Consider the following 72,089-nt stretch of genomic DNA (forward strand, 5'->3'; position numbering starts at 1 on the left):
GCCAGTAGTGAATCCATACTCCGCCAGAGTAGGGAGTTGCTGATTTTCTTAGACCCTGTTAACTCCCCTTCCATATGGCCTGTATCTTTCATCCCTCTTACTAGTAGATTGCTTTCTTGTTGATTTTTCTACGGCTGAGGTGTTGGATACGCTTGGTGTATTAGGCAGGCTGGCTCTGGCTAGGATGTCTTCCTCCAATCTGATTGCAGCAGCTGCCTTTTCTTGTACTGCTTTGAAGCTATGACAAGGGTACATAGTTAGCTGCTTGTACAGGTCGGAGTCATGGTGAAGGTGATACGGTCGTTGTGTACCAAAAATAAATACCTAAATATAACTAACAGAAGCTAGCGATAAGTAGGGTCGATCTCCACAGGGAGGCGGTCACTATTCACTTGTCTATTCGGTCTGTCTAAGTCACAAGTTGGGGGTTTTGATTGTGTTGACTAAACTAAAGAGACTAAGGCAAGAGAGATAAAAACAGGAGAAATTAACGATAAGAGAAGGGAACTAGGATTTCGGGTCATCAATGAACGCCAGTCAATTGCAACTAAGGTCACAGATTAGTCGATGTGTCGGTCTAAGGGGCAACGAATATCTCCTTTCGGTCTCAATTCGCCCTAAAATGCTATTAGCTTAACTTTCGCCCTCACTAAAGCATCCTATTGTTCACTGCAGGTCTCACCCCTTCCAACCTTTCGGTCCAGGTCAAGGCTTTCCAAAATTAAAAGGCTAATTGCTTCGAATCAACTAGCAGGATACAGTTATAGCAGCGATTAACAACAATGGCATAACTACAATGACGAATCTATAAACCTAATTAGCAATTAACATCTATTCATTGAATCACCTAATCCTAGCAGGGAATTTAGCTAGACATAATGATAAAGGAAATAACAAGGGAAGAGAGAATAATAAACATAAATAAATTAAAGAGGAAAGGGAAAGAAAGAATTACGGTATATCCGGAAAGAGAAAGGAATAGAGAACAGTAGAAAACAGAAGAAAAGTAGTGTATATGGTATGGTAGGTGAGAGAGAGATTACAAATGACGTCCTACCTTCCTATTTATAAGAAAATAGGATTTATTTGACCTAATGACGGAAATAAACTAAAAAGCCCAAGCCCGATAACGATTCCACTCGATCGAGTGGTTTAGAACTACTCGATCGAGCAAAATAAGACTCAAACCATTCGATCGACTACTCGATCGAGTAAACCTAAATATGCAACTGTTCGATCGACTAAGGAAAGTGCTCGATCGACTTATTAATTGACCTAAATCCACTCGATCGACCAGTAAAGTACTCGATCGAGTGCTTCTTGACTTCACCAGCTCATTAATCCGTTAGTTTAGCTTTGACTTGTCCTTTTTAGCTCCCGAAACAGCTTCACGCATCCCAAGACAGCTATATTTCCGCTCCGAATTCACTCTTCCTCCAAATGCATGCAAAACGGACGATAAACGGCCTGATTTCACTACTTTCTGGTCCATTCCTGCAAATAGAGCAAAACACACCAAAGTAGCATATTCGGGGCATTTCGTAGCATAAACTACGATAATAGCATAGAAATACGTGCATAAAAAGGCCTAAAAAGACTATATAAAATGCACGTATCAAATCTCCCCAAACCAAACCTTTACTCGTCCTCGAGTAAACTAAATGCAAACTAATGGAACGGAAAAGATAACTCAGAGCTAACTACAAATGCCCGCTTAAACCAATTTAATGCAAGCAAACTAACACTTATAGCAAACAGTCAAATGCAAACGAGTTATAGGATGTTTATAATAAAGCTGAATCGTCGACCTTGCAAGACCTTTAATAATGGACTCTCACGGGTCACTCTTCTCTTATGAATCAAAGGGTGAACATATATATGTAAGAGAGAAAGAAAGATAGTCGCTCACCTAGACTACGACCCACATAAACATGCATGCAACTAATATGATAGACGATTCTAGCTACCGTACACACATTCCAACCAAACAAGGTCCTGTCACAGCCGAGGGCTTACAAAAATATGGTAAAGTTAGGCAATGGGTAAGAAAAGGCAAAACATTTATGGGAATGTGGAGGTATAGGTGATCAAGCTAGTACCTAAACAAAACCATATGACAACATCCATTTCCAACTCAATTATGAATTAAGCACATATGCCCTTCATTTGGCACAAAACTCACCAAACCGAACTGAAAATACTCCTCAATAAATGTAAATAAAGCATAGGAGCAGAAACCGTCTCATCAAACAACATCTTTTTTCTTCTTTTTCTTTCTATTTTTTTCGGTTTCTTCTTTTCTTTTCTTCGCGTTTTTTCTGTCTTTTTCATTTTTCATTTCTTTTTTTTTTCTTTTTCACGTCTTTTTTCATCAACCTTTTCCTCAATTCATCCTCTTTTTTTTCTTTTCTACCAACTCCAAATCATGCAATATAAACCAAACTTGGCACAATAAATTATATACCGCAAAAGCATACATTATACTAGCTTGACAAGGCAGGCTAAATTTGGATGTAGCTAAGGGTCAACAGGCAAATTTGGCTAATGTGGAGTTAAATGGGTAAAAATGAAAGAAAGGGAAATTGTAAGCACCTCCCTGCATGTGACACCAACCACTAACCCGAATGTATGACGGCAAAAAGCAATTGAATTTCATATATGTGCAAATTGATGAACATATTATTCAAGGAGTAACTACTCACAATCCTACATGAAACCGGTCACAAATGACACCAGTTTATAAGGCTCTAATCCTTAGAAATTATAAGTAGCTTGCCAAAATTTTCAGGTCAAGTCTATTCGTCCAGCTAAATTTTAACATTAACTCGTAGATATGCAAAAAACAAAGCTAAAAAGATAACAGTTTAATGCAAGGCTTAAGCAAAAAGACAATTTATAGTGCAATTTCATCATTGAAATCAACCGTTCCGACTCAACCTATATGCTAAAATAAACGTGAAATTTTTTTTATCAATTTTTCAATTTTTATGAGATTTTTGAATTATATAAAAATAACAGACAATGCATACAGAAATTAAACGTGATAACAGAAATGCAATAAAAAACACTATGCAGACACAGATATGGATGCATAACCTCCCCAAACCAAACCGTACAATGCCCCCATTGTACCAAAACATGGAAAGGAAATGCAAACTAAAAGAGAAAGAGAGTAAATACGGAAAGCTTACAAGATTGCGCGAAGAAGGGACCTCCCCAAACCAGCCGGCAACATGGGAGGTTGCTAAATAGCCCAAATATCGTCGCAAGAAGCTAATCCAAGTCGTAGGGCATCCAAAACAGCTTGATCGAGAAGAGTAGTGGTCGATCGAGCAGTTTTCTCTCCTTTCAGGTTCTCGATCGAGTAAAATAATCACTCGATCGAATGATTTCAGCGGCAAAAGCTCTCGATCGAGTACAAAAAGTACTCGATCGAGTGAACCTCAGTATGTTCCTGCAAAGATGCAATGAAAACAGCCCGCAGACTAACAAAACAAGCTTAACTGAAATAGTCTATGGTACGAAGACCATTTATTACAACTAAAAGGAAATAAAATGCAAAATAATTAAAAATAAATCTCCGGATTGCCTTCCGGGTAGCCCTAGCTTCAGTCAGGTCCCAGCTCGATCTTCTTTTCTTCGAGGCTCTCTAATTAGTTATAATCAAAACAGCTCAAAGCGCGCAGCATAAGATCGTACATCTGCGCATGTGCTACACAAAAATGTAAGTAGCACCAAAGTATAGAAATAAAATAGGAAATTGAAATAATTAATCGTTTAAGCCTGACAAATTTCCTATGAGAGCTCCTACATTTACCCACAAAATAGAGGAGCCCAGGAGCAATTGACAATAAAGTGGGGTACTGTTGGGCCCTAAATTATCCTGCCTGACCTGATATAAGCCAGGCAACTGCCAAAGACAACTTCCAGGCTCTAGAGACCCAAAACCAGGCATTACTCCAAGATTGACAGGCACTAAGCAGGAGTTGATTGAAGACAGGCGAATAATAACCAGCAGCCTGAAAAGATAAAGCACCAGGCCATTGCAGGCAACAAACAAGCAGTCTCATATGTTCCCTACAAAAAAGGAAGACCAATTCCAGAAGGCAAAGATATAGGGAGCAGTCAAAGCAACGGCTAAGAAAGAAGCAACCATCTCCGGGTAAATAGGGCACATTCCCTATTTACCAAAAAAACCTAAACGGCACAAAGGGATTGAAAGCAACCACCTATAAATAGAAAGAAAGGGAAGACAAGAAGGAGGATCTGAGATATCATCACTTTTACTCATACACTTTGTATTCTTAAGCAATATATTCGCCTGTCACGCCTGATATAACAATACTACGTCAGTCATTCCAAAATCATAGTAACAATCACTCCTGGCTTGGTGCCCGTGGTTTTTTCCCTTATTCCCAGGGTTTTTCCACGTATAAAATCCTTGTGTCATTATCTGTTAGTTTGCTTTACATTTAATTATTCCAATCGTGGCAAGTTATTCGAGTTAGATCACCCTACATATAAATTCCTGGCAGGACGCTCTAGATCACTGAAAATCCTGCTAAAACAATTGGCGCCCACCGTGGGGCATCTAACTCAAAAATAATCAAAAGCCCACCATCAAAATATCACAAAAAACTAAGAAAAAATGGCAGGAGATAGCATTGAGCAACAATTAGTCTTTGCCAAACAACAGTTGTTGGAGATGGAACAATCTGAAACAAAAAATGATCCAGTCAAGTCAAGTGGCAAAATTGAAAGAATCGAATCCGGCCTAAAGATACGGTTGGGAGAAAAAGCTTCAGGATCAAAATTGAAAGTCCAACCTGGCACACCATTCTCCTCCATCATAAGGAACATTGACTTCTCCAATATTGGTACTCCAACTCCATCCAAAGCAGGAGAAGAAACGGACTCGGAGAACTCCAAAATCAAGAACTCCAAGATCGGACTAACACAAACATTATGATGGCTATGCTCCAGGAAATCCAAAAACTTCATGAGAGATTTGAAAAGATCCTAGGAGTTCCTACCCCAATTGAAGAAGCAAATCCAGAAAGCTATGCTGATTCTCCCTTCGTGGATGAAATAGCAAAAACAGGACACGCTTAAAGAAGTTTGTGATTCCCTCAATGAGAATCTATGATGGAACCACTGATCCACAAAACCATGTTGCCTATTACAAGCAAAGAATGCTTTGGCAAAGATCAATTCCCGATGAACTACGTCAAGTCTGCATGTGTAAAGGATTTGGAACAACTCTGAATGGACCTGCCTTGCAATGGTACATAAACCTGCCAAATGGAAGCATCAAGTCCTTTGCTTTGACCGGGTCAATTCTTTCAATCATCAATTTGCCAAAGCAGGAACTAGAGAAGAGATCCAGTGACCTGTACAGGGTTAAACAGAAGCCTGGAGAATCAATCAGATCATACATGACAAGATTCAACAAAGAAAAGGTGTCAATCCCCGATGTGATGTTGGAACACCATTGAAGCTTTCGAGCAAGGGCTACCCCTGGACAGTGACTTCTATGATGAAATGACCATGAAGCCCTGTCATAACTTTGAAGATGTCCAAGCATTAGCCATAGGCTATATCAGTGGAAGAAGACAACGGCTACAAGGCGGATAATGCCGACAACAACTCGGGATATGACAAAACCAACAGGAAAAGCTTTAACAACAAAGGAAGCAGTTCCAGGCCATCTCCCTACGCAAGACCTGACAGATCAGAAGTCAACTATACACATGAACAACGAGGTAACTCCTATACTTATCCTCCTGTCCAGGAATATAACTTCTCTGTTGACATTGCAGGATTAATCAAGAGGCTTGACCACATGGGAGACATTGTCAAGTGGCCAAAGAAGTCAGACAACCCCAACTCAAGAAAGGACACCACCAGGTGGTGTGAATTTCACATGGACATAGGTCACACAACAGAAGAATGCCTGGGATTACGGAGACAAGTGGCTTACCTGCTAAAGAAAGGATACCTGAAAGACTTGATGCAAACAAAGAACAAGGAAGATGACGGAACAAGAAGAAACACGTAAAGGCGAAGAACGTGACCTACCCCCTGCACCACCCATTTATGAAGTCAAATTCATCAATGGAGGATCAGAAATTTGTGGCCTGACCAGTTCACCTGCTAAGAAAATTGCCAGGGAGTCAAAAATGAAATCTCCTTTTAAATCTAGCAATTTACCTCAAATTACTTTTGACGACACTGATATGCAGGGCATTCCAGACCTCCACCATGACACTTTGGTAATCACCATGCAAATAGGGACCGCACGTGTCATGAGAATCCTGGTAGATGGAGGCGATTCAAAAACCTGATCATGCTCGATGTCCTTAAAGCAATGAAGATTGATGAGAACCAAATCATAAAGAAATCTAATGTCCTAGTAGGATTCAGTGGAGAAACAAGAAACACACTAGGAGAAATACACCTACACACATATGTGGAAGGAGTATCTTCATATGAAATATTTGGAGTCCTGGATCGCTGTCATCCTATAATGCTATATTGGGAAGGCCATGGATCCACAACATAAGAGCCATACCCTCTACCTATCACCAATGCATCAAAATACCAACAGAATGGGGAGTAGCAACCATTAAAGGTGAACAAAAATCTGCCCAGAATGTTATACGAGGCATTGAAGCCTTCCAAGACAGGTAAGTCCCTCGCCTAGCAATTACGATTACCTGTCAGACAACTCATGTGGCAGAAACCAAAATGGAAACTGATCAAGTAATTTTAGACCCCGAGTACCCTGACAGGCATGTACTAGTAGGATCGATGTCCCCGACAATATCGAGGCCAGAATTAGTAAGTTTTCTTAAAAGTAAATCTTCATGTTTTGCCTGGTCACATTTTGATATGACCGGAATAGATGCCAATATTATTACACATAAACTAAATGTTGATGAGTCTTATAAGCCTGTCCAGCAGAAAAGAAGAAAATTTGCCGCTGAAAGACATGCCATCATCAATGAAGAAGTAGACAAACTACTGGACATGGGGATGATAAGAGAAGTCATGTACCCCAGCTGGCTAGCCAACGTAGTGGTGGTTCAAAAGAAGAATGGCAAGTGGAGAGTCTGTGTAGATTACACAGACCTCAATAAAGCCTGTCCAAAAGACCCATTTCCACTCCCACACATAGATGCAATGGTGGATGCCACAACAGCAGACATGAACTCGACATTCATGGATGCCTCAAGTGGATTCAACCAAATCAAGATGCACCCATCTGATCAGAACATACTTGCATTTATCACGAAAGAGGCATATCTTGCTACACAAAGAATGCCTTTTGGCCTGAAAAATGCAGGAGCAACATACCAACGCCTGGTCAACACAATGTTCAAAGATCAAATAGGGGACACCATGGAAGTCTATATTGATGACATGGTAGTTAAATCAAAGAAAGCTGAAGATCATGTCAGGGACTTGGAAACAGCCTTTAAAATCCTGGAAGATTTCAATATGAAACTCAATCCATCCAAATGCCATTTCGGGGTATCCTCAGGAAAATTCTTGGGGTACATGGTGACCAAAAGAGGAATAGAAGCTAGCCCAGAACAAATAAGAGCCATACTAGAACGGAATCCCCCAAGTCAGTCAAAGATATTCAAAAACCGACAGACGAGTTGCACCCTGAATAGATTCATTTCCGGATCATCGCAAGATGCAAGGCATTCTATGACCTACTCAGGAAGAACAAAGCATTCAAATGGTTGCCTGAACATGAGTCACCTTCCAGAACTCAAAACATACCTGACTACACCTCCGTTACTTGCCAAACCAGACAAAGGAGAACCCCGACGGTCTACCTATCATCACAAAAACAAAGAATAAGTGGAGTCCTGACCAAAGAAATTGATGGCCAACAACATCCAGTCTACTATGTAAGCAAAAGTCTCCTAGATGCAGAAACCAGGTATGGCCTACTTGAAAAATATGTACTTGCTTTAGTAATGTCTTGTACTAAACTTCGACCTTATTTTGAAAGTCACCCAATCATTGTAAGAACCAACTTGCCTATCAAATCTGTCCGAGAAGGCCCGAGTTGTCGGGCGAGAATGGCAAAATGGTCAGTACAAATCAGCACCTATGATATAACCTTTGAACCCAGGACGGCAATTAAGTCTCGGGCACTAGCAGACTTCGTGGGTGAATTCACCCTACCCTAGAACCAGACCTCATAAAAGAGGTCAACCTTCTTGACACACAAAAAATGCAGACCAGAATGGATTCTCCATGTAGATGGGGCAACAAAATATGAAAGGCACTGGCCTAGGATTAGTCCTAAAATCACCACGGGGAGACCGATTGCACAGTGTTAGTTGTGAGTTCAAAGCCACGAATAATGAGGCTGAATATGAAGCCCTGATTGCTGGATTAAAGGTATGTATAGAACTCGGTGTAGCAAACCTCAAGGTAAAAACTCGACTCTCTTAATTTCCAATCAAGTTAAAGGAGTATATCTTTGCAAAAGATTCAAAAATGATACTCTATTTGGAATATGTCAAAAACCTTTGCAAAAAATTCCAAACCTTTGACATTGACCAAATACCAAGGAACTTAAATTCCCAAAGCGGATGCCCTAGCCACTGGGATCAAATTTCACCTGCTGTGTTTGACAAAATACCCATCGTCCACTGCTTTGGAACCAACCATAGAAAAGCCTGAACAAATTTGTCCTATTCAGAAGATACAAATTCTGGACTAAACCTTACTATGATTGGTTCCTACGGGGATACTCCCCGCAAATAAAAACGAAGCAAGGGCCCTGAAAATCAAAGCATCCACTTATACCATTATAAATAACATCTTGTTTAAAAAGTCTCAGTCTGGACCCTACTTACGTTGCCTAGAACCAAATGAAGCCAACCAGGTTATAGAAGACATACATAATGGCTACTGCGGAAATCATAAAGGTGGAAGAAGCCTCGCAAGAAACAAAATTCTCGGAGACAGCTACTTCGGCCAACCCCGAGAGCCGATCGCATAGCATACAAATCGAAATGTGAAGCCTGTCAAATCCATTCCCCCTATATCCATCAACCATCAGAACTACTACATTCCATCTCGGCCCCCTGGCCATTCATGAAATGGGGCATGGACATAGTAGGAAAGCTACCTCGGGCGCCCGGACAAAAAGTCTTTATGCTAGCAATGACTGACTACTTTTCCAAATGGATAGAGGCAGACTCTTACAGGCAAGTCAAAGAAAAAGATGTCATATCATTCATCAAAAAAATATCATATGTAGATATGGAATACCTTCGAAATAGTCTCGTGATAATGGGACACAATTTGTGGGAAAAAGAACAGCTAATTTCTGTGCACAATGGAATATCAATTTAGTCACATCTACACCAGGCTACCCTAAAGCCAACGGCCAAGCAGAATCAAGCAACAAAGTAGTAATCAGTTGCCTGAAGAAAAAGCTGAAAAGAAGAAAAGGAAGATGGGCGTAAGAGCTCCCCTAGTTCTATGGGTGACAGACCACACCCAAAACAATGACAAAGCCAAACACCATATTCCCTGGTCTATGGCTGTGAAGCAGAATACAGCTGAAATTCATGTGCCAACTACCGAAGCGCTGAACACAATAGAAGAAAACAGACCCCTATTACAAGATAACCTACTCTTAACGAGGAACCGAGAGATGCACCAAAGTCGGGATAGCCGCCTACCAAATGACAAAGAGCCGGAGTTACAACAAAAATGTCAATATCAGAGTATTCAAAGAAGGAGACCTGGTATTAAGGAAAGTTTTCCCAACACCAGAAAAAGAATGCAGCAAACTAGCCCCTACATGGGAAGGCCCGTACTTAATTGATTCAATAGTGGGACAAGGAGCCTACATGCTACAAACTTTGGAAGGAGAAATGATCCCCAGATCTTGGAACATTCTCCACTTAAAACTATTTCATATCTGAGAAGCAGGTAAAACTACTCACCCTATATACATGTGCTAAGTTTCATACCTGCTATGTGCTAAATTACTTGCCTATCATTCTTAATTTCACCTAAAACTTTATTTCAAATCCTGAAAACTTGTTTTACGCCTTCTTTTCACTTATTATATGTTATACTTTAGGCTTAAACAAATGTTCGGGATTGAGGGCCACTCCACCCAACCCGAACAAAGATTTCTAAAAATGCTCTAATTTGGCACCCGCCGCCTCGACCCGAAAAATAAACCGAGCTCGAGATATAAAAAGACAAGTACAAAGGTGGAATAGACCATAGTACTTGTCAAAAAGCCCTCCCGACAGTCGAGGGCCATAAGCCCTCCCGACCGCAACCACCCTCATTCTTAAAAGCCCTCCCGACGACGTAAAAAGCCACCATTCCCCATAAACACGGAATGAGGGCCATAAGCCCTCCTGACATGCATTATTCTAACAAAAATATCACATGAATATACAGTACAAATTCCAGTCAAAAAAACAAAAAAGAAAATCAAGAAGGGAAAGGACATATATATTCAAACCGACCCAGAATACATCCTTCCTGTGCAAAAAGAACACACCGTTCATTCAGGCAAAGCCAACAAAAACCAAAACAAATCCTAAATCATTTGTTCAGGGAACATCCCCCCCTGAATAGGCCAAAACAACACAAACAAAAAACAAAAAATATTTCAAACTAAGCCACCTTGGACACGAGCGAGCCAATCCCCTCATCGCACCTCTTCTTCTTCATCTCCATCCCCTTCAACATCACTATTTTTCCCTTTAGATGGAGGAGAGTCCACCTCCTCATCAAAGATGCAACTTACAAAGCTCGGGATACGTGGTATTGAGATCGGCCAATTCGATCGGGATTCCAAAAGGCCTCGACTTCAACAGCTCTCTTTCATAGCATCCACACGACCCTTGCCAAATAAATACAGGGCGATCTTTATACCTGGCCGAACCTCGTCCCTCTCCACGACCAATTCTTCATTTACCTTTAATCGCTCTGCATAGCCTTTTTTTTGACCTTCAATTCTTCCCCGGGCAATATCAAACTTGGCCTCAAGAGCTTTCAAAGCATCCCGAGCGATTTCACTTAGCAGACTCCACCAAGAATCGAGCCTTCCCCGCCTCATTATCCTCCTTCAACGAATGATTCTCACCTTGGACACCTCCAAATCGCCTTTAAACTTGTCAAGATCCTTTTTCAAGATTTGTACCTCCCAATCCAAGGCATTTTTAGACCATGAACGATTCCGGTTGACAGCACTCCTCAAAGACATCATTAACATTCTAAAAACAAAAGAAAATGCCCATCTAAGCCACCAAAAAAGAAAACACACACAAAAACCCACAACAAACAAAGACAAAAAAATATATACCTCCTGAAGCATGGTAACCAGGTTGGCAAAGATAATCCCCGGAACGATACATAGCGGCCAAAAAGCACGAGCGAAGCCTCCTCTCGCCGATACTTGAAATAAGGATCATCAACCACAAAAGCCCGAGCCCGAATTTGATCCTTAGCAAACTGGACCTCATCCATACGAGCCCTGACTCCCCTGACCTCATGAACTCCTCCCAAAGACTCATCCACTCTCTTCCTCTTCTCGGGACGATCACTTTCATCCACAACCTTTTCAAAGCGATACCAACCGAGCCCCCGCACGCATTCCCGAATTTGAACAAAGACTATCACTCCCCGTTGCCTCACCGCTCTTTGACTTCTCCCCGTAACTCCCGAGAAACCCCCGCCTTCACCAAAGACAGACCAAAACTAGCAATCCCGGCGAAGCCCCGGTAGCCGCACGACGAGTTTCTAAAATCAAAGAATAAAAGCATGGATCCAATACAGGAAAACAGAATGACAAAACAAGCAAAAGAACTTACTCCCTGATGAAGATGCCCCTGGAACCTTAGTGCTCTTCACAGGCTTATAAGTGCTCAACTTAGCCTTCTTAAAACGAGGCATAGCGGCTTGCCCCCAGGCAGGCGGGCCAAGTCCTCTCCTCTTCAGTAACGCCATAAACGCCGCTATCCGGTCGCCACCGACCCTCAAAGATCGGGATCATTCACCCAATCATTTACTAAAAGAAAACACGGGCAAAGTAAGTAAACTCTCCAAAAATACTATTACCAAACCAAAAATTATGCAGAAAGAAAGATTACCTCCTTCAACAATTTGGATAATTGAGATAGTCCAGTCGGGGGCAATTGAATCACCTTGATAAACATATAAGTCTGAGCCCACCTTTATCATCCCCCCGAATCAAAATTGGTGATCGGGTGAGCCATCTTTGACCCGACTCGAAAATTGAACCTCCCAAAGAGAATGACTCTTCAGATGATAAACATTCTTAAAATCATCCAGAGTAATAACCAACTTATGCTTAGAACATAAATGCTCAATAGAATGGACAATCTTCCAAACCATTGGCATGAGTTGAAACGGAGGAACCCTAATAGCCCTAACCACCTCGGCCATAAAAGGAGAAAGGGGAAGTTGACCACCACCCCGAAAGCCCACTCAAAAATACAAAACAACCCGGCTACTCCAATTAGCCCCGATGGGACCATTCTCGAATCCAAACCTCACCCCATGAGGAATGAGACCCCCGCCCTTTATATAATGCTCAAAAGCGGTTTCGGTTGATTAGCCTCATGGAAAGAGACTGCTAAAGCCTTATTAGGAGAATACTCAACCCCCTTATAAGACATGGACAGAACCTCTGGAGGAGGAACAACCTCCACCACGTCATCCTCGGGAATGACTTCGGGGACCCCCTCAACCTCGGCAGGCCATTTCAACTTCAACAGAACTTTTTCAACCTCGGCGGAGCTTTTGAAGTCAGCTTGTCCTTCTCCCCGCCACCACCATATATTATTTTTTCTAAAAGATGAATTTTTGCAAAGGAAGAATTTTTTAGAAAGAGAAAGAAGAAAGTTAGAGATTGGAATGTGAAGACATACACGGAACAAACAAGATATTTATAGCCGCAAAACCATAACGGCTAGGAAAGCAAGTGGTTAAGATCAATCATGACTCTCCTAGGGTTTTGTGAACCTACCCTATTTATGGCAAGTAACCGTTACAAGAAGTTGAAGCAAACTCAAATTCTGAATCCGATAGAAAGTCCCCGCACAAATCATTTGCCTGCCCAAATTTTTATCTCCTCATTCCCCGGCCGGACCCAATAAAGGAATAAGAAGATAAGGGGCAATTGTTGGGCCCTAAATTATCCTGCGACTGATATAAGCCAGGCAACTGCCAAAGACAACTTCCAGGCTCTAGAGACCCAAAACCAGGCATTACTCCAAGATTGACAGCACTAAGCGGAGTTGATTGAAGACAAAGCGAATAATAACCAAGAAACAAAAAGATAAAGCACCAGGCCATTGTAGGCAACAAACAAGCAGTCTCATATGTTCCCTACAAAAAAGGAAGACCAATTCCAGAAGGCAAAGATATAGGGAGCAGTCAAAGCAACGGCTAAGAAAGAAGCAACCATCTCCGGGTAAATAGGGCACATTCCCTATTTACCAAAAAAACCTAAACGGCACAAAGGGATTGAAAGCAACCACCTATAAATAGAAAGAAAGGGAAGACAAGAAGGAGGATCTGAGATATCATCACTTTTACTCATACACTTTGTATTCTTAAGCAATATATTCGCCTGTCACGCCTGATATAACAATACTCTGTCAGGCTGTCCAAAATCATAGTAACAATCACTCCTGGCTTGGTGCCTGTGGTTTTTTCCCTTATTCCCAGGGTTTTTCCACGTATAAAATCCTTTTGTCATTATCTGTTAGTTTGCTTTACATTTAATTATTCCAATCAGGCAAGTTATTCGAGTTAGATCACCCTACATATAAATTCCTGGCAGGACGCTCTAGATCACTGAAAATCCTGCTAAAACAGGTACCGTTTTAGATTAACAATTTCAAGATGACAAGTACGGTGAAAGACAGTTAAATTAATTAACCATCTGGGAGAGGGTATATTATTGGAATACGAAGCATGAGTAAAATGAGGCATTGTACTGTTCAAACAAACAATAATAGAATTATCATTTACTACCTCGGGTTGGTTGCTCTCAACGATGGAATCATAGATAAAGAAATTTATTACCTCTTCCGTGCTAGGAGCAATTACCGACTCAGCTGCTTCCTCATCACCCTCCTCAGTGGTTTTCAACCCGTAAATCGCAACCTCAAGTGCATCCAACTCGGCTTTGAATAGGGGAGATTCACCGTAACCGTTATCATCATCAAACTCGTAATCCAAAACAAACCCGCATGACGAATCAATGCTCTCGCTGGCCATACTACTCGATCGAGTAGAATTATCACTCGATCGAGAACTTTCTTCCTGATTTTCACTCGATCGAGTGCTTTGAACTGCTCGATCGAACGATTTTTCTGGAAATTCACTCGATCGACTAATATAAGTCACTCGATCGAGTGATTCTTCCTGTACAGTGCTGAAATCCTCTCATGTAAAGCATTGAAATATGATAGAAATTCGTAATCCGAGTCATAAAAGTCATCCTCAGCATTGGGCAACACGGTTTCTTCATGGGAAAAACCTCTCTCGTTAAAGTACACCTCTTCTGGTTTCCTACTATCCGACTCAGCAGCTAGCTGAGCTATTTGAGACTCCAGCTCAATGAATTGAGCTTCCATACGTCTATCACTCTCTTGCCTTTTGGATGCAAGTGTTTCCAACAAAGATTTCACTCCCGCATCTCTTCTTTCGTATATCGGGAGGATCTTGTTGCGGTGGCCATTGATAGGGTGGATGTGGCGGCACAACTACAGGGGAATGGCTAACACGTCCCCAAAGCTTGAACTCATAGACCGCGTCATTTTCGCGCCATACAAAAAACGCATTGTGCTCAAGACACCACATCTCCCGCAGAAAAATCACCCGCTTGTGCCATATAATGGGACATAGGTGATGGGTCAAAGGTACTCAAGCCTTCCCTTTGACAATATTTCACCTAGAACTGTCTAGGTAGAACCTGTAAGGCCTATCAAAACAGCACTAAAGAAAAGATTAGAACGGCCTCAAGGGAAAAATCCCTTGAGGCTAAAAAAAAAAAAAAAAAATGCAAATTAAACAAATAAATAAATAGTTGCCTCCCCGGCAACGGCGCCAAAATTTGATACGGTCGTTATGTACCAAAAATAAATACCTAAATATAACTAACAGAAGTTAGCGATAAGTAGGGTCGATCTCCACAGGGAGGCGGTCACTATTCACTTATCTATTCGGTCTGTCTAAGTCACAAGTTGGGGGTTTTGATTGTGTTGACTAAACTAAAGAGACTAAGGCAAGAGAGATAAAAACAGGAGAAATTAACGATAAGAGAAGGGAACTAGGATTTCGGGTCATCAATGAACGTCAGTCAATTGCAACTAAGGTCATATATTAGTCGATGTGTCGGTCTAAGGGGCAACGAATATCTCCTTTCGGTCTCAATTCGCCCTAAAATGCTATTAGCTTAACTTTTGCCCTCACTAAAGCATCCTATTGTTCACTGCAGGTCTCACCCCTTCCAACCTTTCGGTCCAGGTCAAGGCTTACCAAAATTAAAAGGTTAATTGCTTCGAATCAACTAGCAGGATACAGTTATAGCAGCGATTAACAACAAAGGCATAACTACAATGACGAATCTATAAACCTAATTAGCAATTAACATCTATTCATTGAATCACCTAATCCTAGCAGGGAATTTAGCTAGACATAATGATAAAGGAAATAACAAGGGAAGAGAGAATAATAAACATTAAATAAATTAAAGAGGAAAGGGAAAGAAGGAATTACAGTAGATCCGGAAAGAGAAAGGAATAGAGAACAGTAGAAAACATAAGAAAAGTAGTGTATATGGTATGGTAGGTGAGAGAGAGATTACAAATGACGTCCTACCTTCCTATTTATAAGAAAATAGGATTTATTTGACCTAATGACGGAAATAAACTAAAAAGCCCAAGCCCGATAACGATTCCACTCGATCGAGTGGTTTAGAACTACTCGATCGAGCAAAATAAGACTCAAACCATTCGATCGACTACTCGATCGAGTAAACCTAAATATGCAACTGTTCGATCGACTAAGGAAAGTGCTCGATCGACTTATTAATTGACCTAAATCCACTCGATCGACCAGTAAAGTACTCGATCGAGTGCTTCTTGACTTCAGCAGCTCATTAATCCGTTAGTTTAGCTTTGACTTATCCTTTTTAGCTCCTGAAACAGCTTTACGCATCCCAAGACAGCTATATTTTCGCTCCGAATTCACTCTTCCTCCAAATGCATGCAAAACGGGCTGATTCACTACTTTCTGGTCCATTCCTGCAAATAGAGCAAAACACACCAAAGTAGCATATTCGGGGCATTTCGTAGCATAAACTACGATAATAGCATAGAAATACGTGCATAAAAAGGCCTAAAAAGACTATATAAAATGCACGTATCAGAAGGCCCCTCCTGAAAGCTTCTACTGCTGTTGAAACATCACATTCCCGTACCGCCACCTTCTCATTGTTGAATCTGGTGTTGTATTCCCCAATGGTTTCTCCTGCTCCCTGGACTATTCGGTACAAGTCTCCTGTATGCTTTTGTGGCTTCCGGCTGCTTGCAAGCTGCTGGGTGAATGCATTTACCAATTCAGCAAATGTGGAGATCGACCTATTAGGCAGGCTTATAAACCATCGAAGTGCTGGCCCCGCCAATGTGGATCCAAATCCCTTGCACATGCAAGCCTCCTTTACTTGCCCTACAGATGTCACTGTCATCATCTTCTGCTTGTACTGGCTCATATGGTCAAAGGGATCTGTCGTGCCATCGAAGAGAGGCATGTTTGGATTTGTGAATCCCTTTGGCATGGCCGTAACGGATATGGCGTCCACAAATGGTGAGTCGGCATAATTGTCAGGTGCCGCCTTCTCAAGTGGGGGTGGCAATCCCGGGACCCTGCTTAGCATCTCCCTTAACTCCAAGTATTGCTGGTTAGTTATGCTCCCTGAGTCTGGGGCTTACCTGTCAGCTACCTGCTGATTCAGTGTGCTGCTTCCTGGTCCAAACTCTTGAATGTTCTGATGTGTCGTGGCAGCTAAGGGGGTTGAAGTCACGAGTGTTCCCTGCTGCCTGTGGACCCTATGCCAGGTGTCTGATTGGTCACTATGAGATTACCAACAGGGAGGCTACCTGCCCGTGCTTCCACATGGTTGGCTGGCTGCCAGCTATCTGGTGTGAGGTATCACAACCCTCGTGGGGTTATCCTTTCCTCTGATGATACTGCTGTTAGATCAAACCTTGTCACCAGCTCAGCTGGTATCTGTCAAAGCGGATTTCTGCTGCTTGATGCCCCCTGCGTTAGATCTACTAATGGAGCCCTACCTTCACCCTCTTTGCTTGCTGATGTGACAGACTGCTGCTTCAGAATGTCTATCTGCACCCAGAGTTCCCTGTCTCTTTTCCTTGCTTCAGCTTCAGCTTTCCTCTGGTCTTCTTGCATATTTTCCATGGCCCTTTGAAGGTTTTCTACGCCAGTGAGCAAGATTTTCATTGGACTGGGTGGTGGGGTGAGGCCTGAGCTTGTTGTATTTTTGTCTGATCTGGCTTGGGCTGCGGCAGCAGGGGTTTTGGGAGGTAAAGAAGTTGTTGCCGTAGATGTAATTCTTGAGGTGTGCCCAGGAGCCTGAGTTGACACCGTTGATGTCGGGTTTTTAGCAGAGTTTGGTGGCAACGATGGTTGACTGCTCCCTGACACAGCTTCTGACACTTGTTTATCCATTACGTATTTGGATTATCAACGATTGATGACCACAATGCCCCACGGTGGGCGCCAAACTGTTTAGGTGATTTTTACCAAGTTAATTGTATTAGGTCAATGCAGTCTTACTCGTTTGGATGCTTGATTGGTTATTTGTGTTTGATGTTCTAATAAGGAAATAAAGTACGAAATAGAAATTGACACGTAAGATTTTGGTGACGCGGAAAACCCAATGTGGGAACAACCGCGAGAGGGACGGTACCCTGCCAAATATTGCACTATCTTTGAATGCGAAAATGAATACAATTGTGACGGAATGAAAGTTCTTCTAACACGAGGTATTATGTGAGATCTCGAATGTCCTTCTTTGATTGCTTCCTTGGCTATTTATAGGGCAGGAACCCTAGATGCATCCTACCATGTTTATGGAAAGGAATATTACTTCTATAACAACTCTTTCCATAACGCACCATCTCTCTCCATTCTCCATGATCTCCCTGAAATCTCCCTAAGCGCTTTCTAAAACGTGGACGTTTCCCTCTTGTGGGCATTTCCTTCTTCCGCTTACTTCTTGGCCCATTTGTTCTCGCAGACCTTCCTCCACTCGTGGGCTCCCCTTCCTTATTCCTTCTTTCATGGCCCAATTCTTTAATTATCTACCAGGTGGGCTTACTCCATTAGGTTATTATGCAAATTTTGACCCAAACAACGCACAATTTGATGATTGTATTGGAACAATGTCATTGTCTTCCTATTGTCTAAGAATACCGCACTGCAACTTTTATAAATTTAAGGAATTAGGGGCTTGGATTCTGAACACACACGTACGAGGATGAAGGCTTAAGCATATACTCCCGTTTATTTTATAAATCAACACATACACAAAACAATTTAATTGTACAATGCAATTTTGTATATTATAAAGCAAATTAATGCAGGTTTTTTGATAAATTGAAGTAACTACTAGTTCGATATAAGAATTAAGACACATAACTAGTGTAGATCCCGCGCAAATGCGTGGCTTTTTAGATAATAACTAGTTTTGTGGCCCGTGAATTTCACGGGATATTTTGTTTTTAGTGTGATGTTTTTAGTGTTTCTAGTAATTGAGACTTTATAAAATATCAAATCGCATAATAAGATTACCTCGTGAATAATTCTTGATAGATCGTGTACTAAAAATACGGGCATTTACATGTTAACATAAAGATCAAAGTCGATAAATTAAAGAGTGCTATTTTTTCAAAGGTAAAATAATGAAAAAAAAATCAACAAATACTACAATAAAAAATACAGTTGAAAAAAAAAACTAAAAAACTATTACTCATTCACGTTGATGTCGTCAATCTTACACTTAGTTTTTAATATATAGTTCTTTAAGCAATCCTAATATTTTCCTTCTCCATATAGTCTTCTTTCTCCAATGAATCGTCCCTATAAAAAAGTAACTCAGTAATTAGTGCGAATTAACTAACAAAAAAAGTGGAATTTGTTTTATACAATATTATCGTTATTAACTTAAACTTCCTCTTAAATAGGGAAAGAAAGAGGGAATATAAATGAAGTCTTATAGATGTAAGTGTGTTAACCTTTGAATAGGTCAACACCACAAATCTTGGTAGACCCTAAATAAGAACAAAACAAATACATACGATGAAGTTGAAAAATCTGATCAAAACTTCATACCAATGGAACTTGTACTAAAAAAGAAATAAATTAGTTAATAATCTAAAGCCTTAATACATTTACCTTAATTGGAATAGAATCATAGGAAGATTAGTGACACATTTAGTTCTACAAACAATAGGGATGAGAAAAATTTTGGTTTACAAATTTTGCCTTCCAACAAAAATATATAAACAATTGAGGATGCGTTTATGACTTTTGAGCATCATTTTTTCATTATTATCAAATTTAATATAAGTATAAATATGAATCAAGGTTCATGACTTTTGAGTTTTGAGCATCATTTTTGTCATTATTATGAAATTTAATATAAACATAAATAAGGAGTAAGAAGAAATAGAATGTATAAGGTTTGCTTGATTACTAATAATTATAATTTTTATTTTTATTTTTACAAAGTCTACTTTATACAAGAGTGGTTTAAGATATTATCGTATGTAATTAAATATGACATATAGATTATGGTAGATAGTTTGGTTTGCCTTTTAATTAGATTTATAGATTATAGATTTTTTATTTAGATTATAGAGTTATAGATTTCTCTCAGTATTATGAAGTCTAATATAGACATAAATATGGTGTAAGGAGAAATGGAATGTGAAAGGTTTGCTTTATTATTATTATTGTTATTATTATTATTTTTTTACACAATCTACTTTGCATGAGAATGGTTTAGAAATTATCTTCCGAAATTAAAATATGACATGTAGAATAATAATGGTAGATAGTATCGCTTGCTTTTTAATTATCTTATGGAATTAAAGTTGAATAAATAGGTAGATTAATAACCAAATTTATGAGAGGAAAATAAAGAGTTTATATTAGTTTTTTAGTGATTGCAACTACTATTTTTTTTTAAATTTTTTTGGTACTTATAAGCATGTGACAATTTTGGAGATAATTAACTTTTTAATACATAGTTTTGCCTTTTTATAATATTGTATAAAAATAAATAATTAAGTAATTAATATAGATGAATTAGTATTAACCTCTATAAAATGCCATGTGAATTAAAATTATATGTTTTATGTAGCCTTTTAATTATATTTTATAGATAGATTTTACCTCGGTTTCGTGCCTTTTGTATTTCTTCCCTCTTCAGATTACCCACGTGATGCTTTGTCTTATCTGCATTCACATACATTTCACGATGCTTTAAAATTCATATAAAAAATATATTGACCAAAAGGTAAAACATCAACATGGCAAAACTTCACAAACGAATCAACATTGTCACATGTAAATCATTAAAATTAAACCAAATGGAAAACATGAATTTAAATATAAATCAAAGGATTTATAAAACCAATAACATAACAAATTAAAATATACTTTATTGGACATAACAACAACAATACTCAATAATAATACTCAATATATTCTCTATAATAAAATAAATAAATTAAACCATAAAATATAATCCACAACTTAGAAACTCATGGGCAAATGAGCAATAGATTTTAAATAAATATTGTGAATATAAACTATCATAGGTATTATAGGTTTTATAGTCATCACACAACCATAGACTCCCATATTTTATTTTTATTTTTAATTTATTTTGTGGTATTATTAAATTACATAATTGATTGCCGAGCAACTCAAGAGATGAATTAAATAGGGAAAAATGAATGAAAATTATGGGTATTAAGTAGTATAAAGAAATCTAATCAATTTATTAACATATTATATTATAAAAATTAATTACATAGGAAGAAATTTTAATTAATTTGGTGGGTGTTAAGTATTATGAAGACTTTTAATCAATTTATTATAATGTTTAATTAAAAAAATGAATTAAATTGGAAAAAGTGTTAATAAAAATGGTGGGGCATGTTAAGTAATATGAAAAGTTTTAATTTATTAACATGTTTTATTACCAAAATTTCAATTAAAATGTCAATTTTAATTATAAATTATGACATTTATTAACATGTTTTTATTACAAAAGTTCAATTAAAATGTCAATATTGATTATAAATTATGAAATTTTGATGTAAATTTGTAAGGGTTACATAAATTAAATTAATTTATAGAAAAATGAATTAAATCTATAAAATAAGGCAATTACGTGGCAATGAGTTTTGATGCTCACATCTACGTGGCATTTACGTGCATTTTTTATCCTACATGGCTTTGTCTACGTGGCGTTTATTAGTCATTTTAGGGTAGCCTTTTAATTATATTTTATAGATGTAAAAAGACATTAAATTTTATATATCTAATTGCGAACATGTTTAAGCGGTGCAATAAGAGAGAATATTTGATAATTTTCACACTAAATAAGATTGACGTTTTAACTGAACCTAATTATATACATTAGGGAGTATATTATTATACGATTACATTTACAAAAATATGACTTAATTATACAATAAAACTGTGCAGCATATTTTGTCTCATGCATATTATTAATGCAATGACATAATATCCCATTAATGTGTGTTTACAAATTAAAAATTAGTAGTAATATCTCCTATTTATGGTATGTAACTAATATGATATAATTATGATATATTGTGAAGAGTGAGGACCAATCATAGAGCATTTCAGTTGAGCGGGAAAATTTTAGAGAAATTTTATTCTCTTAGTAGTAGGGGGATTGAATAATTTGGGTGAAATTTAATTAGGTTTTAGGAGAAATAGAAAAGATAACTAAGGTTTTTACTTGAGGGGTAATGTTTGAAAATGTTGTGAAAAAATGTATGTGAAAGAGTAATCCCGTAAAAAATTGATGATTTTTGTTGTTTCTAATGCAAATTAGCATTTAATGCTCTTGTCCATACACATTAGAATAATATTATATAGTACTTCCTACAAACCTTGTAAACAATAAACAAGCACACAAATGACCCACTTGTATCCATATTAACATAATATGGTATGTATCCGCTCTGTCTCTCCCTTGTGACGGAGAGTGCATGTCACAAATGAGAATTTACTTGTTCTGCACTCAGATTTGTCATCCTTAATTGAAGAAATTTGTGAATTTTTGAAGGAAAGTTAATAATAGAGAAGGTAGAGAAAATTAGGTTTGATGTTTCAGACTTTCAGGTTAGGGGTAAACAAATATTAAGTGTGGTACAAAAAGTACTGTAATAAATAAAAAATATATTGCGAAAAAAAAATTGCATTATCTTATTACACAACTTTATTTAGACTACTATTTAGATACGTAATTGCGAAATCCCGCACGCAATTTTACTAAATCCTACACAAATTTACGACTTATTCCATTTTTGCCCCTCTCATTTCACCTACCCAATAACGAAATTAAACCTAATCAATCCTCTCGCTCTTCTCTTTCTTTCTCTTCTCCCAACTGACTAACCTCCTCTGCCGCCTCAAACGCCATCGCTGGCCACCGACCGGTGGCAAGCCGACAATAATTAACTCAATTACTTATTGCCTCTTCGATGCCCCCACCCGTCGTCACTTTTCAACACCAATAATTTATTCGTCGAAACCACTAATACACCGCCGCCTTTTATAAAACTCTAATGGCGATGTTGTGCGCTGAAGTCAACTCCACCTCCTTCGATAATGGACAAACGACGACGCTCCAATAACGGCGTCGATTTTGAGCAGTGTTCCTCTTATTTTGTTTTAAATTGAAGTGTCATGTGATTTAAGCAAATTCCTGGTTTAATTAAATATTGAAATGAATTTGAGTTAAGTAAATCATTACGTTTGAAACTAATTTGAGGTGTTGTACATGTATACAATTGGCGTGGAGGAAGGGGAGTCAATTGAGAGAGCAAAATTGGATTGAAAGGCAATTTTGTGTAGGATTAAGTAAACTGGTGTGCGGAATTTAGCCCATCCCTTTAGATATCATTTTCATGTCTACCCATTTGTCTTTTGAAGTGTAGTTTTTGGCCCAAGGCTAATCAATGGGAAGTTGTGGGTAAATACCTAATTTAACGAGTTGAAAAAAACGCTGTATGAAAAAAAAACCACCAAACAAACTAGGTTAAATATCCCCATAAAAGAGGGATTGGATCATCCGATCACCGTGATATCTCTTAGACTCTTATTGTATCGGACAACGGGCAACGGAACATAAATTTAAAGTCAACCAAATAATCAAGTTGGTGAACAGAAACGCATTTCAGCCCAACACCTGAGCCGACAAACAATTTCTTTTACATCAGAAACTAATACGGAGTACAATATATACAAAGTTCCACCAGGCTAAACGGAATGCCAAACTAAATACTGCTGATTTATACTGCTAGTGATGTTATACTATATTATATGTACAGAAATTGACAATGAAATTACACCATAAACTCCATCCACAGTTTCTTTTACAGCACCTAAGAAAAGGCTGTCCAATAATAAAAAGTGTGGGCAACCTCAAGCCTCATTATGATGGAGAGCCCTTCCATCCACAGGTCCTCTTACTTCCATTCATTTTCAAGTTCTTTCCACCTTGCAATTTCTTCAAGAGTCTCCCCCGACCCGTAAAGTTTTTATAAAAGGGGGATGACAAATGAGGCTTGGCATTTCCATATTCTAATTATTTACAACTACACTATTGCAAACATGAGTTTGCGCCAATGGGTGATACTGAACTCGGCACCACCATACTCTTATATGATAACTAATATGAGTAATATTCTGCGCGAGTATGGTGCAACTGAAATCCACCACCTTGTGACGCTCAATTTGTCATCTACCAACTGCAATAACGTGTTTACCTTTTTTGATTTAAGAATCAGATCTTCTAACTGCGACTTTTTACAGTTGAGTGAAAGTAGCATGCACATGAGGACGCCAATCAGCAAATGCTAATTAGAATTTTCCAGCAAAAACTTTGCAACAGGAAATTCTGATGTGAAAGCTGGAGGCTTAACATCCATTGGATCTATAGCAGGGATGGCTTTTGATATATCGTCTGTGGAGAATGGTATGCTGCAAGGAAAGAAAATCCCAAGTCATTTGCCAGATACACAATGTTAAGGATGAAGTCCAGTGGAACGCTCCTAAACAATAAAGGTGTATACGATAGGCCATGCCATTAGTTTTTCGTGTTCACTGAGGTGCATAAACTGCAAACGGATTAACAGGGTAGCTGGCAATCTCTGCAAACCCTTTAGGCCCTCATCATAATCACAATCACTATTCCGAACAAGAAAAACACATTAATCAAAAGGAAAGAACTGTGCATGAGACAGTACAGCTTGCACACAATCAAAAAAGTAGTGGCTGAAAAGACCTGAATTTTCCAGTTATGAATAGGTTCTTACAAAGATATTTTCCCTTCCAACAAATTTGTCCTCGTGAATGGATGTTACACAAGCATAAGGCATCCCATTATCTTGTGAATGAGTGAAGTAAATAGTAAACTACTACAGATGAAGCTTGGCACAATACCCATGATGCAAGATTGTCACAACAGTGAACTATAGAAGCGTAAACTTCCAACAGGGGTAAAATAGACCAAGCTCATACAGTGACTGTTTACAGTATTAACTATTAACTGGATATTAGTTGATTCACTATTTACTTCAGTCATTCTTGTGACACTAGATACGTTTCTGGACTAAACTGATCAAGCATACGCGCCACATTACCTAAGATCATCATCCAGCAAAAATGAGTTTGTCGCGAGATTCTGATTGTCTTTATTTAACATTTCCCTCATTTGAGCCACCACCTAACAAATATTAGAAAAAATCACAGCTGATTCAGTGTCAATAAAAAATGTTCTCCAGTCAAGCAGGGAGAAAAATTTATAAGCAGCTGCAGATATCCATGGTATCAGTATGTTACAGTCATTGATAACAATCCGAGGACAATTATCAGATAAATGGTAAATTTAACTGATAATCCCAAGTTCATATCAGAACACGTTTATGATCTCACTTCCCATCTTGAAGATGAATGTAAAAAAGATTGAGAATGCAAACCTCATTTGAGACACTTTGAGTGCCATATTTATCATCCCAGTACATAGTGCTTATTCTGTAGATTTGTCGAACTGTCAATGCCTGCAAATATTAAAAAGACATAAGCCTTACATTAAAGACCAATTTAAGAGGTTTAAGACCTAAACCCAGTTCCACGAGGATAATACATGATTCAAGGAATTGCAAACAATAATTTACCCTACAGGAAGAAAAGAACATTACGACGACAATAACATCACCCTAGTATTGCAAGGACTCCCACAAATGGCAGGATAAGTCGGATGTACACAACCTTACCACGTGTTCGCAACACAGAAAGGCTATCTCCACCTTACCACGTGTTCGCAACCATAAAAGGGTTTTTCTATCCTATGCCCACTAGGCATAGGATAATAAACCAAAAATAGAAAGTATTAAATGATATTTTCATGGGAAATTGTAATATCTCATCAATTTTGCTATCATAATCCACCTCCAAAGAGAAGGAAAGAACCTTACCGGACATAAATCTTGCTTAATTTCCTCCAGTGACTTCTTCCTCTTCTGGTGTATTACCTATGAATATTTTCCACCGGTCAAATCAATAATTAGAAAAATAAACAGAAAACAGTAAACAAAACGAATAGAGCGCTAAAAAGGGAAAAGCCATACCAAAAAACCCACAGCTTGTCTTATATAATTCAGCTCATGCCAGGCAGTCCCTGCAAACTAAATTTGTAGCAGGTAGATGTAATATTAATCACTGTAAACTCTGTTAGGCAAGAAACAGATAAACGTACTGTTTACCTCCTCTGTCGCACTTGCTATCCATTTCTCCAATTCCGCCAAACCAGATTTCACATATTCACCATTTGAAAATGTACAACATTCACGTCGTAGTAAAAGGCTGTGATAAATGAGATTTTTTAGCACGGAAAATACCAAGTCACAGATACATGTACAACAAGCCATTGTCATGAATAGTCGTTGCTTACCTATTGAAAAGCGAAATATTAATGAAAGAGAAAACCTGCGTTATGAGCTTGCGAATAAAATATGAAGGCACCTAAATAATTTTTTAGGGTTAGTAGATGATCAATGCTCATATCGCTCAAAAAAAACAAATATCAACACAAAATCACGCAAAACCAGGACATGAAAAGAAAATATGCACCTTTGCAAACATTAAAAATACATAGGTCAAACTTTAACAGCCTAAAAATGTTGGAACTAATTTCATTCACTTTCTTACCACGGGATTTTGATGATAGTCAGTCATCCACTGCCAATGTTATCGTCACATATGACAATGCAACGAAATGGCAACAAGAAGAGATGGAAGGAGCAAACGTGCTACGAATCGAAAAAGAAACACAAATATAGATGAAAAGAAAATAATGTTTCAAGAGCAACTGTGTAGTTCTACCAAAAACATATTCGCTATTGCAGTCGTAAAAAGTTTAATGAAAATTAAAATCCAGTCTAGTAGAAAAGTTGGTCATGATGAAAATAATAACGAAAACAGCCTACCCCCCCACAATAACACAGAATAGTCATGCAAGACAAGACAATCATTGGTAACAAATTGTAAAAATTGTTAAAATAATTCAACGGGACATGTGATACATGAATAAAGACAACCGACAGGAGAAATATTAGGAAGAATAAAGGTGCTTACATAATTTTTACGTAAGCAATTCATGAGAGAATCCAGGAATCTGATAATGCTATCCCATTGATTAATTGATTGTTGTTGGGATACACCGCCAGGTGATCTCGATGACTTGCCACTACGAACTGTTTTGGGAGCCTAAGAATATTATAAATGTTATCAAAAGTGCACTGGTCAATCTCATGTCATGTTCATCATAACAAAAAAGTATTAAAAATTCATACCTGAATGCATGATACCAACAATGGGGATATTTCTTTCTTCAAATTATCACGAATCAAGCCGAATATCTTTTCCACGGAAGCAGTTAGCTGTTGCTTAAACAAGATAGCTGGATACCTAGCCTCAACATGTGATATGCCATCCTCAAAGCCAATGTACTTCAAAGGAGTTTTTAAACCCTACATATGAGAAGAATTGTTCACCAAGTAGGAGTACAAAGGAGCTGACAGTCTAAACATACAGCCATCTGAATAATGAAGAAGAAGAGCACTAGCTATGCAAGTGACAGAAGATAGAACTATAGAAGGAGATGCAGTGGACAAACAAATAAGGTACCACCAAACTCTGGTAAAGATAGAGGAGTAAAGCTTATATATGCTTCATCCTGAATAAGAAATGAGAACTGACAGCTACCAATGTCTGCATTAATGATAGAATATGCTTTTGCATTACCAACATAATAACGGTGATTAACAAAAATCAAGCTTCTGAGTACATTACTTCCTCCTATTCATGGGAAATGCACCCCATCTTCTTTTTTTAGCATGGTTGACTTCAATTACGCCATGTCCATATTTCATAACTAGTTTGTCGACACTGGTTCCAGTCGCACGGGCAATCATTTGGACAACATTTTGTTTTTTAAGCTGTGCAAAATTAAACACTTGACAGCTACGAGTTTTAAGAAATGGTAGGTTGATAGCTTTTGTCAACATGGTGCCCTATGTTACTCCGACACGGCTTGAAGGGAACGACACGGGTGCATATCCAAGTGTCGGACACGGATATTTTATGAAAAATTGTCAAGTTTTTGGTCTAAAATGAAGTGTCCGAGTGTCATACCAATGTCCAAGGATCGAGTGTCGGACACGGGTACGTGAGCTCATAAAATATCTTATTTTATGAGGGCGACACAAAGAATATAGTCTAATACTCCCTCCTATTCACTAACTTCTTCAACATTAGTTTTGGGGTAGAATTTAATAGTATGATGATATGTGGATATAAATGATAGTAAAGAGAGAGAATGTGGGGTCATAAGTTATTTTAACCACAAATAATAGACAAATAAGGGAAGTGGAAGATCTTTGTGAATTTGCCGTTTTAGGAGATGTGGAAGATCTTAGAGAATAGGAGGGAGTATAACATTATGAGAAAATAGAGGCAGCTTATCAAAAAGGGTGCTTACTTGTGAAAACCTTCCAGTCAGACCAGCAGAACGATTGGATGCAGCACTCAAGAAGCTATTTGACCGCAAACTCCTCTGAAGAATACAAAGAAGTGCTGAGGCATTGGATAACCAATACGGCAACACATCATTCTCATCCCCAGCCTGAATTTTTTTTTTGAAAAAGTCAGTTCTCAAGTTATCATCATATCATAAAACACTGGAACACGATAGAATTATGAAGTAAGATTACACAGACGATGAACGCAAACGATGTAAACCACAGATGCCTTACCTTCAAAGCAGCATTGATGCCCTCAATTATTTGGTCAAAAATTGTTGTCCTTTCTGAATCAAATGCATTCCAGTGCAGAAGGCATTTGTAAATTATGCATGCAGCAACAGGTTTTCCATCTTGGAATCCCATGTTATCTTTGATACATTTGGAGAGGAAAACATTGTTTTCCTGAAAAATAGTTTAAAAAAATCAACAGAAATATAGTTTCAGGTATCAACAAATAGAAATGCCAACAATATGGCCTATGCCTACTACTACTATTAAATCATGATGTCATCTTTTCACCTAATCCAACCAACATTAACCTGATTTACAGTTAATTTAGACGACCGCAAGTCGGATAGACCCTGAGAAGCTGGGGTGTTTTTTCCGGGAGTCGGAGTCTCCTGTAAGAATCACAACTTTCTTTTAGCTTAACTGACAGCTTGAAATAGCAAAAAGCAGTAACAGGCATAACTTACATAGATCGACTTCTTGTCCATATATGGAAGACTTAGTGCACTGGAATACATCTGCTACAAGAAAACAATAGCAACCATCAGTGTTAACCATACAGAGAAAGAAAGAAGTAGACAGTGGTAAACAGGATGAGGAAACTTCCTATCCACACCCACAGCGGCATAATATAACCACGTAAATACATTATACAGAAACTTCATAGTTTAAAATATTCTAAATAGAACATAAATTTTCAGACCTACTACTTGAACCTCTTATTTCATTTTGTCCATAGATGTGAGTAAAGAATGACTAAGAAAAAGGGCTGAAAACTGGCACAGTTTCTTTTAAAGCCACTACCAAAGTTCGTCAACAAGAAGTTTAAAAATACGTCAAGCACCAAATTCAAATGGATACATTAATCTGTGGGCTTAAAGAATACGAACACGATACTTACATCAGAAAATGGCTTAATAAACCCTGGCCGATTGCTTTTGGGGGTCAGGCTCAATGCCTTTTGCCGTAACACAAGATTTTCATTCTCTAAATTTGACATCTTCTCTTCCATACTAATAAAACAATATCACAAAGAAGTTAAAAGACAGTGATGCAGAAAAGCCTAACTGATAAGGTATTAACACATCAAACTTTCTGACTTGGACGGAACTAGAAAATTTTCATTAGTAATAATGTTTACGATTTGTCACAAAAATGTGAATAGTCAGTAATTAGAAGAAAGACAATCCCGTGTTGTGTATATAGAGTACACCTTTTTAAGTTCTGCTGAAGCTGTTCGCACTTTTGTTCAACCTCATGTAACTTTTGGATAGAATGGTCATTCTCTTTCTGTGCCCTGCTGAGCTCAGCCTCCAGTACTAAATTTTTCTTCTCCATGCTTTCCAAAGAACTCTATATATTGATGTACCAGAACGTTTAGTGAAAGAGCAAATATTAAAAATAAAAAACAAAAATAAAAAGTGATTCAGGCTGAGAGAAATATAACTACTGCAAAAAAAAATCTTCTGACAAGATTTAATACTAATTAAGGGACACAACGGGGGTGACGCCCATGCAAAAAATGTATCATAGAGGTGATGCCTATTTACAAAAAGACTCCAAGGGGTGACGCCCTAAATGTGTTATTGTGTTGCCCATACACAAAACTAGAGATGGAAACTTATGCTCTTAAAAAATCACCAGTAATCTTATCTGCAAAAATAACTACTGCAAAGTTGACAAGGATCATAAAGAGAAACTAGTGACTAGATCCTGAAATTTTGATTGGACAGGTTTGAAGGAACTCCAGCAAATATTCAATGTCCGACAAAATGAAATGATGTGGCACCTCATCTGTCCAATTAACAGCCATAAGAAGCAACATGGAACCACATCCACGCGAAAAGACAAAAGGTTGAACACATTTGTAGAAGTCCATATGCCCATCCACGTTCAAAATTATAAGATATAATCAGCAACATATAGACAACAACAACATTGCAGCAACATATACATACCTTCAAAATATTATTTTCTCTCTTGTAATCTTCAACATTGACTATACGCTTTTCCAACTCATCTTTCTCTTTCACCGATACGCCCAGGTTACTCTGAAGCACTTCATTAGCTTTGCACTGCTTGAGGTTCTCTGACTTAGCTTCCTTCAATTCAATACTGACAGCTTCCAAAATTCTGTGCAATTTCCTAATTTCTGCCGTTTTGGTCTCCTCATTTGACATCTGCATTAGGTGTTAAAAATTTCTCAACCCTCATGATAAGACAATGCCACAGAAGAGCTTCCAAAAAGAGTATACATCAATCTAGCATAATAATTTAAGTTCAGTCAATCTCCATGAATATCACTTCTAGAAGACATTCTTGCATAATAAATTCCCTAAATTTTAAATATGCAATTCCTCTATTCAGAACAGATATTTTCATAAAGCACAAGTTGACAATTTGTTCACTTGCACTTCCAACTACACAATACAAAGCAAACAAGTTGAAAAGTTTTTTACTTGCACTTCCAAGTATCAAAGAGGATACTTGCAAAGCAAAAGTTTGATACCTTGTCAAAATAGAATGTTTGTAAGAGAATGAAACACATTCTCAATGAAAAAACATTGACTTAATGCCATTGGGAATGGCTGAACCCACTATTTGAGAAATTTTGTGAGAAATTTTGTGGTTCATGCCCTTGTAACGTCAGCAGGTTATAGGATTAGATAAATTTAGTACTCAAGTAGTTGAGTACACTTAATTAACAAAATATTTAACAAGAGCAAATAAAACCACTAAATAATTATGTTAGGATAATCATACAATGTTAACAATGTTATCCCTGTGTCTCTAGCACTCCCATAGTCACGCACTCACACCGTGGTCGAAGGGTCATATGTATGTGGCCTTATCCCTATTCTGACAACTATCAATGAAGAACCAGAGGAAGCACCAAAATAATTCTCACTGGAAGAGTGAAAGTCCCCAACCACACACCATGTAAGGTCCTGATCAATCAGCTCATCCTAAAATAGCAGCTGATGAAAATAGATACGAAGGAGAACAGATATAGGCAACAACATCCAGAACCAACCCGCATATAAGCTACAAAATCACGAATAATACCCGTAATCTTTTCTCCAACTCAAATCGCAACGAGATATCGTCAAGCTGCTTTTCAAGTTTACTCTTAGCCATTCGCAAGGCACCAGCTTCATTAGCCTCCTGAATACATAAAATTACACAAGAAAAGTGAACTAAGAGTTCAAAGCAAAATGTTCAGAATTTTTAATAAAATGCACCAAAGGTAAGGAATTTCAAAAGGCATAACCTTATGACCCATTGACCCCTACCGGTGCAATATAGTTCTATACCCAATCAAATTGTGCTGGGTATTAAGAAAGAACTATGTATGCTTGGTATACCTAAGAAAGTCAGGTCAAACACAAGGTTTATATAGAAAGTATATCTTAAGTCTTGACCCTCTGAAAGTTTCAAGCATTGAAGCTTTCAAGTAAATAAGAGACAGTCGGGATTGAAACAATTGGATGGGTCACACACCCTATAATTACAATGGCCACTAAATCTATAGAAACTAAATCTTCCACATTCATATACATAACATCTCAAATGTTACTGACAATACTCAATGATGTCAATTTCACAAGTTACTCCGTATTATTTTTAATATCCCTTTTCTCATCTGTATGCCTCTCATACAACATACCTTCTCTCTATCCTTTTCATACTAAGTGCACATTATGTCTCTATACAGAGAGCTCCATACAAAACTATGCATCGAGCATGTTGATATACAATCTGCAAATGGAAATATAAATGGTGTGGAACTACGCTACAGGATGCTCAATTCGTACTGGATGCGATATCTCCAATTGCCAAAGCCATTTATGTATTGCTCATCTCTACCACCCACTACTTCCACAAGGGCTGAAAACATTATAATAAAAAAATAAATTTCGCATCTCAAAGCTACAGTTATCTTTCGTGTTCAGAATCTTGTTATTATCCTTCCAAATTAGTGAAAATCTTTGATTAACAAAGAAAGCAGCCACCTCCAGCATATTCTAGACAACTACAAAGTTGTCCATCTATCAAACTACTCACCAACACTTTACGTAAGCCAGTTACTTGATTATATATTATCTAGCTATATGTCTATGGAGAAAAACATGAATGCACCCAATGGCACTTGAAAATTACTATGTTTTGCGCAAGATTGTCGAGTGCAAAACTACAAACAGAAATATTTTCAAAGGATGATAGCATGCATTCAGTACGCCAAACTATAAAAAAATGTTAAAAACATACTTGCTTAAGCTTTTTAAACAACTGTTTTGCAACTTTGCGCCTCCAAAGACACTGTATTGCAATAACAGATTTATGATGTTGACGGAAAGCTGATTGAACCTTGAACATTCTCCATTGAGCCTAAAGAATACAGAAAAAACAAGATTGTCAGCATCAGGTGTAATTTTGACAATAAAACACCACTGAGAAAATCTGGCACCTAGCTAATCACAAGCAGTTCCCGAACATCGTCAACAGAATAATTGGAATTTTCATCGATATGACCGAGTTAATAATTACTACTCGTGATAAACACAAATTGAAATGAACAGAAAAGATAATTATCCAATCACTTTGCATACTCGATAATAAGTATTTTACAACAACAGTCTTAACCCCAAAATGATATGGGGTTGGTTAAGATGAATCATCATTTGAAAGCGTCGATGACAGGTAAAAAAATGAGAAAAGAAGAAAGATATGAACATAATAAAAACCCCTACAAAAAGTAGTTGATATACATGTATATGAGGTCAATTTGTTGCATTAGTTTATACTATTTCAGAAACAAAAGTTTAAAAACTAATGCTCATAGCATAGAAAAGAAGTAACCTGGATCACCATGGCAGCTCTGCGTCTCTTGTCAAGCATAAATCTTTGTCTAGCAAAGAAACCACGTATGCAAGACTGAAGAACGATAGCTGATCTGCACTGCTGTAGATATGAACTTTTCACAAGCCATCCACGAATATATGTCTGCAAAGAGACAGCAGCAACTGTCTCTTTCTTTTCTGTAAACATTCTCCTCCCGAGGCAACCTACAGACATGCAAAGTTAGGATCGGGTCGATGCAATAGATTTTTGTAACTGATGCTCAATAGTATACTGGAGTTGAAATTTTAAGTTTAAAACAGTTCACAGCATGGTGAGAATGTACCTTCTTAAACAACCCAAACAAGTCAGAAATGAAAAAGTAACATCAAACAGTAACAATGAAATTATATGAAGTTTAATCCAAAGAAACTGGCAAATTAAGAACTGTATCGTGATATAATAAACCGTAAAGTGATTATCAGGAGACTTCATGCTAGGATACAAAACTGAGGAATTGCTACTGAACAAATACAAGAATCTATATTATTTAAAAACACAAGACATGAAATTATAATAGATACCAAACAATGAAGCAGTCGGAACAAGCAAATTTGTAGATCAAAAGGAAGACGACTGTCTCATCATATGATAGATAACGATGAACTGAATCATAAAGAAGAATAACTTAAAGACTCATTGTCCTCCTCTTTGTTTTCTTCCCATTTCAATATGACACAACTCTTAAGAAATGAAGTATAATAATATACGAGTAGTACAATGCAAGTGGGAAAAGAGAATACATTAAGTAGGGAATGCAGTATAATATTAATAAGGAATTACGTTTTCACATACGGACTTTACTCTTTCACAATTCACATACACTTTTTCATTAACTTTGCATATCATACCCTTTTCTTAAACCTACACAAATAAGCCTTATATGTACCTTTTTCCCTAAAAACGAATCTAATTGCTCTAAGAACTTGATTGATGGATTGTTATTCCCCAATTAATAATTTAGTTGTTTAGCAATTATTAATATGTTTTGTTGAAATTATTGTGGTTTATCAATTAGTGAAATTAATATGTTTAGTTGTTTATCAATTATTTTCAATTAGGGTTTATGATTGTGTCAAGGCAAATGTTGAGTAAAATCACATTATTATGCCAGACGTGTGAATTAGTGAATATGAGCTTAAATTGTGTGGTGTGCTTTGTTGTTGCTATTGCTTTTTCATTGTGTGTTAAATGCTGTAGTGATTTATCTAACACTTCTAGAGAATGTTCGAGGTGTGAGGTCCAAATTCACTATTTTGGCTTTCTTCCGAACGACGGTGTAATGAATATTGATCTATAAAATTAGCTGGCTGCTTCAACTGTGAAGCAATGATGCAATGCTAAACACAGATTTATATCGTGCTATTATGAAACAATTTCTTTGTATTGTTGACAACGGGCTAAGGCGTACTCAAACAAAGGGGAAGCCGAGGCGACCGGGTCATGGTTGGCTGGAGAACGGGTTGGCTGGAGTAAGGATGGACGAAGTGGGTTGCCGGAGGGAGGTGAAGGGAAGAGAGATGAAAAAAATCAACTGGGTGAGGGAGGGAAAAAAATGGCAAGGGTATAACTATAAAATGCGTATGTGAAAGAGTAAAATGCGTATGTGAAAAAGCACAACCGGAATTACTTTTTCACATACGGATTTTACTCTTTCACATACACTTTTTCATTTACTTTCCATATCATACCCTTTTTTACCAGTTCATAGACTATACATCTGAGGTAGTACCTCTTATTGTTTATTTTCCGAGTTTTATTTTAAAGTTTTTGAGTTCTGCTTCAGTATAAAGTTTTTGAGCATATTACCTAAAACATTACACTAAAAAAATATAATATTGCTCAAAAACTATATTTATAAATGGTAATATGCTCAGAAAAAATGTGTATATGCTCAAAAACTACAGGTCTGAGGTACTACCTCAGATGTATAATCCTTTTTCTCCTTTTTTACTAAACATAAACAAATTAACTCTTCTAGATATCTTTTCCCTAAAATCGAATCTAATTGCTCTAAAACTTGAACAATGGACCATACTATATGTACCTTTTTCCTAGATAGATGATGTTGCGGGGAACCCATCATCATCCCCTTTAATTGTTGATTTATTATGTATGATATGAGTATTGCTCTAATGAAATTGGCCAGATGCCGTTTTCTAATGTCTCATTCCACAGTAGCGAGGACACCAGTGGACCCTGCAAGTGATATTAACAATCTAATGGAGGGTATGTGCGAAAATTGATCCTTGATTAATCTGGAAACTTCGTCTATTGTACTATCTGAATCATTATTTGTGAGTTTAAACTGAAACCCTAGTTCATATAAGCCAAATTAATTTCTGGGCAGTGTGTTTAATTCCAAGCAAACGGCACAAATACCAATTCCGCATTAACGGAGTGGGTCACCGGAGGGAAGGGAATGGAAGGGAGATGAAAAAAAAAACAATTGAGTGAGGGAAGTAAAAAATGACATGGGTAAAATTGTAAAAAGCGCATGTGAAAGAGTAAAATCCGTATGTGAAAAAGTACGACCCATTAATATAGTACAATGTAAGAGGGGCTAGTGTTTTTTTTTTGGGTATTTACAATGTAAATGGGTATTTGGCTGAAAGGTAGGGGCTAGTATCAAACCAAAAAAGAAAGTTCTCAAATGGGACGAAAACCATGAAAATTACTTGAAGGAAATATGGGAGAAAACTGCAAAGAGAAGGGAGTAGTATTTAGTAAAATACGAAATAACCTCTACAGTATGCTTGAACAGACAGTGCAGCCGCCCGAGTAGATTTAAAATCTCTACGTGCTATATAAGTTTTCAAACGACCCTGGACAAGCCTAGCAGCAGAATCCAAAACCTCGGTCCTTCGGGCATCTAATACACCAATTTGACCAGCTCGAAGAAAAACTTTAGTCTTCCCTAACTGGTAGAAAAAGGAAAGAAAGGAAATGAATCAGTAAATGAAGGAAAACAATTAACCCAGTAAAACAGTGTCCATCTCTAACGATGTTATGAGTAAATAAAAGTTGCCAAAAAATTCCAAGAAGAAAAAAAGATAAGCACAAAATGACATCTTTTCTCCACCAAAAACAATACAACAGTAACGAAATTATCTCAATGGCTAAAAAGCACCGCCAATTGGCCAGAGTATAGGGGGACGGATGTACGCAGCATTGCCGCTGTGATGGATGACTCATAATGAAAATTGTGAACCTTTCCAGCGCTCCATTCGCTTCACGGAAAAAGATTACACAAAACACCTTTTCAGTGATCCATTCACTTCTCGAAAAAAAAAAATAGTGCTTCCATTGAGCATAGGCTCGCATTTCTACCACAGTTCATCTACAAACGAATTAAATAATTCACAGGCACACCCAAATCCTTTGCACCATTTTTGACAGCTGGTTCTTCCCAGGGCATGCACGAATATGGAAGACGGAAGGATGTGCTCAACAAAGTTACATATTTTTTTTTGGTAGAATACAAAGTTACATATTTTCAAAGATAAATAATGCAAAACTGAAACCCGTGCTTAATAATACTAACCAACTGAACAAATGAAATAGATTGTTAAATTACATAGCAATTAAGAACATACTTGAAAATTTTCCAGTTTCAACTTCTGCAAGATTTTAAGTGTAATGGTCTTCTCATCAACACTGTCATATATTGACGAATGGCATCAGTGTGTATAGCAGGACATTCAAAGCATACTACTCAGAAGAATTAGCAAGATCACTTGCAAGTAATTCTTATAAAATATTGCATTAAACACTGAAGTCACGACTTTGTTTACAAACGGCAATAGAGGTACGGTATATTAAAACATTCACCAATTCACCCTTGGAAATCAAAATGTATGAGATATTTTCTCCACCATAAGAGACTTTTGCTTCATTTAAGAACATTCACCTATATCCACAGACTCATGAACAAAAGAACAAAACGAACGCAGACAACAAGGATGCATACACTTGAGGGATATAATTAACTCCATCGCAATTAACAACATAAAACGTATCTACTTTAGAAATCTTTTAACTGGAGAATCAGAATATAATTTACGACAACCTTCCATCCATAACATCTGGCACAATAATTCCAAAACGATCTGCAAATTCCGCATAAGTTCGTCGAGTTGGGTAACCAGCTAGACTAATCCTTATAGCCTCCAGAACACCCTGCATACAGCGAATACTCTAAGCCACTTCAAATTATTACATATGAAATGTAAATGTGCAGTCAATCAGTTGCAAACCCACATAGAGATCATCACTGTAAACTATAAATATCAAGCACAGCAGCAAGACAGTTGTAACTACATAAAAACAAGTCAGCAGACGATATAGATTTTTTAAGAAGTGTGTGGACATGAATTTGGAAGTGATCTCAAACTTCATAAAAGTAGAATTAACTGAGATTCTTCGCATCACACCCCTTGTTTTTTCATGATTTTCCACATATCAGTGAACCTCTCATAAATTATATATAAGCAGATCAAACATGAGGTCAAGTGTCAATTTTCATACTTGAGTAGCCAAACATGATAAAATGATGTTGGCCCGGACATTTCGTATTTTCCTAACATTTCAAAGAGGTGGCCCCACTTGTACAGTGGTTGCCAAAGAACAGGCCCAATGGGTTGTGCTGAAGGAACACATGTAGCACATAAATCATTAATAAAAAAAAAAAAAAAACTGCCATAGACATCAATAACTTTCCAAAAATAGGTAACAGAAAAAACACCCCACTTATGAAATTCCCAAGACACAATTTTGTTAGGCTATTCAGAAACAGCAACATCTCTATGTTTTCAACACTGGTAGGAGTTTGTACATCCAACACAGAACCTTTGAGGCATAGGGCATTCTATTGTTGGTTTAAGATACACCCACAGTTCAGTGTTGTTTTTAAAGTGATTGCACCCACAAACAAAATGTTTCTGGTTTATTTAGTTTATTCTCGTTCCAAGTTTTCTTCAGACGTGTTGCTCCAGTGTACAGTATCCAACTTCTATTCTCCAAAAAAATCCAACAAGCAAGACCAAAGCAACCAGCAAAAGATACTAACATAGTTGGTTAATATGCATTTCTTAAGCAATATGAGAGTCAAATTAAAGAACATACTGAAGTAGATAAAATAAATTAAAAGTAAAAATAGGGAATGAGGCACTAAACATAATTGAGTAGCAAATAAGTATATCGGAGGTGACTAACCCCGCAACGCAACTGGTGCAAGATACTCCGATTCTCAAAGATATGAGGCCGGTTTACAGAATTGGGCTTAATACAACGAACATAGTGAGGTTCTGTACAGTTAAGAGTCTCCATAAGCGCTTGAAGTTGTTGCTAATAAGCAAGAAAGAAAAAAAAATCGTTAGAAGACTGAATAACATAATACATCATCACAATAGGTTGAAATTTCTTTGTTTTTTTACACGGAAATTTATTGGTGTGAGTGAAAACCAAAGTTGCTGTTTTCATTCAGGAGGAAAAACAGAAAATACCAAAATTTATTCGAATGGCGAATAGCATACAGCCAACATGCTCATACATAAGTCATTTATACTCCGTATCTTTTAGCAAGCCATTTATATAATACATGAATCAAACTTGCACACAGAGCAACACACTCTTATCAACGCACTACTAACCTTTATTCTGCCAAACTAACTCAAAAATGGGTCTAGAATGGCATGATATGTTTTTATTCACGAAAATCCAAATTTCATTAAATTATATATTTCATACATCAACAAATTATTCCCATCTAGTAGCATAAGAAAGATATAGGCCACCTTGATACCTACATTGCAACCATCAACAGAACAATTATACCTGACAACTTTACATATCTAGGCATCTAGCAACATAACAATTCACTGAAAACTGAAACATCTGTCCAGACAAAACTAAAGAAGGCAGGTGAAGACATAATACTCAGAACTCAGAACATTTAATAGTAACCATCAATTACCATGCTACTTTAGGACCACCATGAATGACATGGGAACTGAAAATTCTAAGATTATTGTGCAACAACAACCGCCTCTAACTCAGACTGAAAATCATTAGAGTTTTACCAACTCTTCATGAGAGGGTGTGCTTGCATAGTTGCATAGCTAAACACGAAACTAACGTTTTAAAAAACATGGCGTACCTTGAATCTAGAGGACACGGAAGAGAACTTGTATGATGAACGTGATGTCTCCTCGGATATTGAGGGGAAAAGATCAGCAATTAATGGGCACTTAGAAGAAGACAAGACATTGCAGTGCTCCACAACAACATAATCACGGTTCTTGTCAAGAAAATATTCTGTTTGATAATTAACCTAAAACATAAATCAACTTGTCACATGGAGTGGTAAACTTGCAGCAAAGCACAATCTGACAATAAAAAAACAACATTACTCAAGTACAGACATACCTTGCCAGCGTAATGAGAAAGACCAAAATCTGTTTGTGAAAATTTCGCCCTCTCCAGCCTTGGGTGTGACGGAAAATTCTGGAAAAGCTTGTTTGCAAATGTTTCATGGGTTGATTTTGGGAACATGCTAATTTTTTAAGAAAATTTAATGAGAATAATACACACTTAAATAGATATTTGAACAAAGCTAGAACCATAATGTCTTAAAACATACCAGGCCTCATCCAAAAGAGCGATTATTCCAATTGGTTTCTGGGAGACAAATGCATATAAAACCATAAGGAAAGCCAGTTGTGTACTGTTGCAGGGGAGATTAAGGCTTGCAAAGAGACTAGTCTAACTGTCTAAGACAGGAAAATTCTGTAACACCACAAGAAAACGTAGTGCAGCAATCCAGTGTAAACCATTGTTTTGACGCTTTTAGATATAGAGACCCATCACGAGACTCGTAAATGCACTGTCCTAACTTTTGCTTTCCTGCTATTCATGATATCACAGACTGACTTATAACATGAACAAGCACGGTGAACTAGATGTACAACAACATTTTCCTGGTGCCTCAAAAGCTCCCGTCTATGACAAGGTAAGGGTGTCAAACATTCAGAAACTTACTCTATGTAAGAGCATAGAGAGGTTGATTCTGGATGTATGATCTTTTACTTTTAGACATAAGTAACGCACAATTTAATGAGTCATTTTGATTTGCCTAACTACAATAAGAACAAACAATTGCTTAATGATTATTCTAAATATGAACTGTCATTCTATTGGTGGCTGCTCTCTGCAATAGTCATTAATGTTGTAATTGCCATTAGCAAGAAGTCAAGACAGACAGAAAGATATCACTATAAGGAAACAAAATATATAACTACTTGCCACGAAGGTAAATCTATGGAGATCTAATGCAGAATTGCCAACGGATTAATTACCCAAAAAAATGAGCATGCTTTCATGGCTTAAAAGACTTTCCGCAAGTAAGCGACCAGCCAGCTAGGAAACTGGCTTTTAATGCATACATGTGAAAATTTTCGATACGTGATAATATCAATGCAGACATGTGAACTCATGTCCTAGTGTCCTGCGCCTGGCTCATATGTGTCAGAACGTTGCAGTTGAAATTATTCAGAAAATACTATTAGCATTTAACTATGGGCCAACTTAAAAACATAATAAAATTTATAGTTGAGTAGTCGTGTAGATTCTTTTATTCTGGGTTTGCCGGTTTGGTGCTCGTTGAGGTGGGATGGGACAAACTAGGTAAAATGGATCACCCATTATAATTTCTCTAATCATAACTACAATGCTGAGAATGATGCTTATCTGAGGGTAACCACCAACAGAATAAATAACTATTGTAGTGAAAGACAGATAAATAACATTAAAATTTTCAAAGCAAGAAGCAACAAATTTTAAATGGAAAGCAAACAGGCACCTTCTCAATTAGATCAAGGACATCCTGATTGTCAACAAATTCAATATAACTCCAATTAATCTCTTCTTTGTTATACTCTTCCTGCTCCATCTTGAATACATGCTGGAATTGACTAAAAGAAGTCAGATATTAAAGTGCCAAAGGCTCTTCACCATAAATGCATGGAAGATTCAAGTTTATCATGCACCTCATTGAAGTGCTGTTGAAGTTTTTCATTTGCAAAGTTGATGCAAAACTGCTCAAAACTGTAAAAACAAAACGTAGAAGATAAGCATGCATGAAGACTTGGAATCTCCATCCCAGACCAAAATAGAAAAGTAAAACAGCTAAAGAAGTCAGGTGCAACAATCAATCCCAAAACAGAAACAAAAGGGAAGAAAATTCAAATCACAAAAATAAAAAAAAAAATAAAAAAAACTCGTAGAAAAGAGCAACATTAACAATAATAAGGGAGCAGACTAAATAATGAGCATGATTCTGCAAGCTTAAAGCAAGGTAAACTTGTATTAATACATTAAACAGTCACTTAACAAGAAGGTGAATGCCCCCACCGCAAGCGTCTATGTTGAAATTTAGCAATAGAATTTCATAGCACATCTTACAAAGTAAGTTCGTAGACAAAAGGACATACAACTACAAGATTGCTGTATGCCCATATAAATATAGATAGCATCATGGTTTAAAATCTCGGCTGATACATCTCCCATCGTCCGAGATGTATCCGTGTCGGAGGCACCTGATACGAGATATCCCGATATGTATCGGGTAAATTTAAAATAGGAAAAAGTCGGCCAAGAAGACAAATTTATGACATGTATCGGCCAACTCAGTCCAATACAGACCGCGAATAACCCGAGATGACCAAGTTATAACTTGTATCGGCCAAACTTTGTAATGAAAAACACTATAAAAATTGTAAAATATTGGTCAAATGTATTATTCTAATAGATTTAATCTTAAATTTATATGAAATAGACAATAGATGATAAAATATCTACAAAAACTTCTAAAATAAATATCACCGCGATAACCGCGACGTAGGAGTCAAGGATAAATTCCACGACACTGTTACCGTATCGCGACAGATACCACGAGTTTAAATCGTGGATAACATAGAACGTAATTGCCTCTACAAAACTATATTGCAAAACATCACAACAAAATAAGCTACCTGTTGTGCTTAAAGCACTCAAAGCCATATATATCCAAGAGTCCTATCTGCACACGAGAAGTAGGATCCTGTCCGACAGATTTATTGATCTTTTCGACAAGCCTGACATAATTGACCAAATAGAATATGAAGTTATATTATAATTTAAAAACGATGGCTTTTTAGGATCTAACTCTTGGAAATGAATCATACCAATCAAACAACCGAGAATAGACTGTCTTTGCTAAAGCATCCCGGCTAGCAATAGCAGCGTGACAATCTAGAGCTTTGACTATGGTTCCCTCACGAGTTTGAATTGAACGTGTACACAGCGACGAAAGTAAAAGATTTACATCACACCTACAAAAAATACAGTCATTAGCATTATAAACTGTCCTTTGAAGACACTGATGATATGCTTTAACACACTTATCATTCGTGAGATCCAAAAATAACAGAGATAGCTTGGCGGGTCACATATCAGGGAAAAAAGCATTGTGCATTTGTGCTAATAACAATCACACTAACAATAACTAACGTCTGAAAAAAGCTACGAAAAATTCCATAATGGAACTTACATAAAAAGTTCAGCAACCATCTGAAGATGGCAGCTAGATTTTTGATCCTTAATTTTTGAAGAGTCATGCTCCTTTCCGGGGGAAAATTCCACATTCCCCAAGTGCAGAATACCAGCCAGTGTGCGAAAAATTGCTTCCTAATGAATAATAGGCTTATTAAATTGCTAACATACAGCAACGAGAGCTCAAAATTTTAACTAGAATACAATCATACCTGCTCAGTGTCGCTTATACCAACAATAGTCATTGCTCTTCTTGTTTTGATGTATTCATCTGCATTGCTTACCCCTTCCAGTTCATATGTCTTACTTTGATTTAAATAGTGGAACTGGCTTGGATCTTCTAGCTTGTATCTCTCAGAATTCTGATTACAAGTGCGAAGAAAATTATAAAAACCATAAAACATCATGTAGGCAATGCAGAGACCACATGAAGTGATTGAGAGCCATGACCACGTAATTTACTGGCAGAAAGAGGAGTTCTCATTGATCCTTAATGAGAAATACATATAGTTTTTATCCAAATGGAGAATATTTAATTGAGGCTAACGATATCACAAGCACACGTATAAAGAGACCCAGGACAGGAGCATGAAAAAAGTCGGGTTAAAGTGAGGGTTAATCAAAACAATATTTGAGGATAACCAGAATGAGCAAGTAGACTGAGGTTAAGTAAAATAGACAATGGTGTGAGAGACTTCGAGCACGAATACATATCCAGGAATACAGTCCATTTCAAGTGACAAATACACGGCCATATTGCATTCATATCTCACAACATATCGAATGGCAAACAAGTATTTTAAATTTTACAGATTTGAAAAATACCTCCCCTGACGCGCAGAGTTGATAAAAGCAGTGATAATTTCTTTCAGGATCAGTTATCTGCACAACACGAGATCGCTCTAAAAGGTATGTCCTAATTGCAGCACCAGATATTCTACCATTCATGTCAAACTGAATCTCAACAAATTTGCCAAAACGACTGCAGCAAAATAAAAAGGCATTAAGCACAGGTAAAGAAATGATAGGCACATATAGGTACATACAAACACATTGAAAAGCAGCTGTATTGTAACAACAATTATAAAATAATATATCAATCAGGCCAAAAACCATACAAAGATAAAGCAGAAACCCCTGGATCTCAACCCAAACACACTGAGCCTTATACGAAATTTATCACTTCCTTTATCTGTTCTCAGGCGTAACAAATTGACGGTAGGACTACCTATGAACCCTTGCATCGCTTTGGAAATCACGCTCATCTAGAAATATCATAATCACACTTGACATCATGAACATCAGAAACAAACTTTATTACAGAATCCTTTTTCGCTCTTCAAAGAGAAAACTCCTAAAGGTCCCAGCATCAACACAAGACAAGATAAACCACAATAGGGAAGAGAGATCACAAGGCTGTTTCCCCCACCCCCCCCCCCCCCCCACACACACACCAAGTTTCTTAAAGGCAAGATATTTGCAAACATACAAAAAGGACAAAGAGGGCTCTGATTAAAAAAAAACAAATTAAAAAATTGAAAGTAAAAAATAAAAATAAATAAATTAAAAATAAAAAACTCTACATACATACATGATACATATGTATGAAAAACAAACGGACCTTGAATTGTCATTTCTCACGGTCCTTGCATTACCAAATGCCTCCAAGAGTGGATTAGACTGAGACAAATAAAGATCATGATTAGCAATGTCATAACATTGTTCAATTAATCTAAAAAATTGAAAAAAAAATAAAAAAATAAAAAAAGGATCTGCTTGCACACTCAGGTAATTAATAAACACGAAGAAAGTTCCAAATTAGCCAGATCCAAAACAAACTTTCTTGATCCAATACAGCTGATTTTGTTTCAAACCCTAATAAAGATCCTAACTGCAAAGTGCTAATTACCCAATAACCTGAGAAAAGAGTACTCGTAAATTTTTCTTAAGATTCACTACATGGGCGTTAAGCACTATGGGAGTGGTTCTTACAGTGACAGTATACCAACAGTGTTTGTGTCGTAACACCTAACAAAAGCAAATTCAGGACAAATAAGGACACTGGTAGAGGGTAACAGATGAATGAAAAAGATGGATTTCAAAAGAAAAAAGTGATTCAATATTGCTGCAAATCCTGCTAGCATTAACAGTCAATAAAGTTCATAATTTTCCTCACTGCTCTAGTTAATGTTATACCTTTTTATTTCATAAAACAATTACTAGCTTGAAGGTTGAAGCTTAGCAATCAAGTAGCATACCATATCTGAAAAAAAAAAACGGCACTTTCACTTATTTTACGTCAATTTTAACTACCCAAATTGCTGTCAATAATAACAGATTGACAAATTGAGCTAAAGATCTACTTTCTAGAAAATTCCAGTAACATAAAGGATTATGCAACAGAAGTCCAAACAACTACACTTGGCTAAATCTGTGAAAACCATTTTCAATACAAGCTTACATATTGGTATCTGATGAGACACAGCAACACGAAAGTACAATGTCACATGTCATATTTGTTTGACCATTGAACTTTACCAAACATAGCTCGAGTGTCCCATAGGAACGCATAGAGAGGAGGGGATTACTCGCAAGTAACACGCTTATTGACCTTTTCTTTCTTCGTTTACTTATATCAGAAAAATTTTACGTTTCACTTAAATATATTCTTATTTAGAGCATGTTTGGCCTTACTTCTCAAAAATGAGTTTTTGTTTTTCAAGCTTAATTTTCTAAAAGTGTTTTTCAAAAGTAGAAGCATCAAATTGATGCTTCTATTTTTATGGGCAAAAATATGGATTTTTAGCTTTTCGGATTTTTTTTTTTAACTTTTAAAAAATGTTGTGTTTGGCCAAAAAGAGTTTTTAAGTCCAAGAACACTTTTACAAGCTAGGTCAAACACACACTTAGTAAAATCTGTAATTTTCTGTATTACCTCACAATGGACCGGAACCTTTTATGGCACTGGGATAATGTTGCCCGTTGTTGTTATTGTTGTTGTTTCCTTTCTAAACTCTCTATTTTGTATTACATTTTTCTCTCACTCAAATTTTTTTCACCTATCTTGCTTCATTTTACCAGTCTTTGCCTTCCCTCTGAGTTAACATAGTTGTCACGCCCCATTCCAATTGGTGCTCACAACTGATGTTGGCCATTTGCACAGCAATCATACAACAATTCAAATAGGCCAAAGAAGCAAGTGCTTGTTCACATCATTCCAAGGCTAGATAAGCCATAAGGGCTTGGTCAACAATTATTTTTGTGTTTCACAATTAATAGATAAATAAAGTTTGAATCACGGAAAGGTAAGATGTTTTCAGAAAACAACTTCCCTTTCTAGATAACAAACTGCACAGCTTGAAAGTTTGGTACAAACTTGGTAAGTGCATAATAAGCACAGGTAAAGTAACTTCTAGAAACAGGTTCGCGAATTAGGATAATCAGAATGCTGGAAGATCATTTAAACCGACAAAAATGACAAAATCCCATAACCCGATCTCTAATTCAGGCAGCAAAGCCATACCAATATATTGTATGGAACTGAATTTTTGATTTGACGCTAACCAGCGCAATAAAAAAAAATAGTAATAAAAAAAATTCATATTGTGTCTCATATGTCCACTACTTCCACATGGTTCCTATTGAGTAGTACATTTCCAGTTTGCATATTTAGAATTTAGAATCTCTGCTAACACTGCAAATATCTTATCAGGTCTAACTAATTTGGATTTAGCAAACTCATGAATAAGATACATATGGTAAGACACCAGCCGAGCATCACGTATTTTCAAAAAACGATACTGGGCATACATACACAGTAAAAAGTCAGATTTAAACCAAAAGGCAAACTAAAATGTTAGAGACATATCAGGAAAGCGTAGATAGAGAAAATCTGAAAGAAAAAACAGGTTTTACTAATATAGAGCGAATGATGCTTACATATAGCTAATAAATAAATCTCACACTACTTAAATATAGTAATGCTCCATAAAGATGAGATGTCAGCCATTAACTGCTTATTTCATCGATTAAAAAAATCTTAAATAAGCCAGGCACCAACATGGTGACTCCCCTTTAAAAAGAGGGCAAAAACAAAAAGACAGAGAAAGGCATCAGAAAAGTCAAGAGACAGAATAATGTAACTAATGTCACAAATACGACGATATTTACTAATCATTCCATCCTTTACACGTGACATGATATATATATCGTTCCTTCGTCAAATAAAGTAAAGTATAAAAAATAGGCCATCATCTCATGGTTGAACTGAATTGTGAGAACTGAAATTACTTGCTAAATATTAAAGGACATCTTTAAACAGATTGCATAGGCACACATATATAAAAAATAAACTAGACTATATCCCTTTATAGAATTTTATGTCGTTAAATGTTGAGATCAATGCCTCTAATGAGGTCTCGAGACCTAACTATGCAATGTACAAGTTCAATTGCTCTACCCAGGTTTAAAGAAGTAATTTTTTTTCCTCTGAAAATATAACAATCACTAACATCCTGAAACAAAGAAATTTCACTGTCATAAGAGATGCCAATAGACTAACTGAAGACATACTTCCAGAACTTGCTGTTCAACTGATCTATCATCACCAGAAGCACGCCCACCCATATAAGTAAGATACTGCATAATAAGTTTTGTCGTCTCCGTTTTCCCAGCTCCACTTTCTCCACTGACCAATATAGACTGACTCCTCTTTTCACACATCATTGCTCTGCATTTTAGTACCAGTCGAAAAGTCATGCAGATCAGTCAATGAATAATAACTTCAGAAATCATGTTGTTAAAGACCATCCAAAGACAGCAACGTCACTGCCAAAGGTTATACTAGTCACTAAGTTAAAATCTGTCAGAAGATACCTATATGCCACATCAGCCACAGCAAAGACATGAGGACTTAGCTCACCAAATGGTGCTCCCTTATATTGCTCCATCATGTGCGCATTATAAAGATGTGGAAGTCTAGTGAAAGGGTTTACGGCAATTAAAATACTCCCTGTATAAGTCTGAGACCAATTAAAAAGAAAATGTCAGGACAAAACACAAACACAACAAATATGACAACTGTTACCCCAGTTGTAATCTGGAATAAGAACAAGCAACCACCTCCTATCCCAAAAAAATTAAGATATATCTTTCCTAGTTGATGTTTAACTTAAAAACAGGTAAAAGTTCATATACAAGCTTGCACAAACGAAAGAATACAAGATCGAGACATTAAGCACCTTGAAGCAAAACGAGAGCCAACTATGAGTATCCAAAACACTCCTTGCATCCTTCTATTTTCTTCCTATATTTCTGTTTATGACAAAAACATGCATCCCCCTCCCTAACCAAATATACGTATTTTCTTGTTGATGAACAAGTTAATCACACATAAGTTCAGATACAAGCTTGCTTTAACAAAAGAATAAAGGTTCACACATTATACTCCTTGAAGCAAAATGAGATGCAACTATGACCATCGTCCTAAAATACTCCCTCCATCCTTCTACTTTCTTCCTATAATCCTCCGGTATCTTCTACCTATAATAATCTTCCAGATTATTCCCTTCATCCTTCTACTTTCTTTTTTCTTCCCGCTTCTCTTTCATTCCATTTCTGGGAAGTTTTTAGATCGAAACCTACCAAGTTGTCCGAGTAATACGTACATAATTACCAAACATGACATTGCCAAAATCATCATTGAGCTCACCTCACAAACTACTCCATTATGTATTAACCCACTAACCATGTCTTTTAATACATCCCTACTAATGATATTAACCTAATAATTAAACAATCGACAATTGCCCACTCTCTCCTCCTCTTTTCACCCATCACCACTGAACCATCGCCCATCAATCAGCGCCACGAATCTCTCGCCATCTCTGGCCTTTACTTGCTTCATAGACACCCGTTAAATCATCCATTTCAACCCCGACACCTTCTCATTATCTCCATTCTAACCCACCCCCTCCCCAAAAAAACACCCAATTACCCTTTCCCACTCCTTCCTCAACCTCGCCACTTCCTCTCTTCACGTCCCATCACTTCCTCCCTTCTTGACTTTGCCTATCTTGCTTTAATTCGAAAATCTCTATCCATTTTACACGGATCTACTCCCTCATTTATTTATTTTGCAAAAATGATCAAAGGAGTATTTTCGACAAGATATTTTAGCTGTTCGATAATTTTAATCATGGAAAAGCTCCCAGCAGTGTTGGTGGATGCAATGGCGGGAGTGATGGTAGTCTTTGTAAAGTTTTCAATCTAATGGAATTTGTCTTTTTCCTAATGTAGACCCCACTTGCACTCTTTTATTTAGTACTTTCTTTAATAATATCTTAAAAAAAAGTATACATTTTAGAATGGAAAAATAAGGGTTGTGCTTTATCACATACACACATTAGTCATTACTCTTCACAAACGTTTTTAACGATTTTACCCTCCTCATTTTTTTTTCCATGTCCCTCACTCAACCAATTACCCATCCCTTCCCATCATTAATGATGATTTAAAAAAAAAAAAAAAAAAAAAAAAAAAAAAAAAAAAAACAACCAGCCGAACACCTTCGCCGAAACACCAACCCACAACGGCTGAGTTTATATGGATTGTGAAGAATGCTAAAGAATTGTAATAGCGTTGTCTGTATAAATTCAGTCAATTAGGAATCTTGGTCACTACAAATAACCTAAAGTGCAAGACTTTGATGATTGGTGTATGATTACTTTGTTCTGACCTGTGCATTGTTGAGGTTAATCCCTCGCCCTACATTATTCAGAATGTGCTTTTGTGCTCTTGAGAAATGTGACAGAATTACGAGTTTCCCCTAAATTACGAGTTTCCCCTAAATTATTCATAATCCCTCGCCCTACATTATTAAGGCTTTTTGTTGATAACCACTGAAATTTTACAAAGAACCACCTAACATGTCATTTAATACCAATAACCACCTTATTTCTAACTCAACTAGCAAAACTCACACCTAATTCTATTTCCGATGCCGATTTTTCTTAATCCTTGACTTTTTAACTAGAGAATGACATAAACTTAAGTGAAATTTATCCTTATTTTATTCCCCACCCCCAATTGTAATCTTTAGTCAGGCTAATAGGATTTCTACAAAACAAAGTCCCCAAAACCAATCAACACTAATTAATCAAGGATAGATGATGAACAAAGAAAACCCTAATTTCTGAGTCAATCAAAGATACATGCTCAGCAAAGAAAACTTTCAATCAAGGATGCCCCCAATTAACGAATCTTCGTAAACTCTAATTTCAGCGAAGAAAATTGTAAATCAATATCAACAAAGAACCTTAATTTGTGCATTTCGCATCTTTTTGAAATAAGTTTTCGTAATTTAGCTCTATTTCACGAAGAACCCTTATTATTAGTCTCAAATTTACCTCCATGGTAGTATCTACCATCAAATGTGAAACTGACAAAAAAAAAAACACATTAAATGTGAAACGACAAACAAACTCAGAAATCTTACATAAGGTTTAAGCATCAAAGTTAACAAATTAGGAATTTAGAGTTTATTAGTCCCAACAAACATTAAGCGTCATGATGTTCAAGCTAAGATTCTTGTTATGAAATGATTAAATTGAAACTACAAATTAATTTAGAAAAATTGCCTGCAAATGATGCAAAACTAACAAATTTAGGAACCTTCGTTGATGGCCTTCACTAAAATTGAATGGATTTTTCAATTGATTGGATTGAATCAGAATTAGGGTTCTTGAGAGGTTGAATTGGGGATTTTCCGTTTAATTAAATGGCAGTGTTAAGGGAGTAAAAGTAAGAGTGTGTGAGTTGGGGAGGGCGTAATAATGAAGGGTACTTTAGGTTGTATAGTTCAGTTTAAGTCGTAGAGTCGTAAAAAGGTTGGGTTTAAGTAAAATCGTCAACATTTTCAAAACTACGTGTTAATTTTGTTAGCTAAGTTGGAATTATGGTCGTTATTAGTAAAAAAACGACATATTAAGTGGTTATTTGTAAATTTTAGGACATAATAGGTGGTAATATACAAAAACACTAATATTAATAACGATAAACAAGTAAATTATTTCACTAATTTGGGAAGTAGGATTCATTGTTCCAAGTTATTTAGGATCCATTGTTCAAGTTTTTGGAGCAGCTAGGTTAGATTTTAGGGAAAATTTTCAAATGAGTTAATTTGCTTAGGTTTTAAGCGTAGTAGATGGAAAGTTAATGAAAAAGTGTGTGAAAAAGTAAAGTCGGTATGTGAAAAAGTAATATAGCCGATTTACAAGAGTAGATTGACCCATGCCCAAAAAACTGAGATCACCACTTGATTGGATTCAATTATGCCAAGGAGCCACCTATAGCCGGGCAAGAGACAGGTATTGACATCATGATATACTCCCTCAATTTCTTTAATATCTTCCACTTTGAAAGCTTAGTTTGAAGAGACGCTAAGTGGCTGAGGCAATAAGGCGCAAATCGCAAGCTTTTAGACGTGAGGCGCCCTACTTTTGGAGGGAGTATGTGATACAAGTAGATACATTTGAATATAAAGAAATGGAGGGAGTATGTGATACAAGTAGATACATTTGAATAAAGGATTGTGGATTAGAAGTATTGTTACACCAAAAAAATTGATTGACTGCAAGCAGCAATAAGAAGCCTAGCAAAAAACAAGAAACCGAACAAAAATAGACAACCAATCTTTAGTTATCCCAACAATTACATACTTATTCATATCTTAGTTTGCAGCTCCCACGTGTCTACCAACTTCACCTGAGCAGTTTGTTTGAAATCATAATAGTATTTTTTTAATTCAATCATCAAAGAGTAATTCTTTTTTTTTCAGAAAAAGATAAATTTGATAAATAAAAGATAATTCGCACATCTAAAAATGTTTTTACGTAAATTTTATAGTGCTACTTTGATTTGACAACTGATTGTCGTGTTCTTTAGGTTTGGAACTTTTTTAAATAAAATATTCTGTCTCTCACCCCGGGGTAGACTGCAAAAAAGTTTTTTCTCGTTTTCTTTTCATTTTTTATCTGATTTCTAAATTAGTAAATAACATATGAATGTGAACCCATAAAACACTACTTTTTCGATCACATTTGAAATACGACATCAAAGACTTTTTCTTAAATGGATACAGTATTTTATATATCCAAAAAAAGGATATATTTTCATTGTCTATAGATTATTTTATATTTCAACAAAACAATTTAATATTAATATTGAACTGAACATGTCATATAAGAAAAGTTCTTCCTTTTCTATTTTAAAATTCCTAAAAACTTTGAGAATTTTGTTGTGACAAAACAAATGGGTTGATGGGAAAAAACTCCCCATCTTAGAAATTAAAAAATAAACTAAAAACGAGGATGATTATATCTTTTTTTTTTCTGAAATTTGAGAAAAGGACCCTTTTTGGTTGCCATAAGAGCTCTTCTTCTACCTATCATAAGAAAAAGTCACATTTTTTTATACACATTAATAAATTTTAAAATTAATATAAATTTTATACAAAAAATATTAATTTCATTTTCAAGTTATGACGAAAATTTTTAAAATTGGAAATGAAAAATTAAATTTCGTCATAATTTAGGTCTTAGGATGTTAATTTGTGCCGTTAGGATCTTTTTTTTTTTTAATCAGGTCCATTCTGATTATTCCAAGTTTTGAGTAATTTTTTTCAGTACAAAAAAACATTTTGAATTCCCAATATAAAGAGATTTTGCTAACGAAAAAAGCTTTTAACGTCGCCCAATACCCCTTCTTTTTCCAAAAATTTTTACGAATACGCTTTTTGGAACTGCCATTTGGAATTTAATTTTTTCTTCATTGTTGTAGCTTGTTGTGAAAGAAATCTATTGTTTAAAAAAATCTTTGTTTCTTATTCATTATCTATGTATTTATATTCTAGACGAAAACCAAATTTTGTATGATTAGAAATTTTTTATTAAATAATAATCATATGGGAGATTAGCAAAAGCAAACTCTTCTATGATCCCTGGACCGGAAAAGAATCCAAAAATTTTGTGTACAGCAGGATAATAATTCCGAACTTAATTTTAGAATAAACTAATTTGTTTGTATCATTAGAGCTTTAGTAAATACTCGTAGTTAGTAATTTTAGTCTGTAGACGGATTAGAAATTATTTAAATATAAAGGAAAGTTTTTTTTATCTTCTTTCTCCATTTTATATATTCAAATTCACTTACTAAAAACCAAGTAGTCATTTTTATTAACAATTTTTTTTATTTTATTTGACCAATAAGAACTTCTTGATTTGAATATTAAAAAAATTCAACATCTATGTATATTAGTTTAGTGTTATTATATATCGTGATTTTTAATGGAGTTCTTTCAAAAGATGACTATTTAAAAAAAAAAAAAAAAAAAAAAAAAAAAAAAAAATAGAAGTGGGACTAAACAACAAAAAATTATTATATATACCCTTCATTCCACTTCGAGTTCCTTTCTTAATTAGAAGTGGGACTAAACAACAAAAAATCTTCGGTGGATGCGGCTTTTTCTAGTATTTCTTTGTTAACTATAGCTATGATTTTTTCGATGACGCTGGCAATTCAACAAATAAATATTAATTCCATTTATCAATATGTATGGTCTTGGACTATTAATAATGATTTTTCTTTCGAATTTGGCTATTTGCTCGATCCACTTTACTTCTATTAAATTAAATTAGTCTTAATAACTACCTTTGCAATTTTGGTTCTTATTTATAGCGATAATTATGTTAGTCTTAATAACTACTGAGGTAATATTTTTGTTGTGGCTGAATAAAAAATTTACAGAGAACAAACTATGGACTATTATTAGAGAACAGTAAGGTTTATGTGATTCAGACAAGAATCACGGCATCTACAGGAATAAGAGTGTAAAAAATTAAATCAGCCAGTTCACTTACGTAGATGTTGTCCAATGCATATCGTCTCTCTAGATTGTATAGAACTCCAGGCTCGTTCAAATAAGTCAATTTGGTCATATCATCAACTCCACCAAGATCTGCATCTGGATCCCTTAAATGTAACCTCTGTGGAGAAGAGAGAACCTGGCAAGTGGAGAAAAAGTGCCATCAAAGTAAGCTTAGGGACTAAATCTACTGCCTATTGTGACAATGAACAACTAGATGCAAGTGCTTAGAAGAACATCACTTGCCTGCAACAAAAAGAAATATCAAAAACCAAAATCTTAATAAACAGTGACGCATTGTTTAGCTCAGAAGAAAAGCCAAAATAACTATAAGATGATCCCTACATGCAGCCACAATACCATAACATAATGTCACATTGACAATGGTTTCAAACGTGATGTAAAATAAATTTTACAAGATAAGTTCAAACATACAATTCAAAAATTAGCATTTGAACACTCCCTTTATTTCAACTGTAAAGGCAAACTCACTGAAGCATTCACCATAGTTTTTAATTGAACTGAAGCCTTCACCAATGTTACACTATGAATGTAGCCCAGCGCTAAAATGGAAGGAACCTTGAACACTCTCAATGGTCTAGGAATTTGTACCTTGTAGTGATAGAAAAATAGCTTTTGCTCCCTCTGTCCACTTAAATAGTTTACGTATTTCATTTTAGTTTGTCCTCACCAATAATTTATGTTTCCTTTTTAGATATACCATTCTTTTCCAAACCATCTTCAATGCAATTTGTGTGGCGGAGAATGGAGATTGAGTCTTAAAATATTTACCCCCACGTGCCCATGCTTACATAAAAGTCGATCCAAAAGCAAGCGTAAACTAAACACGATGACAAAGGGAGTTTTGAGTAAATGTCTTCCACACTCCCAAACAACTATTGACATGAAAACAACTACTTGGCACAATACAAGGCATCCCAAAAATTAGTATATCTGTTGATTACACTTCTCATTCAGCTTCATTTGGTCCAAATCACCCCCCTTGCCAAGACAAAGGAGAAAATTACAGCTAATTGAACTTCTTAAATCTAAACTTGTATTCAAACCAACTAAACATACCATAAAAAGATTAAAATAGAGTAAGCCACTAGACCTCTTAACCATAGTTTAAAAAACTGATGCAGGAATTTTACATCAAGCGTCAGCTAGTGCACTACTTAGCTTTCCATATATTTTGATTCTACTTCTTCCCTTTGCCCCGTTATACCTAGCTTTTACATCGTCACGTGTTAGCCCTCATTAAATTCCAAAGAAAAAGTATTGTTGGACAATGTATTTTGAAAAAGGCAAGTTTATTTGCAATATAGTAGGCACGCCCCGCCTGGCGTGGACGGATTATTATAGCCTGATTGGGTGGGCATCTCTTAAAAGTAAGCTCTTAACTAAAGCAATTTATTTGCTCCTAGTGAAACTAAGAATGGGCTTCGCCTCATAGGCAGGATATCAGAAAGCTGTGTATCGCGCCCAAAACCTAACAGGTTCATATCCTAAAATACCATTAATGATCCTCCAACGCATATAGAAGTCATGTCATATATTTACAGCATGAAGAATCTAATCCCCATGATGGCCATGAAACTCAAATTACACCTATACATTTAATATTTGGGGTCTTGGACTAATCCACATGAAATATAATGCAATTCTTTGATAATCGGGTCTTAGTGCTAAACTAAATACAGTATTTCCGTTGTTTTGGACAATGCACATTCATGTCTTCCCGGGCCATAATTGTTTTTTTACAGAAAAACCGATTCGAGCAAAGATGGACAGCCAAAAGAATGACTACTCCACAAGTCATCTAACTCAAAAGAATTATAATTGAAAAAAGGGGGAGGGGGGCATACAATACCGACCTTGTTTCGAGAAGAAGTAAGGAGTTGAATTTGATTATTAGGGAGAAAAGCAATAATTTGAGCAGGAATCCAAACCAAGTTCTTATCTTCAACCCAAACATTAGCACCTTTACGAAGAGTGGCGATACTCATCTTAGAACCCTAGAATATGCACTGATATTGGGGGTTTAATTGGAGGGATAATAAACCCTAGAAGAGGAAGAGGAAGAGGAAGAGAGAGAAAGTCAAGTCGAGTTCCCGCCCACGGAACGAATGAGCAGAGAAGGAAACGTGAGTTGGAGAGGTGAGGAGATGACACCAAGTAGTACAAGGAAGAGGTCTTTCTTCTATCAGTCTACGTCTCCCAATTGGTATCGTTTCAGACACCTTCACCGCCAACTCTCCTTCTACGTTTTTCTTACTATACCACCACCTTTCAAAATGCACCCTAATAGGACTGAGCAAAATTATACGGTACGGTTTTATTATATGTACTAGTTTGAATACCCGTGCTTTGCAACAGGGTAATTATCTTATTTATAATGCAAAAAAAAAATATTATAAGCGTTTAATGTTTACATTGTATGTCTAATGATTTGTTTACATATTATTAAAATATATGTTTCAAAAAAAATAAAAGATTAATATATACGTGGGTTAACTCTTATTTATAATCATATAATCACCCCACCTTATACTAATCTTTCGATGTGGGACAATTCTACTATTTATAAGTAATATATATTCACAAAAATTGGATTTTTTTCTGATGTGGGACAATTCTAATATTTACACATCAATCAATCAATCAATCAATACTATATATTAATTCCAGAAACCAAGGGACTTTCATGCAATTAAATAAATCTATACACATTAATTATACTATATAGTTTTAAATCGCTAGCGCCGTGTGATGGACCTGAACAAGGGACTTCAATGCAAATATTATATATGTTTGGTTAAAAATATAAATTTAGAAAATATTAGAATATGGCGAGTTTCCTTAAAATAAACGGGTCCCACTTATGGTACTAATTAGTATAAATATGTTAATTATTTAACATACATAAATATAATATATAAGTATATGTTATATTTTGGAAACTATTAAAAGGTAAGTAAATCAATTGATTTCCAAAAATATAACATTCCATAATTCATTAAATTTGTAATTTAATTAGTAAATAATAATGTTTGCTCTTAAATAATATTCTAATCTAATATTTCAGATTTATTTAAATATATAATAATCAACTATTATGATAGTAACCTTCCATATGAGTAGTAAATTAGTAAATAATAATGTTTGCTCTTAAATAATATTCTAAACTAATATTTCAGATTTATTTAAATATATAATAATCAATAATCAACTATTATGATAGTAACCTTCCATATGAGTAGTAAAAGCAACAATAATATATAGCAATGAGAGTAGTGAAAGTCATACTAGCAGCAGCGGGAATAGTAAAATTAACAATAATAAATGCGGGAGTAGTGAAAGAAAAAATAATGACGGCGGGAGAAGTGAAAGTAATAGTAGTCACAACACATATAATGAAAGTAACAGTAGGAACAACGGAAAGAGTATGAAAAATTAACTAACAATTCTATTTTAAGAAAATATTAATTTATTTAAATATACGAGCTTGACAAAACTAAAACTAACGGGTTAATCCTAAAAATAGCAGGAATAGTAAAACAAACAACAGTAACCGAAGAAGTAGTGAACGTAATAGTATCAACAGGGGATGTAGTGAAAGTAATAATATTAACAACGGGAGAGGTGAACGTGTAGCGCCGTGTGATGGACCTGAACAAGGGACTTTAATGCAAATATTATATAGGTTTGGTTAAAAATATAAATTTAGAAAATATTAGAATATGGCGAGTTTCCTTAAAATAAACGGGTCCCACTTATGGTACTAATTAGTATAAATATGTTAATTATTTAACATACATAAATATAATATATAAGTATATGTTATATTTTGGAAACTATTAAAAGGTAAGTAAATCAATTGATTTCCAAAAATATAACATTCCATAATTCATTAAATTTGTAATTTAATTAGTAAATAATAATGTTTGCTCTTAAATAATATTCTAATCTAATATTTCAGATTTATTTAAATATATAATAATCAACTATTATGATAGTAACCTTCCATATGAGTAGTAAATTAGTAAATAATAATGTTTGCTCTTAAATAATATTCTAAACTAATATTTCAGATTTATTTAAATATATAATAATCAACTATTATGATAGTAACCTTCCATATGAGTAGTAAAAGCAACAATAATATATAGCAATGAGAGTAGTGAAAGTCATACTAGCAGCAGCGGGAATAATAAAATTAACAATAATAAATGCGGGAGTAGTGAAAGAAAAAATAATGACGGCGGGAGAAGTGAAAGTAATAGTAGTCACAACACATATAATGAAAGTAACAGTAGGAACAACGGAAAGAGTATGAAAAATTAACTAACAATTCTATTTTAAGAAAATATTAATTTATTTAAATATACGAGCTTGACAAAACTAAAACTAACGGGTTAATCCTAAAAATAGCAGGAATAGTAAAACAAACAACAGTAACCGAAGAAGTAGTGAACGTAATAGTATCAACAGGGGATGTAGTGAAAGTAATAATATTAACAGCGGGAGAGGTGAACGTGTAGCGCCGTGTGATGGACCTGAACAAGGGACTTCAATGCAAATATTATATAGGTTTGGTTAAAAATATAAATTTAGAAAATATTAGAATATGGCGAGTTTCCTTAAAATAAACGGGTCCCACTTATGGTACTAATTAGTATAAATATGTTAATTATTTAACATACATAAATATAATATATAAGTATATGTTATATTTTGGAAACTATTAAAAGGTAAGTAAATCAATTCAGATTTCCAAAAAATATAACATTCCATAGTTCATTAAATTTGTAATTTAATTAGTAAATAATAATGTTTGCTCTTAAATAATATTCTAATCTAATATTTCAGATTTATTTAAATATATAATAATCAACTATTATGATAGTAACCTTCCATATGAGTAGTAAATTAGTAAATAATAATGTTTGCTCTTAAATAATATTCTAAACTAATATTTCAGATTTATTTAAATATATAATAATCAACTATTATGATAGTAACCTTCCATATGAGTAGTAAAAGCAACAATAATATATAGCAATGAGAGTAGTGAAAGTCATACTAGCAAGAATGGAATAGTAAAATTAACAATAATAAACGCGGGAGTAGTGAAAGAAAAATAATGACGGCGGGAGAAGTGAAAGTAATAGTAGTCACAACACATATAATGAAAGTAACAAGAGGGAACAACGGAAAGAGTATGAAAAATTAACTAACAATTCTATTTTAAGAAAATATTAATTTATTTAAATATACGAGCTTGACAAAACTAAAACTAACGGGTTAATCCTAAAAATAGCAGGAATAGTAAAACAAACAACAGTAACCGAAGAAGTAGTGAACGTAATAGTATCAACAGGAGATGTAGTGAAAGTAATAATATTAACAGCGGGAGAGGTGAACGTGTCTCATAATTTGTTGATTAATTTTACCTCTCATCATAATTTCAATATATAAATTGTAAATGTATACAACAACAACAACATTACCCCAGTGCCTCAATGGCTCCCGCAAATTGCAGGGTAAGGGGGGGTCGGATGTACGCAGCCTTACCCTTGTGTTAGCAACACAAAGACGCTGTTTCCGAATGGCCCAAGATGAAAATTGGGTCGAGAACTGCATCGAAGGACCGCCACTTTACAAAAGAAAGAAGCGCGACCACTTTAGTGAGCCATTTTGATTTATTCCATTATAATCCATAACCAAAGAATAATGAGTCTTTGGCTCCATTGGAAATATGGAAATTTAGAGAAATCATATTTCATATAAAATAAAATTTAAATGTTAGCCCGGGCGTAGCCGGGCACCAAACCTAGTAATATATATTTGTCAAACCTCCATTGTTTTTCAATGTGGGACAAATAACATACTCAGAATTACACCATCTTTTTTGCACTTAGTTCGACATCCAACCAGATCTCGAATACCGAATACAGACAATTGCTACTCATTATATCTAATAGTTATATTTAAATTTAATAATATGATCAAATACTCTCCATTAATATTTGTACGTTGTTTTTCTTCAAAAAAAATTTAACATAATTGAGATACGAAAATTTCCCGTGGTACCCCTTAATTTTGTTAGATTTTCCATGTTACCCCTACTATAAGAATCTGCCTATGTTACCCTTGAGGTTCCATTTTTTTGCCCATGGTACCCCCTAATGTAAAGGTTGTTAAATGGACGTTAAGTTTGATGACGTGACAATAAAATAATAATTAAAAAATAATACCCCCTTTATTGTTGGGTGCTGATTTTCGCAGTACACATTTTACTCATTGTAGTATACTGTTGACAATTATACCTGTGGACAAGGCCCTCGGGAACTGCGTCCGAGGGATCCACACCGGCATAATCGACTCGAGGTTCTTTCGAATCGAATTAAGACATATTAGAGTCGCCACCAAGTTTTTTTGGGAACTTGGAACCGTTCAAGTCAACTTTACACCTTTCATCGAAAAGCATAAAGCCCATCGACTACGAGTGATTAAAGATAAAGACTTGTACCCTATATCACTCGATCAGAATGACTCTCGTAATCCAATGGTATTTAGACGGATCCACAAACCATAGATCTTGAGTAAGGGGTGAGGGTACGTGTTGGGAAGCCCATAAGGACACCCAACCCCGCCCGTCAATAACGGCCTCTACTAAGTCAAGTGTCGGATTTCAAACAAGGTCATAGCTACTGCGATGTATGATGTGCAAAACGTTGTTTTAACCCTAACATGTGAAGTTTCTACGTCGTTTTAGATGCAACTAAACTAACTTTGTCAAAGTGGTAATTTAGCATGTGGGTTGATTGATCTAACAACATACAAATAAAACAAACAAGGCTTGATGGGGAATGGGGGAGCCGTTGGGATCTACCTATTACAAACCAGGCATTTCATGCCGACACAACAATAAATAAATTACAACTCGATCTAATTACAATTGCTATAAACAAAACAATACCTGACGCAAACCCGCGGCCAATTGGCCTTGAAAACCGTGCACTTGAGGGTGGCCCTCGGCTCACATGACCCACGGTCCTTGGGTCATCCTCGTATTGCGTGCTCGCGCTTAATCTCATCGAATTAGACATAAGGCTACGCACCAAAGCATGTATTAGCATAAACCGGGCCATGTTGCTTTCGACAACATGCGGTTTACTACGCTTTTACAAGCATTGGGAACAACCGTCTAACCAAATAAGACCAAGGTTTTTGAAAAGGTTTTGACTCAAAAGAAGTAAAACAAAATTGAAAGATTACAACTCGATAAACAAAACCGTAAATTACAAGCTATGAACGACAAGGAACAAAAGATAAACAAAGAGAGGGAGACGAACAAAGAAGGCCCAAATACACGGCCAAAGCACACGGCCAAGACACGGCCCAACCAAAGCCAACCTAGTTCCTAAGTTAGATTAATTGATTAGATCGAATGATTGCGAAAAGGAATCGAAAACAAGTTAGAAAACGAGTAAAAAAACGATGTTGATTGATTGTCGCGCAAGGGTGCATTCTACACGGCCTAAAGGGTCTATTTAGGTCAAATATCATAAGATTAATGCTTACTCGTCGAGTGTTAATAGGGAGGTGCTAATCACGCACTCCTATGCTAGCGAGAAATCAAGTGATAAGAAAGATGCGTTCAGTTATTTACAGAATTGTTTAGTTGATTTTATAACCTACGTCGAAGCCACCTAAAGTGTCTAATTAAATTATTGAATTGAATTAAAGTCATCTAATTACGTCATAGGTTAGCAAACAGAGGTTAAACTAACATGCAACGGATCCTAAGGTCCATCGATTTGGCCGAAACCAAAAGGGGGTCGAAAACGAAGATCGAAGTTAAATAACTTGTTTTATTTATGCCCTACTTTGAACACGAGGATATGTAAATGAGACAGGGGTGTACGACCGACAGAAGGAGCGGTTTCTTTTCCCATCTCAAGTCAACGCGGGTGTTCATAGTGGTACTTTAACTCATACTCGGACTAACTAGTTTCATAGTTAATTAAAACAAACGAAAAACAAACAAAAAAAAAACGAAAAAAAAAAAAAAGCATAAGAAAAACGAAATAAAAAGGAAAGAGAAGGGGATTTGATGCACCCTCAACCTACATGTATCGTTGACACCGTCTTGGGTCGTAATCGAAGGTAGATTTTATCTCGAGAGGCCGTCGTCGACGAAGAACAAAGCAAACACGCGTTTTGGAAAGTTTATGGACAGCAGTTTTAAAACAGTGATATCTCCCTCGTTTCACGACGAAAATTCAATCCGAAAGATGTTTTAAAAACTAGAAAGAGAGGAGAACAAGGATCTTAAAGCAACCCCTGCTCGTTTTGGGTTATTGGGCACGAAAAACGAGCACAAACAGAACTGGACAGACAAGGAAAAACCGCGAAACAAGCAGTGTTATTTCACTCTGTTTTTCGAGGGATTTCGTGTACTCTCAAGGGCAATTTGGCTCGTAATTCTTTATCTAATGTGTGTATGGATGTTCTATGGTTAATTAGGAACAAGAAACTCGAATTTTTATGGTGATTTGATGGAGGAACGAAAGGGTTTTCGAAGGAGACACACAAACAGTTTCAGTTTGTGTGTCGGTTTTGTTTAGGGTTTTTGGAGGATGTTTAGGGTTTGTTTCTGAGGTTTAAAGCTTCTATGTGATTGTTGGATGTATGGAGCACTTAGAGGAATGAATGTATGGTGAAGGGGTGGTATTTATAAGGGGTTAAAGTAGGGTAAAAGAGAGGAGGAGGCAGTCGGGCTCAATCCCGTATGGCTGCTGTCCATCGGTTTTTGGGAGGGTTTGAGAGGGGTTTTCTTGGTGATTAAGCTAGGATAATATGGGTAGGATACTAGGGTATGGGTTAGGGTTAATGGGTACGGGTTTTGGTGGTGTTTGGAGCGGGTTTGGGCTCGGGAATTGGCTCGCAAAAACAGGGGGGCTGCATTGGTGCGGGCTGCTTGTGAGGGGTTTGGGACGAGGATTTGGGCTGTGGTATGGGGGGTTCGAACAAGGGTGTATGGGTATTGGTCTAGGTGGGTTAGTGTACTCGAGATTCGTGCCAATTCGTAAAAGAAACGGGCTCAAAAATCGAGCTAAAATCGAGCTCAAAAACAAGCGTTCAAAACGAGTTTTCTTCGTTTTTCAAATCGATTTTTCAAATCAAATAATCCATTAAAATAAATGACTTTTCAAATCAAAAATACTCATAAAATGATTTTTCAAATCAATTATTTATTTTATTTTCAATAAAATAAACTTGGAAAAATAAATTCAAAATAAGATAAATTAAATTGAAATTACTTTAAAAAACAAACTTTAATTTAAATATCATTTAAATTAATAAAATGAACTCACTAAGAAACATTAATTTAAATATCATTTAAATTAATAAAATACTTCATCGACGACGCCCATTCTACATCGTAAACGAGCTCCAAATAATGACAATGACAACTAACGAATACATGTGTCCTATCATCATCGGGTGTTTGTCGGGTTCTCTATAAATTCCAATATCGACGGATACGGGTATCTACAGAGCCCCCACTTTGACTGAGGCTTGGACAAGGCGAAAGTCAAAGTACACCCCAGGTCCCTCTCGACCTGAGGATTCTTCGGGTCGTTTATAGTCCATTAGACTTGCGTATATAAGCTCGCCAGCCATAAGAAGAGATCATACCTGAAACTTCGTTGGGGATTGACTCTTGCTTCTGTTGCGTCGAAATATCATCGTTGGTCATCGACCCATAAATTGCATAAACGGTGGGTTGAGCCTTATCCTTAGGCGCCTACGTATCCGTTTACGACGACGAATCAAACCCGCGTCGTAGTTAAACGAAATCGACACATGCCCAAAGTTTATCATCTGCTGGCATTTGTCCGAATTCATTATCTGTTGACTTTTGCCCAAAATTTATCATCCGCTGGCGCTTGTCCGAATGGGACGGGACTTTCCGAGGAGGTTGCCGCCACTTTCATCATTTGCTTTCAGCTACGGAATTCTTCCATTTCATACTCTTGTATTGAATTGAATTCTTGGTGGATGTCATCCTTTACATCTTGATAATGGTCTCTCAAGCCAACGCCCAGCCCCGATTTGAATGGCTCTAAAGTCGAAGACTTTAGAGCCCCCAGTTGAAGCATATCCTGCTACATTTGAAACACAAAAAACGTACTAGCAATAATCATCACGTAAGCACATTTGGATCATCGATCTTAAAATTGGATCATTTGAAAGATTGGGTCATCGACCCGAAAATTGAATTTGAAAATTTTGAATAATTGGGTCATCGACCCGAATTTTGAATTTGACATCACTTGGAATGTTGGGTCATCGACCCGAAATTTGAACATGTTGAAAATTTTGAATAATTGGGCTATCGACCCAAATTTTGAATTTGAAATGAATCACTTGGATGTTGGGTCGTCGACCCAAAATATGATTTTGAACTTTTGAGATTTGAACCTTGAGTTGGATCATCTATCCCTAATGCGCAAAAAGTTTTTGAAATTTTGAAATTTTGAAATTTTGAAATATCTGGCATTTTGAAATCGAACCTTGATGGGTGAGCATGAAATACGACTTAGACACTCTCTATGACTCGTAAACCACGTGGGCGTAGCCCGCTACCGTAAAACAAAAAGGAAAATAAAACCCTAAGTGTGCACGGGTTTTAATTCAATTATTGACTTGTTGGGGGTAGAAATGTAAATTGGCCATTCCGGCGCTCCCCAAAACGCGATAGATGTGCGAAAATCCGATGTATCATGCCAAAGACTGGTGTAAGCTGGGGCGGGCCTAAGAGGCGCGCGACCCAAGGCCCACACGGCACCCTAGGAGTGTCCTCCCTAGGTGTTTCCTTCCCTTATACTTTCTATATATAAGGAAGAGCTGTACTGCCAAATTTATTCTGCCTTTTCCCCCAAACTGGTGCAAATAACATAAATCATTATGAATAATCTAGTTAGTGCTATGCGAGCATGGGAGACCGACTTTACTAGCGCAGAGAGACAAGAATTAAAAACCGTTCACTTGGCGCAATTACTTCCCTTACGCCGATCCCCCTTCAACTCGCGCTTGTTGGAGCACCGCCTTAGCTATTGGGATCCGTGAACCATGTCTTTGCTTTTTCCGAGGGGGAGATCTGCCCTCTACCCGAAGAGTTTTCTCGCCCTTGGAGGATGGGATGCCGAGGCCGTCTGGCTATACCTAAATTTCATTCGGGTGGCGTGGAACCTATCTAGACGCCCTTGGCCTTTCCGGACGGAGTCCGAGGGAGTAGTGATTGGTGACGAAGTCAACCTTCTTGCTATTCATAGGAGATTTTGTATCTTGCGGAGCAGTACTTCGCTGCCAGCATACTGCCGCAGGGCCTTTGGATTGATCATGTTACACCTTTATGTCTTCGAAGGTAGGATGAACAAGACAACTTGTGTAGGACAAGCGAAGCTTTTATCCATTGTGTCCCAGGATGGAGACGGACATAACCCTTCCCGGATTATTCTCACTGAAACCCTTCGGGGTTTAGATGCTAAGAAAATAAACCCTGGTGTCGATTGGTCGGGATGCTCCCGTCTATTGCAGGTAACAAAATCTATTCTCCTGATTTCGCATCCTTGATTAATCTCCTTTTTACCACAATTCTTGTGTTATTGTTACGTTTTTGTCACGATTTTGCTGCATTCTGCCACGATTTTGCTGTATTCTGCCACGATTCCGCTGTATTCTGCCACGATTCCTGTCACAAATCCGTTTTTTCTTCTTTTTCTTTTTTTCCTTCGTTTTTTTCTTTTTTTTTTTTTTTTTTTTTTTTTTTTTTTTTTTTTTTTTTTTTTCACGTTTTTTTTCTTTTTTTTTTCACGTTTTTTTTTTCTTTTTTTTCAGGTGTGGCTTTGCGAGAGATTTTGGCTCTTCGCCCCGCCGCGTGAGCCCAACTCGTATCTCGCTCGTATGCTGACTATGCGTGCCAAGCGGTATGAAGACGGGCATCAAGATGACCTTGCCTATTGGCGAAACAAACTGACAGAAGGGGAAGGTCGCCCTCTTTGCTGGTTCATGTCTTGGCTTCGCCTCAAATCCTTTACTATCCTTCCGGAAGATGACAAGACCAGACGTTTGCAACTACTGGTTTTAGAGAGGTCTATTCACATTTACCCTGACCGCGTCCCCGCGTCGGATGGGCCGCATGACAAATGATTCCCAAGTGTGAGGTCATTGCGGGACGAGCAAGAGAGCTGAATTCTTCTATATGTGACGATTGGCTCAGAAGGTGGCACCAAAGGCGTCTTTGGTACGTATCTGCGCGCCCTCAGACTATCTGGGTATCCCCGTCTTATACTAGATGGCTTAAAGAGAAGACCGAATCAGGTAAAGACTTGTGTCGGAAGGATGAGCTTGTCGACATCAAATATTATGACAAAAGCAAAAACAGTCGTGACTTCTTTGTTAACAATCTTTCGTCTACATCTGGACCTGAAGCTAGGACTGAGAAGACTCCTAAGACCGACTCACAAAGGGCGACGGTGTGTGGGAAACGGTTGGGTTCAAAGGCACACTCGGGCTCAGCCTTAGAAGGGAGGCTTGGTCCTCGCTTGAGTGTAAAAGATAGGCTGGGCCCTCGGGAAGAAATGACGATTCCTCCTAAAAAGCGCGCTAGACAGAACACAACTACCCCTTCCCCACAGGAGCCTCGGTCACGTGACCCAAAGGGCAAAGGGAAAAAGAAGATGTAGGAGCCTTCGACTCCAATTTATTATTTGAATACTACTACTTATTATTTGTTGCTTGCTGTGTGCTTTTTTTTTTTTTTTGGATGTTGTAATGGGCATTGCCCGATTTTAATAAGACTTACTATCTATTAAAAAAATTCCAGTTCCTGCATAAAATTTCATTTTATTTAAAGAAGGGGTCGGTTGTACTCTTTTAAAGAGCTGCCTACGTATCTGTTATCAACAGAATCAAACCGAGCTCGTAGTTCCACAAAAACAATTGCGTTACAACCATCGATTTATAACGCATAAAAAGCAGCGAAGCAAAGTGCCGCGGCCTAGACTCGCTCACGAGCACTACAATTCAAAATTTTATTTTACGACATTGAGAATGAGTTCTACGGATAGTATTTCTTCAGCTGATCCAAATTCGTCGGATTTGCGAAGTCGTTTCCATCTAGGTCTCATTAGTCCGATCGCGCCTCCCGATAATATCTTCTTTACCAGGTAAGGACCGGCCCAGTTCGGCTTGAATTTTCCCCTCGGGTCAATTGGTAGTAAAGCGCGAACGGACTTTAGGACCAAATCTCCATCTTTTATTCCCCGAGGTTTCACCTTCTTGTTAAACGCCCTTTGTATCCTTTTCTGATAGAGTTGAACATGGTGTAGTGCATTTAACCGTCGCTCGTCGAGCATGACCAAGGAATCGTACCTGGCTTGTAGCCAGTCAGCTTCAGGGACCTGACTTTCTAACAGGATCCTTAAAGAAGGTACTTCTAATTCGACAGTCAACCGCTTCCATCCCATATGTCAAATAGAACGGGGTTGCTCCGGTGGTCGTGCGAATAGACGTTCAGATCCCCACAAAGGCGAACGGTATCTTTTCTCGCCATTCGCGATAATTGTCGGTCATCTTCCTGAGAATCACAGTGATTGTCTTGTTGGCGGCTTCCACCGCCCCGTTTGTTTGAGGTCGATATGGTGACGACTTGTGGTGTTTGATTTTATACTTTTCAAGTATTACGGCAGTTTCAGCCTGGAAGTGAGTGCCATGGTCGCTAATGAGCTCATGTGGCACCCCATATCTGCAAATGATTTCATTCTGAATGAACTTTGCTACTTGCTTTGCTTGTAGAACTTTGTATGATTTCACTTCTACCCACTTCGTGAAGTAATCAATGGCGACTAGCATGAAACAATGCCCACCTGTTCCAGATGGGTTGACCTTTCCAATAATGTCGATTCCCCATGTTGAGAAAGGCCACGGTGATGTCAAAGTATATAACAGTGACGGTGGCACATGTTGTATGTTTGCGAAGATCTGGCAATTATGGCAATGTTTGACATATTGGCGACAATCTGTCTCCATCGTTGTCCAATAATACCCTAATCTCATGATCTTACGAACCAGCATATGCGCATTCATGTGTGGGCCGCATTCCCCGTCATGGACTTCTTCCATGACTCTTTTCGCAGTTGGTGAGTCTATGCATCGCGAAGGATATTTTCGCGATCTTTTTGTACAATTGTCCGTCATTGGTTCTAACGAATTGAGCGGCTAGCATTCGAATAGCGCGCTTTCCGCGGTTATCCATGTCGGGTGGATACTCCCCGATTCTTTAAATTTCGAAATAGCATGGTACCAAGGTTCGGCCTCGGTTTCTTCCGTGTCTCCGATTACATTAACATAGGCAGGTGACGATCTTCGTTCGACACATATTGGCATGGTATCCATGTGATCAGGTATGTTGATCAGCGCAGCTAGCTTTGATAGTGCATCAGCAAACTGGTTTTCATCTCTGGGGAGGTGCACATACTTGACCTCGGTGAACAACTTTTCTAGTTCTTCGATTCTCGCTTGGTATGGAGCCAAGCTATCACTTCGGGTTTTCCACGTCCCGGCCACTTGATTGATCACTAGTGACGAGTCCCCATGTACTACAAGCTTTTTGATGCCTAACTCGAGAGCACTGTGCAAACCGAGTAGGCATGCTTCATATTCAGCCGCGTTATTAGTGACGTTAAAGTCCAACTTGATCGAGATGGGTACATGTTCACCTTCCGGTGAGATGAGTAGAACTCCTATCCCGTATCCCCTATAGTTCGATGCTCCATCGAAATAGAGGTCCCATGTATCATTGTCTATGTGAACGATATCTTCGTCGGAAACGACCACGTATCCACAACCTCGCTTTCTTCTATCGGGTTATCCGCCAGAAGTCTCGCAACCGCCCTTCCCTTTATCACTTTTAGCGGTACATATTTCAGGTCGAACTCGGAAAGCATTAGAGTCCACCTTGACACCTGCTGCCGTTCGAACCTAGGTTTTCAAACAGTATTTAATTGGGTCCATCTTCGAGTGGATGCAGACACTATGGCTGAGCATGTAGTGTCGTAACTTCTTTGTTGCCCATACTAGAGCCAAACATGTCTTTTCGAGCTGAGTATACTTGATTTCATACTCCAAGAACTTTTTACTAATGTAGTAAATCGCTCTTTCCTCTTTATCGATTATCTGCGCCAAAGATTGCCCCCATTGCGGATTCAGAATCGTAAGATACAAAGAATAAAGGGGTAACCCACCGTTGGTGGGCTAAGCACGGGAGGGGAAGATAGTATTTCTTTGATCTTATCGAACGCAGCTTGACAGCGATCATCCCATACGACGTGTTCCCCGACTTTCAACTTCTTGAAAATTGGTTCGCATATCATAGTTAGCCTTGCCACGAACCGACTTATATATTGAATTCTTCCCAGGAACCCTCGAATTTCCTTCTCGGTTTTCGGGTGAGGCATTTCCATTATGGCCTTTATTTTCGATGGGTCCACCTCGATGCCACGGTGGCTAACGATGTGACCCAACAGTTTGCCGGATGTGACTCCGAATGCGCATTTTTGTGGATTCAACCTCATGTTATACTTGCGCAGTCGCTCGAAGAATTTGCGTAATGTACCAAGGTGGCCATCACGCTCCTTTGACTTGACAATCATGTCGTCGACATAAACCTCGACTTCTTTGTGCATCAAATCATGTAACAATGTTGTCGCGGTCCTCTGGTATGTAGCCCCTGCGTTTATCAACCCAAAAGGCATTACTTGTGTAGCAATAGGTTCCCCATTGCGTTCGAACGCAGATCTTATGCATATCTTCTTTCGCCATCTTGATTTGATTATAACCGGCGTATCCATCCATGAAGGATAGTAACGCGTGTTTTGCCGTGTTGTCAACCAGGATGTCGATGTGAGGTAATGGGAAATCGTCCTTCGGACTTGCCTTGTTTAAATCCCGGAAGTCCACGCAAACCCGACTTTACCATCTTTCTTAGGCACCGAACGACGTTAGCCACCCGGTCAATTCGAGTATTCGACACCTTGATGAACCCGACTTGAGTTGCTTGTCGATTTCTTCTTTGACCTTCGAGAGACCAATCTGTATGCATTTTGCGTAGTTTCGCTTGACCGGCTTTATATCCTGGCTTGATTGGGATCCTGTGTTCCGCAATTTCCCTGTCAATGCCTGGCATGTCTTTGTAGGACCATGCGAAAACATCTTTGAACTCATGCAATAAATCAATGAACCCCTGTCTCTCGGTGGGACTTAAAGTAGTTCCTATTTTAAGCTCCTGTGGTTCTAAGGTTGTACCTACATTGATAGTTTCGGTATCTTCGATGATCGAAGTTTTCTTTCGTACTCTTCCAACCCTTTTATCAATCGTAGAGGCGGTTCCATTTCTTCTTCTTCCTCTTCTTCGACCAATCGTTCATCCTCGACCTCGCCTCAATGTCATTATTAAAACAATTATTTTCAAAAATTGAATTGCAATGTAAGTAAGACGAGTCGTAAGCAAACTGGTTCATATTATTATTGATTTGAAATTTCGCGAAATGCGCTAACATTTGAGCCAACTGGTCAGAGCTCAGTGGCGAGATAGGGGTATTCGGGACAGGCCCCCATACCACCATTAGGAAAAGGTGCATAGGAAGGGAAAGCTAGGGGAGGGGTATTTTCAAAGACTGACTCCTTAGACTCAATCTTAGGACCTAACTCGGACTCGGACTCGGACTCGACTCGGACTCGACCCGGTGACATCACTTGGCTTGAACATCTCTCCTTCTCCCGTTGTCAACTTGAAAAGAAGTCCCTTGTTGTCAGTCCACTTGATTGTTTTCCGCCATCCCGTGTTGGTCCTAAGAGGATCCACATCGGTGATGAGGGTAGATGGGTCAAACCGCTCACTCCTCAGGATCATGCTTACCAAATCTTCGTTTGGTATTGGTGATTTCTTCTCTTCACCGAAAAGGAGACCCATGGCTTTCTCGTCATCCATTGGGTCCGATTTGGCTTCTATTGGCATCACGGTCAGAATGTCTTCGGGGATGTAGTAGCAATCTTGGAATACTTCGATTCCTGGAACCATGATGTTCTTCTTTGGGTCGAAGATAGGTTCGGGGAAGTCCATGCAAGGGAGTTCTTCCCCAGCTTTCACGAAGTGACCGTTTAGAGTTAGGTGATACGGTCCCATTTTAATATCTCGATCGTCGGTCGTTCTTCCCCTCTTTTCCCGTAGATCTTTCTCAGTGGGCTCATATCCAAGCCCGAAGGTTACTCCCTTGGCTACGGGTGGTTTTAACTTGAAAGCCTCCTCCCTTCTAGGATATAAAGAGAAACCGAAGTACTTCCCAGTTTTGAGAATCACCTCGCAGACATGACTTCCCGTATATAGATCCATATTTTCGGAGTTCAGCTCGATCATGTTGACAATCTCGAAACCACATGCGTCATTGGCAGGTTCGACCCTTACTTCAGAAGTAATGTCTCCTCCTGCCACCGTAATTGGCGTGGCGTCAATGGTGACGGTTTTGCCATTAAGTGGGACCTTGATTTTTCGATGCAGCGTTGATGTTACGGCCCTTGCAGCATGGATCCAGGGTCTTCCCAACAGTAAGTTGAAGGATGAGCATATGTCAATTACTTGGCAATTTATTTTCTTTTCCACTTGCCCAGTCTGTACTACCAGATCGACAAGTCCACTCACTCGACGCACAGTGCCATCGAATGCCCGAACTGTCTGCGTAGTGGGGATGAAGTCATTCTTCTCCAAGCCCGCAATATGCGCTTTTTCGGAGGGAGTACGTTGACGGCCGATCCGTCGTCAACCAAGGTCATAGGGATATGCTTGTTGAGGCACACAGTAGCAATGTAGAGGGCCAGGTTATGTCGAGGCCCGAACGGTGGCAGATCTT

General features: G+C 37.3%; 1 protein-coding gene across 2 annotated transcripts; it reads right to left on the minus strand.

Moving 5' to 3' along the window:
* Positions 1-23,535: 23,535 nt before the first annotated feature.
* On the minus strand, positions 23,536-56,404 carry LOC141600148 (myosin-15). Of its 2 annotated transcripts, none has more exons than XM_074420334.1 (38): positions 55,983-56,404; positions 54,101-54,244; positions 48,060-48,205; positions 47,757-47,913; positions 44,806-44,864; positions 44,010-44,166; positions 43,397-43,546; positions 43,183-43,319; positions 42,818-42,964; positions 42,626-42,727; positions 41,642-41,699; positions 41,455-41,556; positions 40,237-40,274; positions 40,023-40,149; positions 39,754-39,927; positions 38,811-38,942; positions 37,666-37,775; positions 37,193-37,253; positions 36,340-36,517; positions 33,558-33,763; positions 32,967-33,086; positions 31,764-31,862; positions 30,656-30,877; positions 29,911-30,050; positions 29,599-29,710; positions 29,165-29,215; positions 29,009-29,089; positions 28,701-28,871; positions 28,427-28,570; positions 27,240-27,416; positions 27,022-27,153; positions 26,339-26,409; positions 26,151-26,250; positions 26,016-26,072; positions 25,863-25,919; positions 25,365-25,445; positions 25,029-25,111; positions 23,536-24,366 (listed from the first exon to the last, which is right to left on the minus strand). In XM_074420334.1, the coding sequence occupies exons 1-38, from the start codon at positions 56,112-56,114 to the stop codon at positions 24,243-24,245; spliced, it is 4,539 nt and encodes a 1,512-aa protein (XP_074276435.1). In that variant the 5' UTR covers positions 56,115-56,404; the 3' UTR covers positions 23,536-24,242. The 2 variants fall into 2 exon arrangements, with proteins under 2 accessions (XP_074276435.1, XP_074276434.1); XM_074420333.1 differs by having other exon boundaries at positions 29,165-29,218; positions 55,983-56,386.
* Between the last annotated feature and the right edge of the window lie 15,685 nt (positions 56,405-72,089).

This window comes from Silene latifolia, chromosome 9 (assembly GCF_048544455.1).
Source record: "Silene latifolia isolate original U9 population chromosome 9, ASM4854445v1, whole genome shotgun sequence".
Taxonomy (NCBI): Eukaryota; Viridiplantae; Streptophyta; class Magnoliopsida; order Caryophyllales; family Caryophyllaceae; genus Silene; species Silene latifolia.

Excerpts from the sequence above, each read along its gene's own strand:
- LOC141600148 (XM_074420333.1), bottom strand. The coding sequence starts at position 56,114 with ATGAGTATCGCCACTCTTCGTAAAGGTGCTAATGTTTGGGTTGAAGAT. Across the intron at positions 44,865-47,756 it reads TTGAACAGCAAGTTCTGGAA|TCTAATCCACTCTTGGAGGC; the intron begins GTATGTCTTCAG and ends TATTTGTCTCAG. Across the intron at positions 27,417-28,426 it reads TGACTGGAAGGTTTTCACAA|GGTTTAAAAACTCCTTTGAA; the intron begins GTAAGCACCCTT and ends TCTCATATGTAG.